The 71,868-nt window shown below is 45.3% G+C and overlaps 2 protein-coding genes across 2 annotated transcripts; one reads left to right on the top strand and one right to left on the bottom strand.

Annotated features, from left to right (window-relative positions):
- Positions 1-29,394: 29,394 nt before the first annotated feature.
- Positions 29,395-48,396, bottom strand: PGGHG (protein-glucosylgalactosylhydroxylysine glucosidase). Its single transcript, XM_063118736.1, has 14 exons — positions 48,344-48,396; positions 46,492-46,785; positions 45,388-45,598; positions 44,112-44,547; positions 42,285-42,404; positions 40,069-40,200; positions 39,414-39,525; positions 37,998-38,070; positions 36,795-36,931; positions 34,940-35,073; positions 34,691-34,786; positions 34,497-34,594; positions 31,078-31,292; positions 29,395-29,848 (listed from the first exon to the last, which is right to left on the bottom strand). The coding sequence occupies exons 2-14, from the start codon at positions 46,736-46,738 to the stop codon at positions 29,784-29,786; spliced, it is 2,076 nt and encodes a 691-aa protein (XP_062974806.1). The 5' UTR covers positions 46,739-46,785; positions 48,344-48,396; the 3' UTR covers positions 29,395-29,783.
- A 4,983-nt stretch (positions 48,397-53,379) lies between these two features.
- LOC134393368 (NACHT, LRR and PYD domains-containing protein 3-like) lies at positions 53,380-68,723 on the top strand. Its single transcript, XM_063118395.1, has 11 exons — positions 53,380-53,659; positions 55,984-56,016; positions 56,596-58,306; positions 59,621-59,704; positions 60,805-60,975; positions 62,928-63,098; positions 64,636-64,806; positions 65,422-65,592; positions 66,329-66,499; positions 66,905-67,075; positions 68,544-68,723. The coding sequence occupies exons 1-11, from the start codon at positions 53,380-53,382 to the stop codon at positions 68,665-68,667; spliced, it is 3,258 nt and encodes a 1,085-aa protein (XP_062974465.1). The 3' UTR covers positions 68,668-68,723.
- The last annotated feature ends 3,145 nt before the right edge of the window (positions 68,724-71,868 follow it).

Raw genomic sequence — 71,868 nt, 5'->3', positions numbered from 1 at the left:
ATAAAACTGTGTTAGACACAGCTAGTATCCCATTCATTGCGATCCCAGGGACTTATAGCTATCCTGCCACCTGTTAAAGGGTTGGCAGACATTAAACTGTGTTAGACACAGCTAGTATCCCATTCATTGCGATCCCAGGGACTTATAGCTATCCTGCCACCCGTTAAAGGGCTGGTGGATTAAAAACTGTGTTAGACACAGCTAGTATCCCATTTATTGCGATCCCAGGGACTTAAAGCTACCCTGCCACCCGTTAAAGGGCTGGTGGATTTAAAACTGTGTTAGACACAGCTAGAATCACATTCATTGGGATCCCAGGGACTTATAGCTACCCTGCCACCTGTTAAAGGGCTGGCTGACATAAAACTGTGTTAGACACAGCTAGTATCCCATTCATTGCGATCCCAGGGACTTATAGCTACCCTGCCACCTGTTAAAGGGTTGGCAGACATTAAACTGTGTTAGACACAGCTAGTATCCCATTCATTGCGATCCCAGGGACTTATAGCTATCCTGCCACCCGTTAAAGGGCTGGTGGATTAAAAACTGTTTTAGACACAGCTAGTATCCCATTCATTGCGATCCCAGGGACTTATAGCTATCCTGCCACCCGTTTAAGGGCTGGTGGATTAAAAACTGTTTTAGACACAGCTAGTATCCCATTCATTGCGATCCCAGGGACTTATAGCTACCCTGCCACCTGTTAAAGGGCTGGCTGACATAAAACTGTGTTAGACACAGCTAGTATCCCATTCATTGCGATCCCAGGGACTTATAGCTATCCTGCCACCTGTTAAAGGGTTGGCAGACATTAAACTGTGTTAGACACAGCTAGTATCCCATTCATTGCGATCCCAGGGACTTATAGCTATCCTGCCACCCGTTAAAGGGCTGGTGGATTAAAAACTGTGTTAGACACAGCTAGTATCCCATTTATTGCGATCCCAGGTACTTAAAGCTACCCTGCCACCCGTTAAAGGGCTGGTGGATTAAAAACTGTTTTAGACACAGCTAGTATCCCATTCATTGGGATCCCAGGGACTTATAGCTACCCTACCACCTGTTAAAGGGCTGGCTGACATAAAACTGTGTTAGACACAGCTAGTATCCCATTCATTGCGATCCCAGGGACTTATAGCTACCCTGCCACCTGTTAAAGGGTTGGCAGACATTAAACTGTGTTAGACACAGCTAGTATCCCATTCATTGCGATCCGAGGGACTTATAGCTATCCTGCCACCCGTTAAAGGGCTGGTGGATTAAAAACTGTGTTAGACACAGCTAGTATCCCATTTATTGCGATCCCAGGGACTTAAAGCTACCCTGCCACCCGTTAAAGGGCTGGTGGATTTAAAACTGTGTTAGACACAGCTAGAATCACATTCATTGGGATCCCAGGGACTTATAGTTACCCTGCCACCTGTTAAAGGGCTGGCTGACTATAAACTGTGTTAGACACAGCTAGTATCCCATTCATTGGGATCCCAGGGACTTATAGCTACACTGCCACCTGTTAAAGGGTTGGCGGACATTAAACTGCGTTTGAAGCAGCTAGCACCTCAAAGATTTAAAGCTACCCTGCCACCCGTTAAAGGGCTGGTAGATTAAAAACTGTGTTAGACACAGCTAGTATCCCATTCTTGGGATCCCAGGGACTTATAGCTACCCTGCCACCTGTTAAAGGGCTGGCTGACATAAAACTGTGTTAGACACAGCTAGTATCCCATTCTTTGGGATCCCAGCGACTTATAGCTACACTGCCACCCGTTAAAGGGTTGGGGGACATTAAACTGTGTTAGACACAGCTAGTATCCCATTCTTGGGATCCCAAGGACTTAAAGCTACCCTGCCACCCATTAAAGGGCTGGTGGATTAAAAACTGTGTTAGACACAGCTAGTATCCCATTCATTGGGTCCCAGGGACTTATAGCTACACTGCCACCTGTTAAAGGGTTGGCGGACATTAAACTGCGTTAGACACAGCTAGTACCCCAGAGACTTAAAGCTACCCTGCCACCCGTTAAAGGGCTGGTGCATTAAAAACTGTTTTAGACACAGCTAGTATCCCATTCATTGGGATCCCAGGGACTTATAGCTACCCTGCCACCCGTTAAAGGGTTGGCGGACATTAAACTGTGTTAGACACAGCTAGTACCCCAGAGACTTAAAGCTACCCTGACACCCATTAAAGGGTTGGTGGATTAAAAACTGTGTTAGACACCGCTAGTATCGCATTCATTGGGATCCCAGGGACTTATAGCTACCCTGCCACCTGTAAAAGGGCTGGCTGATTTAAAACTTTGTTAGACACAGCTAGTATCCCATTCATTGGGATCCCAGGGACTTATAGCTACCCTGCCACCCATTAAAGGGCTGGTGGACTAAAAACTGTGTTAGAAACAGGTAGTATCCCATTCATTGGGATCCCAGGGACTTATAGCTACCCTGCCACCCATTAAAGGGTTGGCAGACATTAAACTGTGTTAGACACAGCTAGTACCCCAGAGACTTATACCTACCCTGCCACCCGTTAAAGGGCTGGTGGATTAAAAACTGTGTTAGACACAGCTAGTATCACATTCATTGGGATCCCAGGGACTTATAGCTACACTGCCACCCGTTAAAGGGTTGGCAGACATTAAACTGTGTTAGACACAGCTACTATCCCATTCATTGGGATCCCAGGGACTTATAGCTATCCTGCCACCCGTTAAAGGGCTGGTGGAATAAAAACTGTGTTAGACACAGCTAGTATCCCATTCATTGCGATCCCAGGGACTTAATAGTTATCCTGCCACCCGTTAAAGGGCTGGTGGACTAAAAACTGTGTTAGACACAGGTAGTGTCCCAGGGACTTATAGCTACCCTGCCACCCGTTAAAGGGCTGGTGGACTAAAAACTGTGTTAGACACAGCTAGTATCCCATTCATTGCGATCCCAGGGACTTATAGCTATCCTGCCACCCGATAAAGGGCTGGTGGATTAAAAACTGTGTTAGACACAGGTAGTGTCCCAGGGACTTATAGCTACCCTGCCACCCGTTAAAGGGCTGGTGGACTAAAAACTGTGTTAGACACAGCTAGTATCCCATTCATTGCGATCCCAGGGACTTATAGCTATCCTGCCACCCGATAAAGGGCTGGTGGACTAAAAACTGTTTTAGACACAGGTAGTGTCCCAGGGACTTATAGCTACCCTGCCACCCGTTAAAGGGCTGGTGGACTAAAAACTGTGTTAGACACAGCTAGTATCCCATTCATTGCGATCCCAGGGACTTATAGCTACCCTGCCACCCATTAAAGGGCTGGTGGATTAAAAACTGTGTTAGACACAGCTAGTATCCCATTCATTGGGATCCCAGGGACTTATAGCTACCCTGCCACCCGTTAAAGGGTTGGCAGACATTAAACTGTGTTAGATACAGCTAGTACCCAAGAGACTTAAAGCTACCCTGCCACCCGTTAAAGGGCTGGTGGATTAAAAACTGTGTTAGACACAGCTAGTATCCCATTCATTGCGATCCCAGGGACTTAAAGCTATCCTGCCATCCGTTAAAGGGCTGGTGGACTAAAAACTGTGTTAGACACAGGTAGTGTCCCATTCATTGGGATCCCAGGGACTTAAAGCTACCCTGTCACCCATTAAAGGGCTGGTGGATTTAAAACTGTGTTAGACACAGGTAGTGTCCCAGGGACGTATAGCTACCCTGCTACCCATTAAAGGGCTGGTGGATTAAAAACTGTGTTAGACACAGCTAGTATCCCATTCATTGGGATCCCAGGGACTTGTAGCTACCCTGCCACCTGTTAAAGGGCTGGCTGACTTAAAACTGTGTTAGACACAGCTAGTATCCCATTCATTGCGATCCGAGGGACTTATAGTTACCCTGCCACCTGTTAAAGGGCTGGTGGATTAAAAACTGTGTTAGACACAGCTAGTATCGCATTCATTGGGATCCCAGGGACTTAAAGTTACTCTGCCACCTGTTAAAGGGCTGGCTGACTTAAAACTGTGTTAGACACAGCTAGTATCCCATTCATTGGGATCCCAGGGACTTATTGCTACACTGCCACCTGTTAAAGGGTTGGCGGACATTAAACTGCGTTAGACGCAGCTAGCACCCCAGAGACTTAAAGCTACCCTGCCACCCGTTAAAGGGCTGGTGGATTAAAAACTGTGTTAGACACAGCTAGTATCCCATTCATTGCGGTCCGAGGGAATTATAGCTACCCTGCCACCCGTTAAAGGGCTGGTGGATTAAAAACTGTTTTAGACACAGCTAGTATCCCATTCATTGGGATCCCAGGGACTTATAGCTACCCTGCCACCCGTTAAAGGGTTGGCGGACATTAAACTGTGTTAGACACAGCTAGTACCCCAGAGACTTAAAGCTACCCTGACACCCATTAAAGGGTTGGTGGATTAAAAACTGTGTTAGACACCGCTAGTATCGCATTCATTGGGATCCCAGGGACTTATAGCTACCCTGCCACCTGTAAAAGGGCTGGCTGATTTAAAACTTTGTTAGACACAGCTATTATCCCATTCATTGGGATGCCAGGGACTTATAGCTACCCTGCCACCCGTTAAAGGCTGGTGGATTAAAAACTGTGTTAGACACAGCTAGTATCTCATTCATCGGGATCCCAGGGACTTATAGCTACACTGCCACCTGTTAAAGGGTTGGCGGACATTAAACTGTGTTAGACGCAGCTAGCACACCAGAGACTTAAAGCTACCCTGCCACCCGTTAAAGGGCTGGTGGATTAAAAACTGTGTTAGACACAGGTAGTGTCCCAGGGACTTATAGCTACCCTGCCACCCATTAAAGGGCTGGTGGACTAAAAACTGTGTTAGAAACAGGTAGTATCCCATTCATTGGGATCCCAGGGACTTATAGCTACCCTGCCACCCATTAAAGGGTTGGCAGACATTAAACTGTGTTAGACACAGCTAGTACCCCAGAGACTTATACCTACCCTGCCACCCGTTAAAGGGCTGGTGGATTAAAAACTGTGTTAGACACAGCTAGTATCACATTCATTGGGATCCCAGGGACTTATAGCTACACTGCCACCCGTTAAAGGGTTGGCAGACATTAAACTGTGTTAGACACAGCTAGTATCCCATTCATTGGGATCCCAGGGACTTATAGCTATCCTGCCACCCGTTAAAGGGCTGGTGGACTAAAAACTGTGTTAGACACAGCTAGTATCCCATTCATTGCGATCCCAGGGACGTAATAGTTATCCTGCCACCCGTTAAAGGGCTGGTGGACTAAAAACTGTGTTAGACACAGGTAGTGTCCCAGGGACTTATAGCTACCCTGCCACCCATTAAAGGGCTGGTGGATTAAAAACTGTGTTAGACACAGCTAGTATCCCATTCATTGGGATCCCAGGGACTTATAGCTACCCTGCCACCCGTTAAAGGGTTGGCAGACATTAAACTGTGTTAGATACAGCTAGTACCCAAGAGACTTAAAGCTACCCTGCCACCCGTTAAAGGGCTGGTGGATTAAAAACTGTGTTAGACACAGCTAGTATCCCATTCATTGCGATCCCAGGGACTTAAAGCTATCCTGCCATCCGTTAAAGGGCTGGTGGACTAAAAACTGTGTTAGACACAGGTAGTGTCCCATTCATTGGGATCCCAGGGACTTAAAACTACCCTGCCACCCATTAAAGGGCTGGTGGATTTAAAACTGTGTTAGACACAGGTAGTATCCCATTCATTGCGATCCCAGGGACTTATAGCTATCCTGCCACCCGATAAAGGGCTGGTGGACTAAAAACTGTGTTAGACACAGCTAGTATCCCATTCATTGCGATCCCAGGGACTTATAGCTATCCTGCCACCCGATAAAGGGCTGGTGGATTAAAAACTGTGTTAGACACAGGTAGTGTCCCAGGGACTTATAGCTACCCTGCTACCCGTTAAAGGGCTGGTGGACTAAAAACTGTGTTAGAAACAGGTAGTATCCCATTCATTGGGATCCCAGGGACTTATAGCTACCCTGCCACCCATTAAAGGGTTGGCAGACATTAAACTGTGTTAGACACAGCTAGTACCCTAGAGACTTATACCTACCCTGCCACCCGTTAAAGGGCTGGTGGATTAAAAACTGTGTTAGACACAGCTAGTATCACATTCATTGGGATCCCAGGGACTTACAGCTACACTGCCACCCGTTAAAGGGTTGGCAGACATTAAACTGTGTTAGACACAGCTAGTATCCCATTCATTGGGATCCCAGGGACTTATAGCTATCCTGCCACCTGTTAAAGGGCTGGTGGACTAAAAACTGTGTTAGACACAGGTAGTGTCCCAGGGACTTATAGCTACCCTGCCACCCGTTAAAGGGCTGGTGGACTAAAAACTGTGTTAGACACAGCTAGTATCCCATTCATTGCGATCCCAGGGACTTATAGCTATCCTGCCACCCGATAAAGGGCTGGTGGACTAAAAACTGTTTTAGACACAGGTAGTGTCCCAGGGACTTATAGCTACCCTGCCACCCGTTAAAGGGCTGGTGGACTAAAAACTGTGTTAGACACAGCTAGTATCCCATTCATTGCGATCCCAGGGACTTATAGCTACCCTGCCACCCATTAAAGGGCTGGTGGATTAAAAACTGTGTTAGACACAGCTAGTATCCCATTCATTGGGATCCCAGGGACTTATAGCTACCCTGCCACCCGTTAAAGGGTTGGCAGACATTAAACTGTGTTAGATACAGCTAGTACCCAAGAGACTTAAAGCTACCCTGCCACCCGTTAAAGGGCTGGTGGATTAAAAACTGTGTTAGACACAGCTAGTATACCATTCATTGTGATCCCAGGGACTTAAAGCTATCCTGCCATCCGTTAAAGGGCTGGTGGACTAAAAACTGTGTTAGACACAGGTAGTGTCCCATTCATTGGGATCCCAGGGACTTAAAGCTACCCTGCCACCCATTAAAGGGCTGGTGGATTTAAAACTGTGTTAGACACAGGTAGTGTCCCAGGGACTTATAGCTACCCTGCCACCCGTTAAAGGGCTGGTGGACTAAAAACTGTGTTAGACACAGCTAGTATCCCATTCATTGCGATCCCAGGGACTTATAGCTATCCTGCCACCCGATAAAGGGCTGGTGGACTAAAAACTGTTTTAGACACAGGTAGTGTCCCAGGGACTTATAGCTACCCTGCCACCCGTTAAAGGGCTGGTGGACTAAAAACTGTGTTAGACACAGCTAGTATCCCATTCATTGCGATCCCAGGGACTTATAGCTACCCTGCCACCCATTAAAGGGCTGGTGGATTAAAAACTGTGTTAGACACAGCTAGTATCCCATTCATTGGGATCCCAGGGACTTATAGCTACCCTGCCACCCGTTAAAGGGTTGGCAGACATTAAACTGTGTTAGATACAGCTAGTACCCAAGAGACTTAAAGCTACCCTGCCACCCGTTAAAGGGCTGGTGGATTAAAAACTGTGTTAGACACAGCTAGTATACCATTCATTGTGATCCCAGGGACTTAAAGCTATCCTGCCATCCGTTAAAGGGCTGGTGGACTAAAAACTGTGTTAGACACAGGTAGTGTCCCATTCATTGGGATCCCAGGGACTTAAAGCTACCCTGCCACCCATTAAAGGGCTGGTGGATTTAAAACTGTGTTAGACACAGGTAGTGTCCCAGGGACGTATAGCTACCCTGCTACCCATTAAAGGGCTGGTGGATTAAAAACTGTGTTAGACACAGCTAGTATCCCATTCATTGGGATCCCAGGGACTTGTAGCTACCCTGCCACCTGTTAAAGGGCTGGCTGACTTAAAACTGTGTTAGACACAGCTAGTATCCCATTCATTGCGATCCGAGGGACTTATAGTTACCCTGCCACCTGTTAAAGGGCTGGTGGATTAAAAACTGTGTTAGACACAGCTAGTATCGCATTCATTGGGATCCCAGGGACTTAAAGTTACTCTGCCACCTGTTAAAGGGCTGGCTGACTTAAAACTGTGTTAGACACAGCTAGTATCCCATTCATTGGGATCCCAGGGACTTATTGCTACACTGCCACCTGTTAAAGGGTTGGCGGACATTAAACTGCGTTAGACGCAGCTAGCACCCCAGAGACTTAAAGCTACCCTGCCACCCGTTAAAGGGCTGGTGGATTAAAAACTGTGTTAGACACAGCTAGTATCCCATTCATTGCGGTCCGAGGGAATTATAGCTACCCTGCCACCCGTTTAAGGGCTGGTGGATTAAAAACTGTTTTAGACACAGCTAGTATCCCATTAATTGGGATCCCAGGGACTTATAGCTACCCTGCCACCCGTTAAAGGGTTGGCGGACATTAAACTGTGTTAGACACAGCTAGTACCCCAGAGACTTAAAGCTACCCTGACACCCATTAAAGGGTTGGTGGATTAAAAACTGTGTTAGACACCGCTAGTATCGCATTCATTGGGATCCCAGGGACTTATAGCTACCCTGCCACCTGTAAAAGGGCTGGCTGATTTAAAACTTTGTTAGACACAGCTATTATCCCATTCATTGGGATGCCAGGGACTTATAGCTACCCTGCCACCCGTTAAAGGGCTGGTGGATTAAAAACTGTTTTAGACACAGCTAGTATCCCATTCATTGGGATCCCAGGGACTTATAGCTACCCTGCCACCCGTTAAAGGGTTGGCGGACATTAAACTGTGTTAGACACAGCTAGTACCCCAGAGACTTAAAGCTACCCTGACACCCATTAAAGGGTTGGTGGATTAAAAACTGTGTTAGACACCGCTAGTATCGCATTCATTGGGATCCCAGGGACTTATAGCTACCCTGCCACCGGTAAAAGGGCTGGCTGATTTAAAACTTTGTTAGACACAGCTATTATCCCATTCATTGGGATGCCAGGGACTTATAGCTACCCTGCCACCCGTTAAAGGCTGGTGGATTAAAAACTGTGTTAGACACAGCTAGTATCTCATTCATCGGGATCCCAGGGACTTATAGCTACACTGCCACCTGTTAAAGGGTTGGCGGACATTAAACTGTGTTAGACGCAGCTAGCACACCAGAGACTTAAAGCTACCCTGCCACCCGTTAAAGGGCTGGTGGATTAAAAACTGTGTTAGACACAGGTAGTGTCCCAGGGACTTATAGCTACCCTGCCACCCGTTAAAGGGCTGGTGGACTAAAAACTGTGTTAGAAACAGGTAGTATCCCATTCATTGGGATCCCAGGGACTTATAGCTACCCTGCAACCCATTAAAGGGTTGGCAGACATTAAACTGTGTTAGACACAGCTAGTACCCCAGAGACTTATACCTACCCTGCCACCCGTTAAAGGGCTGGTGGATTAAAAACTGTGTTAGACACAGCTAGTATCACATTCATTGGGATCCCAGGGACTTATAGCTACCCTGCCACCCATTAAAGGGTTGGCAGACATTAAACTGTGTTAGACACAGCTAGTACCCCAGAGACTTATACCTACCCTGCCACCCGTTAAAGGGCTGGTGGATTAAAAACTGTGTTAGACACAGCTAGTATCACATTCATTGGGATCCCAGGGACTTATAGCTACACTGCCACCCGTTAAAGGGTTGGCAGACATTAAACTGTGTTAGACACAGCTAGTATCCCATTCATTGGGATCCCAGGGACTTATAGCTATCCTGCCACCCGTTAAAGGGCTGGTGGACTAAAAACTGTGTTAGACACAGCTAGTATCCCATTCATTGCGATCCCAGGGACTTAATAGTTATCGTGCCACCCGTTAAAGGGCTGGTGGACTAAAAACTGTGTTAGACACAGGTAGTGTCCCAGGGACTTATAGCTACCCTGCCACCCGTTAAAGGGCTGGTGGACTAAAAACTGTGTTAGACACAGCTAGTATCCCATTCATTGCGATCCCAGGGACTTATAGCTATCCTGCCACCCGATAAAGGGCTGGTGGATTAAAAACTGTGTTAGACACAGGTAGTGTCCCAGGGACTTATAGCTACCCTGCTACCCGTTAAAGGGCTGGTGGACTAAAAACTGTGTTAGAAACAGGTAGTATCCCATTCATTGGGATCCCAGGGAGTTATAGCTACCCTGCCACCCATTAAAGGGTTGGCAGACATTAAACTGTGTTAGACACAGCTAGTACCCTAGAGACTTATACCTACCCTGCCACCCGTTAAAGGGCTGGTGGATTAAAAACTGTGTTAGACACAGCTAGTATCACATTCATTGGGATCCCAGGGACTTACAGCTACACTGCCACCCGTTAAAGGGTTGGCAGACATTAAACTGTGTTAGACACAGCTAGTATCCCATTCATTGGGATCCCAGGGACTTATAGCTATCCTTCCACCCGTTAAAGGGCTGGTGGACTAAAAACTGTGTTAGACACAGGTAGTGTCCCAGGGACTTATAGCTACCCTGCCACCCGTTAAAGGGCTGGTGGACTAAAAACTGTGTTAGACACAGCTAGTATCCCATTCATTGCGATCCCAGGGACTTATAGCTATCCTGCCACCCGATAAAGGGCTGGTGGACTAAAAACTGTTTTAGACACAGGTAGTGTCCCAGGGACTTATAGCTACCCTGCCACCCGCTAAAGGGCTGGTGGACTAAAAACTGTGTTAGACACAGCTAGTATCCCATTCATTGCGATCCCAGGGACTTATAGCTACCCTGCCACCCATTAAAGGGCTGGTGGATTAAAAACTGTGTTAGACACAGCTAGTATCCCATTCATTGGGATCCCAGGGACTTATAGCTACCCTGCCACCCGTTAAAGGGTTGGCAGACATTAAACTGTGTTAGATACAGCTAGTACCCAAGAGACTTAAAGCTACCCTGCCACCCGTTAAAGGGCTGGTGGATTAAAAACTGTGTTAGACACAGCTAGTATCCCATTCATTGTGATCCCAGGGACTTAAAGCTATCCTGCCATCCGTTAAAGGGCTGGTGGACTAAAAACTGTGTTAGACACAGGTAGTGTCCCATTCATTGGGATCCCAGGGACTTAAAGCTACCCTGCCACCCATTAAAGGGCTGGTGGATTTAAAACTGTGTTAGACACAGGTAGTGTCCCAGGGACGTATAGCTACCCTGCTACCCATTAAAGGGCTGGTGGATTAAAAACTGTGTTAGACACAGCTAGTATCCCATTCATTGGGATCCCAGGGACTTGTAGCTACCCTGCCACCTGTTAAAGGGCTGGCTGACTTAAAACTGTGTTAGACACAGCTAGTATCCCATTCATTGCGATCCGAGGGACTTATAGTTACCCTGCCACCTGTTAAAGGGCTGGTGGATTAAAAACTGTGTTAGACACAGCTAGTATCGCATTCATTGGGATCCCAGGGACTTAAAGTTACTCTGCCACCTGTTAAAGGGCTGGCTGACTTAAAACTGTGTTAGACACAGCTAGTATCCCATTCATTGGGATCCCAGGGACTTATTGCTACACTGCCACCTGTTAAAGGGTTGGCGGACATTAAACTGCGTTAGACGCAGCTAGCACCCCAGAGACTTAAAGCTACCCTGCCACCCGTTAAAGGGCTGGTGGATTAAAAACTGTGTTAGACACAGCTAGTATCCCATTCATTGCGGTCCGAGGGAATTATAGCTACCCTGCCACCCGTTAAAGGGCTGGTGGACTAAAAACTGTGTTAGACACAGCTAGTATCCCATTCATTGCGATCCCAGGGACTTATAGCTATCCTGCCACCCGTTAAAGGGCTGGTGGATTAAAAACTGTGTTAGACACAGCTAGTATCCCATTCATTGGGTCCCAGGGACTTATAGCTACACTGCCACCTGTTGAAGGGTTGGCGGACATTAAACTGCGTTAGACACAGCTAGTACCCCAGAGACTTAAAGCTACCCTGCCACCCGTTAAAGGGCTGGTGGATTAAAAACTGTTTTAGACACAGCTAGTATCCCATTCATTGGGATCCCAGGGACTTATAGCTACCCTGCCACCCTTTAAAGGGTTGGCGGACATTAAACTGTGTTAGACACAGCTAGTACCCCAGAGACTTAAAGCTACCCTGACACCCATTAAAGGGTTGGTGGATTAAAAACTGTGTTAGACACCGCTAGTATCGCATTCATTGGGATCCCAGGGACTTATAGCTACCCTGCCACCGGTAAAAGGGCTGGCTGATTTAAAACTTTGTTAGACACAGCTATTATCCCATTCATTGGGATGCCAGGGACTTATAGCTACCCTGCCACCCGTTAAAGGCTGGTGGATTAAAAACTGTGTTAGACACAGCTAGCATCTCATTCATCGGGATCCCAGGGACTTATAGCTACACTGCCACCTGTTAAAGGGTTGGCGGACATTAAACTGTGTTAGACGCAGCTAGCACACCAGAGACTTAAAGCTACCCTGCCATCCGTTAAAGGGCTGGTGGATTAAAAACTGTGTTAGACACAGGTAGTGTCCCAGGGACTTATAGCTACCCTGCCACCCGTTAAAGGGCTGGTGGACTAAAAACTGTGTTAGAAACAGGTAGTATCCCATTCATTGGGATCCCAGGGACTTATAGCTACCCTGCCACCCATTAAAGGGTTGGCAGACATTAAACTGTGTTAGACACAGCTAGTACCCCAGAGACTTATACCTACCCTGCCACCCGTTAAAGGGCTGGTGGATTAAAAACTGTGTTAGACACAGCTAGTATCACATTCATTGGGATCCCAGGGACTTATAGCTACACTGCCACCCGTTAAAGGGTTGGCAGACATTAAAGTGTGTTCGACACAGCTAGTATCCCATTCATTGGGATCCCAGGGACTTATAGCTATCCTGCCACCCGTTAAAGGGCTGGTGGATTAAAAACTGTGTTAGACACAGCTAGTATCCCATTCATTGGGTCCCAGGGACTTATAGCTACACTGCCACCTGTTAAAGGGTTGGCGGACATTAAACTGCGTTAGACACAGCTAGTACCCCAGAGACTTAAAGCTACCCTGCCACCCGTTAAAGGGCTGGTGGATTAAAAACTGTTTTAGACACAGCTAGTATCCCATTCATTGGGATCCCAGGGACTTATAGCTACCCTGCCACCCGTTAAAGGGTTGGCGGACATTAAACTGTGTTAGACACAGCTAGTACCCCAGAGACTTAAAGCTACCCTGACACCCATTAAAGGGTTGGTGGATTAAAAACTGTGTTAGACACCGCTAGTATCGCATTCATTGGGATCCCAGGGACTTATAGCTACCCTGCCACCGGTAAAAGGGCTGGCTGATTTAAAACTTTGTTAGACACAGCTATTATCCCATTCATTGGGATGCCAGGGACTTATAGCTACCCTGCCACCCGTTAAAGGCTGGTGGATTAAAAACTGTGTTAGACACAGCTAGTATCTCATTCATCGGGATCCCAGGGTCTTATAGCCACACTGCCACCTGTTAAAGGGTTGGCGGACATTAAACTGTGTTAGACGCAGCTAGCACACCAGAGACTTAAAGCTACCCTGCCACCCGTTAAAGGGCTGGTGGACTAAAAACTGTGTTAGAAACAGGTAGTATCCCATTCATTGGGATCCCAGGGACTTATAGCTACCCTGCCACCCATTAAAGGGTTGGCAGACATTAAACTGTGTTAGACACAGCTAGTACCCCAGAGACTTATACCTACCCTGCCACCCGTTAAAGGGCTGGTGGATTAAAAACTGTGTTAGACACAGCTAGTATCACATTCATTGGGATCCCAGGGACTTATAGCTACACTGCCACCCGTTAAAGGGTTGGCAGACATTAAACTGTGTTCGACACAGCTAGTATCCCATTCATTGGGATCCCAGGGACTTATAGCTATCCTGCCACCCGTTAAAGGGCTGGTGGACTAAAAACTGTGTTAGACACAGTTAGTATCCCATTCATTGCGATCCCAGGGACTTAATAGTTATCCTGCCACCCGTTAAAAGGCTGGTGGACTAAAAACTGTGTTAGACACAGGTAGTGTCCCAGGGACTTATAGCTACCCTGCCACCCGTTAAAGGGCTGGTGGACTAAAAACTGTGTTAGACACAGCTAGTATCCCATTCATTGCGATCCCAGGGACTTATAGCTATCCTGCCACCCGATAAAGGGCTGGTGGACTAAAAACTGTTTTAGACACAGTTAGTGTCCCAGGGACTTATAGCTACCCTGCCACCCGTTAAAGGGCTGGTGGACTAAAAACTGTGTTAGACACAGCTAGTATCCCATTCATTGGGATTCCAGGGACTTATAGATGCGCTGCCACCTGTTAAAGGGCTGGAGGACATTAAACTGTGTTAGACACAGCTAGTACCCCAGTGACTTAAAGCTACCCTGCCACCCGTTAAAGAGCTGGAGGACTTAAAACTGTGTTAGATACAGCTAGTGTCCCATTCATTGGGATCCCAGGGACTTATAGCTACCCAGCCACCCGTTAAAGGGCTGGCAGACTTAAAACTGGGTTAGACACAACTAGTGTCCTATTCATTGGGATGCCAGGGACTTATAGCTACCCAGCTGCCCATTAAAGCATCCCGTTCATTGGGATGTGAGGGACCTAAACCTACCTTGATGCCCATCAGGCAAGAGATCTCATGGTCCAGCTGACAGCACTCCCCAGAATGTTTGGAAGAACAGCTTGGCTCCTCCGATGTTGTTCTCAGATGTCCCTATGTGCAGGAAGTAGACCCAGAGATGCTTCATCTGTACAGATGCCATAGGTTTAGATGTGAATGGTAGAGAAGGAAGAAGCCATAGCTTGGCGCCTCCTTTGAAAGTAACATGCTGACTTAATTAGCTTGCTTTGCTTCTTAAGAACCAGGCATAAATCAGTCCTGCTGGAACCAGATCTCTGCTGCAGTCAACTGTAAGTTAACCTCAAGATGTCGCCTTGCTTCTCTGGACCCTGCTGACTCCTTGACCCTCAACAATCCATATGGACCATCCTCCTGCACAGCAGCTTCTAATCCTGAGGGATGAATTCATAAAGTATTTAGTTAATTCTTCCAGAAAAGAGTCACGCAAACGGAGTTTCTTTACTCTGTAGTATAAAATTTTTGCTGCCGAAACTAATGCTGTTGCTAATGTCTTTGTCAGTGCCTTGGAAATCCATGACAATACCTGGATTCCTTGTCTGGGAGTCGACAAGGCTCGTCAGGACCAGATCGGTAGAAGCCCTTTGGGGACCACCATCCCAGCGCGCACCAAGGTAAGGGACCTTTTGAAATCCCTATTGGCTTGGCCTCCCCTTCGGGTGGAACCGTGGGTTCGGAGCACGCTCGAATCCCAACCCAGGAATTCTGTGAGACCAAGCAAAACAGGAAAGTGGACCTGACCGCCTCTGTAAGTAAAGAATGTAAAGTTTATTACTCACCCCATAGAGCATGTCTTGATACCCTAAACGTATTGTGACCTTGTTGCAAGGCATGATGTGGCCTTTTCCTCCTTTGGAGGCTGGTTTGAGTTTCCTGACTCCTCTTCATGAAATCCCAACTTCCAGCCTGATCACCTGGGGGTCTTGGAATTTAATGAAATCTCTTTTTGCATTTAAGAAAAGGGAATATTGAGGATATAAGGACACACCATGTTTCAGAGGAGAGGAAAACCTGTACCCTCTGGGTATTTTGAGCCATATACAGAGTGGTTTGCCAGACTGAGCTAGTAGATGAACTGCTGTCTGACTATTGCAAGAACCTAATGAAGTGTGTTCAAGCTTCTCATTCACAGGTAGTCAAAAGATTGCATCAACTACTAGAGCCTGGAGATTGGACCTACATCAAATTGTTTCAAAGGAAGAACGTCCTGCAACCGAGGTGGAAAAGTCCGTATCAGGTGCTTCTTGCGACCAACGCCGCTGTTATGGTAATCAATGCCATAAGTGTGAGGGCTACAACAGCTGGGTCTACTTCTCACACTGCAAAAGAGTGACTGCCGACGCCAGTCAAAAGATGACACCAAGGGACAGAGACAGTGATTCCCAACGGAGCGATGCAGGCTGCCCAGCCCAGAAAAAACTGACTGCAGTTGCGGATGGCTTTCTCATGACCACCAGATGGACTGCTAACCCCTCGGGAGACCTCAAAGTGAAGTTGAAGAGAATGAACTGACAGGATTTGCCCTCAGTGAAAACTGGTTTAGAAACTAGTTATTCATGGGTTCAGCCACGCTGGCCTTACTTAGTGTGTTTGCTTTTCACAGTCATTATTATTGTTACTATAATTCTGTTGATAGAATTCTCATGAAAAGAGAAATCCTATTAATCTTCCCATTTGTAACCCCTGTGAGTTCCTTCTACTAAGGCAACACTTTCCTCCATCATGTAAAGCAGATAGAACAAGACTCAGAACAAGACCCACTACTGGGTCTGTTCTCACAGGCCCAAAGATGCCAAAAGTGGCCTACCCATATTTTCAGTCCTGGCCAGTCATGAGTGGGATGGGGAAAATGTCTCCTGGATGTAGGCCCCAAGTAACGAAAACTTTTTACCCTCTAGCACAAGTGGGTACCCTCCCCATATGCTAATAGTACCCAAATATATGCTCAGATGAGCCAAGGGAAAAGCAGGAGTCTGGCAGATCCCTTCCAAAACAGTCTGACCAATGTGCAGATTATATTTGTCTATGCATATGCAGCTGGAACATTTTGGCAATGCAGAGAGAGTATCCACAAAATGCTTCCGTGCAGTGACCCTGGCCTGTGTTCCCTTTCATATATTTCCTCCTCTGGGAGAACCCTGAAATCCTTGCCTGCTCCCCAGATTCACAATTATCTCAATGCTAATGGAGGAGCAATAATAGAAACGTACCTCAGAGGAGCTGTTCCCTTTTATGAGGCAGGTGCCAATCACATGGATATTTTAAAATTATCCTCAGTCCTAGAAGAACTGGGAAACACTATGGCCAAAGCCCTCGGAGCCATGAGTTCTGAAATGGGGCCAGTAAGGAAATTGTCCCTACAAAATAGAATGGTTGAGGGAGCCCAATGGAACTTTTGGGGACCACTATGGAATTCATTAAGTAGTTCAGGGAAGAAGATACTCATAGCTCTGGGTTGTATGTTTATGTGTTTTGCTTGCTTCCAAATGTCCATTTGCTGCTTCAAGTTGTACGTTGGGAAGGCTGCCAAGGCAACCAGCACATGGCTGACTTAGAACTGTGTTGCACATAGCCAGAGTCCCCTTCATGAGGACGTCTCAGCTTAGCAATGATGACCTAATAGAAGGTGGCTTAATGATGGGGCATCGTGATGGATCCTTCCTGGAAATGTAGCTGAGTGTGAGGAAACCTCCAAGGTGAAAAGCTCAGACACATTGAATGATATTTCGTATTAAATTAGAACTCTTGTTTGAGCTAATACAGGAAAATAACAATTTCACCTGAGGCACATCTTCCCATCACTAGTTTATAGAGCACAACCTTTCCCAACCTAGTGCCCGTCAGAGGTTTTGGACTATGATCCCCAGCATTTCTGACCATTGGCTGTGCTGGCAAGGGCTGATGGGAGTTGAAGTTGAAAACATTAGGAGGGTACCAGGTTGGGGATTGCTGATATATCAATATATGTGGAGTTTTATGGAGAAGGTGCCAACAAAGGTGAGCCAATTCAATTGTACCTGCCTAGGCTTCCTTTCGGGTACAAACGGGGATGGCAGAGGGCAGCCACCTCACATTGGAATTGCATAAAGGCAGAAGAAGCATATGTATTGGGTTTTTTTTAATGTATGTTGTGTATGCTGCATGTTTTTATGGTTTCAAATGTATGTTGTGTATGCTGCATATTTTTATGGTTTTAAATTGTATGTTTTTAATTTTATGTAAACCACCCAGAAAGCTTTGACTAGGGGGCAGTAGAGAAATGTAATAAATAATGATAATGAAGCAAGGATGGCTGGAGCAGAAGGTTGTTGCCTTGATGTGTCACGTTATTCTACCCCTTCAATAGACAAAAATATAGCCCACGTATGCTTTCATTTTATCACCAAGAATGTAAGTGTTACTGAAGAGAGATGAGATGCTTCAAAGAGGATTAGCTAAATGTGGTCCAACTTCAAAGGTGTGGTTGGCTGGGATGCAAAATTGGGTTTGTTCTGCAACACTCAGGTTATTCATCTCCCTCATTGCTTCCCTCCCTTTAGCTTTAGACATTCTTTTAAGACTTCTTTTATTACTATTTCACTTGCCTTGGGCAGAGCAACATTAGTTAAAATTATGTCCAGGGAGGAGATATGCTGCTGCAAGATTGTCTGTCATGTCCTTGGCCTGGGAAGGGAGAAGGAAAGCCTGCTGTCAGAAAATACAGAGGGTAGTCTCTGGCTTGCCCTTTTTGCCACAGCCAGCCATCTGCTCCCAATGTGAAAACTGACACTAGATAATCCCAGGGTAGTGGTACAGGGCTCACAAGTAGGCCATGTTGGTACATTGTTTATTAACTGGGATGCTGACATCTTCCACCATCCCCACCCTTCAGAATGTCCTATTCCCTTTGAGCTTAGCTGCAGTCTTCACAATAAGTGGGGGTGAAATGGATTTTCCCAAGGACACTGCATTACAGCAGGGCCTGGAACTCTACTGAGAACCCCTGTTAGACTACAGCTTCACATACCATGATGCACCTTTGGGGGATGGGCGATTAGCTCCAATGTAGCCATTTCCTTCAGGTCAGGAAGTTCGTTGAGGTTGTTTTCAACATTTTATTTGGTATTTTGAGCCACGTGCCTAACAGAATGGCTCGGGCAAAGGCGTATGAAATTAATATGAAGAAAACAAATTACGTCAATAACAGTGTCAACTGGTAGAATTAAAAATAGCTTTATAAAACACTCACTAGAACTAGCCCAGCCTTCAAAAAGAGCAAGATTAAGCAGTTTGCAAAAGAAGCTGCCAGGTAGACCGTTTTCCCTGGAGAGTAAGTAAGAGGGCCATGTCACCACAGATCAGGGCTGGGGAGCCTATGGCCCTTCAGATGATGTTGGCCCTCAAATCCCATCAGTCCCTCCCAAGATGAGAGTTGTTCCCCTTGGAGCCAGAATTCAGGCACTCCTTGCCTAGGAGAGGATTCTCAGAGGGGGACAGGGCTCCTTCAGATGAAACTGTGCTGGGCAAGTTATTTTCTTACCCAAAACCCTCCCCCACTTTGAAAGAAATCCCACTTAAACTCACTTTCAAGATAGTATTAAGATCATAGGTGTTATGATGGATGATGAGAGTTGCAGTCCAGCAAGATCTGGAAAGCCACACACCCCACCCCTGCCTTAGAGAGAATGATTTGTAGAGATCACCAAGTAGGGTTTGATTCCTGTGCTTTAACGTATTCAGATAGGATCACTCATTGGGTCAACTTACACGAACTGCCCAGTAACTGCAATGTGTCTGCTCATCTTCATTTCACTCAGGAAAAAGAAATAAAAGAGAAGTTGAACTATATTCTCACAATGCACCTCCATTTTTGACACGCTATCTGTATAACAATGAAAATATCTGTATATTTTGATTATACATTGATCTGTATATCAATGAAAATATACACGCTATCTGTATATCAATGAAAATGGCCCAAATCTCACATACCAGGCTATTCCTCACTTTGCCATCTAGGGCTTCTCGGATGATGTTCCGCTAAACGTCTATTCGTTGACAACCCCTGGTTAACATTCCTCTGGGGCTGGCCCATCATTATGTTTCTGGTAGCACTTAAGGGCAGGGCTCTGTAATTAACCAGCTTTGCCTCTCTCTTCCCCTGTCAAGTGCACATGTAGGGCTGTTTGTTCTAAAATAGCTCCCTGGAATAAAAAGGCAGCTTTCATCTTGGTCACACTTGCACATGCCAATTGTCCGCCCTGACCGGGCGTCCTCGTTTTGGCTGCCAGGGCTGCAGGTTTCCCACAAAACAAGGTTATTTCAATCCAGGATAACAGCAAGTGAGGTCCCGCTCTTTGAAGCCCTGGTGGCTAACTACTTTGTGGCGTTGCTTTAACATCTCGGGCCGTGTTTTCAGCTGTTTTGTTGGATGGTGGCATGAAATGGTGAGCACTGCTCAAAGCCTTGGGACAACAGTAGTGTTATTATCAGCTAAATATTGCAGCCTGTGGCTTTGGGGAACCAATGGGATGTGCCATCTGCTAATAGAATCCTTTCATGGGCATCTTTACAATGCCAACTGGATTCTGTGGACAGAATGTCCAATGGACCTCTTTTTTTACCTTCAGCTGGAGCACAGATTTGCCCATTTCTGATTGGTTCGAACATTTCTGGTTTGTGCACGACTTATTTCTATCTGTTAATTAAGACTTAGAGAAGCTGTATTCTTGGTCCAGTCCCCTATTAATGGTAAAATTCTAGGCATTCTTATCTTTGAATACTGGCCCACTGATTATAGCGCAACTTGCTTCTGAGGGAACATGCAAAAGATTGGGTGGTCTGTTTCTTACTGTGGGAACACAACTATTTGCAGCTACTTGTAACATGTTTAAGATGGTTGCCTTTCGCAATGCCAACTGTTCTTAAGAGATCAGTGACCCAATCTAGCTAAGGCCCACATTGAAAACCATGGGATTGAATTTAGTAGAAGTTTAGTTTGGACTGTTGGTTTCAATGAAATTTACAGCTTTATTCTAGGGCTGTGCATGGACACACACTCCACCCACTTTGGAGCTTCCAAATTGACCTTGATCTGCCTCGGACCGCCTCAGCCCAGATCTGCCCCACTCTGGATCCAGATCTGGGGCGAGATTTGAATGTCTGAATTATTCAGACATCTGATGAGCTGGACGGATGGATGGTGCCCAGGGCCCACTGAGCTCCCCACAACACGTTTGAGTCCCCTGCTCCTTACCAGGACTGGTTGTGAGCACCTGCAGCTACCGGGTCTCTTCAAGGGAGTCACCATTTTAAAATTAGTCCAAATCAGCCAGCTTGGAATTCAGATCTGGAGCTGAAGTGGTGCACAGCCCTATTTTATTCTATTCATATTTATTCAGACATAAGTTCCATCACTACATTCCATTAGCCTTATTCCCCAATAACTGTGAGCGTCATCAGACAAGCGTTTTATCGCAAGCTCGCTACTGCCCACTTATGGATGTTCGCAAAGTCTGCCTCCTGCACACCTCCCGCTTCTTCCGCTCGTTTTTCCGTTGCAAAATAGATTCCTTTTAATCCGACGTTTGTTTTTTTTACAACGGATTGTGCTGCCATTTCCTGCTGTGTGCAGAAAAAGTGATGTGACAAAAACAGCCCCTGAATGGGCCATGTGGTCATTGCTGTTTCTTTATCTCCCCGTGTAAAGGAATCGTCGCTATCGTGGGACAGCAGCAGGAGGCCATAGTGATGGTAGGGAAACGCGAAAATCCACCCACCTGATGATGTTGTAAGTATAAGATCAGCCCTTTAAGATCAGCGAGAGAGGTCCTTCTCATCTGCCCACCCATGAGAGCAATTAGGTGATCACATGAGAGAGGACCTTCTCTTCAGTGACCCCAAACCTTTGGAACAAGCTGCCATGCTCCATCATTGCTGGCTTTTAAGAAGACCTTGAAAACATATTATTTTACTAAGACCTTCTCTTGATATAACTGCTGTTGTTGCTGCTATTGCCATTGTTGTTGCTGATTGTTTTATTGTTGGATTTTATTATTATTGTATTGCTATTTTATTGTGTTTATGTTTTATTGCTTTTAATATTTTAACTCTGGTTTAAGTATTTTATTGCTGTAAGCCCCCTTGGGAAGGCTTCTGCCCTGAAGGGCGGCAAAGACATGTTTTAAATAAATAAATAAATAAATAAATGATTTCTAGTTATGCCATGACAATTTTTAGCTGTCACTATTTAAGAAATGGCAATGATTCAGAATGGATTCTACCATGCTTACTTCTCTCATGGAAATCAATGAGATTTGGAAGTGCTTAACTTGGGTTCAATTGTACCCAACATTTATCTATGGGTGCTTCCAGACTGAAGGCTCCTAGAACTGCTGATCAAAAGACACTGTGCATCTTTTCCATTTTTTCTTCCTTAATATGGTGTGTGTTTTTGGTCGGGGAAAAAATAGACAGAAGAAACCGGGAAAACATTCTGTGAATTGAAGCATGTTGACTGTCAATAGAAACCATATCCTAAAGTGTGACCAACCCCAATTATTGATACAGATTCAGAGTGGTCCCTCGGGCATGTGGTCAGTTGGCACCCTGCCAGGCAACCTAAATAATTGTATCTAGCCTTATCTCACTTTTTTCTCCTCCAAAAGGTGGCCAAAACCTTAATTCCTTTCTTTGAATAGGCTGTCTAGTTCCACCTTGGTTTTTGATTTGTAAGTTTCTAATTATTACGAAGGTGGGTCCAGCCACTAGGCAAGTTTCTGATTTCTTGGCTAGACCACTGACCTCAGAAATGGAGGCTATTACATTATTGGATAGACCAACCATGAATATATGCAAAGGGATTGGCTGTTACTGAACCGAGCTCCCCATAAAAAAGAAATATTCACTCAGCCAGATCCTCTTTGCAATATACTCTCCATAGAATCTGGGACCGAAGTAGGTAATATGACTAGATAAATTAGACTGCCATTTTATTTTGTTTGGAATTCTCTCTCTGTGTGTGTGATTACTGCCTCCTCCCACCAGCTTTCCCCCTTTCTTTTCTTAAATAAACTCCTTTTTATATTTGGACATTTGGTTGTTTTGTTTAAAAGCGATTTCTGACTGAGCTCTGACCCATGTGAAAGACCACATGGTTACAAAGCTAATGCTTGTATTTTGGAATTTTTAAAAGGGTTTTGTTAAATTTCTTTTCCCCACCCCCCACCCCACCCCCCAGAGGCCTGGACAAGAGGATTCAGATACTCCCCAAGCAGCTTGACAGTCTAGGCTGTGTCAAGAGGTTCATTGTGACAAGTGGGAGCCTATCAAAAATTCTTTTCCTGGGGAACCCACATAAAGAAGGGGTCTATGAGGAAGAAAAAATATCCCCCACCACCACTCTTATAATAGGAAGCACACTCTATCTCAGGCTCTTGGATATGGAAGAACTTTGTCGGTTATACAGGGATCTCTGCTCTGGATCACAAAGACCTTTATCACACCAGCGTTATACTGTGCAATCACTGTGAATTGCAGGCAAAGGGCTCCGAAGTTTTCCATCTTATAATCTGCTTTTATTGTGAAGTACTCCCATGCATCCTGCTTTAATTGTGCTATAAAAGCAAAAGACTTGCCGTATTTTGATATTAGTTTTTGAACATATCATCCGAGCGGCCACTGGGGCGCAGGAGCAGGATTTGTAGAAAAATTAAAACAAATGCACATCAAAATTGTCACAGTAATAGATATTAAGGAGAGCTTTAAGCATACCAAATTTGAATCGGATTGGGTCATCTGTTGATTTTTTATGATTTTTTTTTACATTTCCCCCTTTAAACCCACTTCCTGGTATGCAAAGGATCTCTCCCCCCCCCCCCCCCGGTAGCAACAACAACAACGCCGACAGCTTAGCGCTGTAGGGATAATTCAAGGGAAACAGGTACCTGGGATGACGCTAAAAGTTCCCTTTAAACCAGACTGTTTTCACCCCATCCAATGCTTTCCTAAATCTCTAACAGCCCCAGTCTCAAGCAGGTTTACTCAACAGTCAACCCCACTTACTTCAAAGGGTCACTTACTTCAAGATTGCAGAGCAAGTGTGACATGAAACCCACATTCCTCAAATCTGCTATAAGGGTCTTGGGGACAAAAATCGGGGCGAGGTATCCCTTCTTCTGACCCACCCAACCATTGTGGCCTTCTTGTGATTAGGGGCTGCACCTTTTTCTTTCTTTCTTTTTTTTTTAAAAAAGCTTGGTCTTGAGTCTCAGCCAGCCTAATTACAAGGCAGAAAACCTCACTTCTCTCCCTCCTTAAACATTCCCACATGCTGATTTGAAGCTTGCAGGGGCTCTGGAACATATATATATATATATATTGGGATTCCTGGAATTTGTTTGGACAAAACTGAATCTCAGCAAGGGGTGGACTGGTGTTTCAATGCCTTGTACAGAAACATGAGACATTTTGGATGGGTGAAAGAAAGCAGAAAATAGTGCAGAAAATCAAGTGCAGAAAATCGCCATGCTAGTTGTGATTATATTTGAGATCCTGACCCTTCCATGTGCGTCTAAACCATGGGTAGGCAACTTAGTGCTCTCTAGATGTTTTGGACTACAGCTCCCAACAGCTTCAGCCAGCACGGCCAATTTCCATGGTTTATGGGAGTTGTGTACAAGATTTGGAAGGCACCCTGTTGCCTACTCATGTTCTAAAAACCAACAGGACAATTCTAAAAAGACAGTGTAACTATTTCCACCCATGTGATCTAGTCATAGAATGGCCAGATGGAAAAGAGGACAGGGCTCTTGCATCGTCAGTAGTTGTGTAGAAGACGGAATTTCAGCTGGTGTAGCTTTCATGCAATTAAATAGTGGTCAAGCAACTATTAAAGGTTCAGGAGCTCTTGCCATGAAGGAGTCGGTCAAGTGCTGGAAGCAGCATGTAGCTTAACTTACTGGGATCACTGGCAGACCTGGTCACATTCAGCGAAATGAGAATGGTGGTATGACCAGGTCTGAAATGAAGGGTGAGATCGTTGGTATCATGAGGGTTATGAAAGGCCAGGGTTTGATTGGGTTGGGAGGGAGATCCTGGGAGAATAAGAAACCTGCCCTATGTGCTCAGGCTTTCTTTGTCCACCATGAACTATTGATATTGACTGTTTGAAAGGAACCTAGGTTTTACTAGCACACCAATATGCTTGCTACTATCTTCATTGTACTTCTAGTGATTGTAACTTGTGTGTATTTGGGACTGCTTGTGAACTGCCTCATCTTAGCTAAAGCTTGTCATTCTCTTAAGAATGTTTGAGCATTAAAAAAAATGTAACTTTTGACATCATATTTGTGTAGTCTGTCTTGAAGGAAGTTTCAGGGACCACTACCCATATACTTTAATTGTTGAAGCCCCAAACTCTTGGTAAAGATGTGCAAATCTATCGCTGAGTGGGATCTGCCCTTAGAGCTGTTGCATTCAGATACACCCGTTGAAGTTTGGGAAACAAGCTAGTCGGATGGAGCGAGAAGCAGCTACTCGTCTCACTCTATCCTCTTTTTCACCTGGTCACCCTAACTGAGACCTCATGGAAGCATTCCAGCCCTGCAAAATCTTCCATGTAGGAAATCCCATTGCTAATATTCAGGGGAGAAAACAGCCTGCTTGCATAATCAGGAACAAAGGCATCTATCTGCCTTATGCCAGGTCAGGCTATTTATAAATGTAGCTAAGGAGCGTCTCTACTGACTTACTGGTAGCTGCTCTCCAAGGTTTTAGATAGGACTCTTTCCCAGCTCTACTTGGAGACGCTGGGGATTGAACCTGGGACATTCTTCATTAGAGCTCTACCACCGGGCTACGGTCCCAGCTTTTCGCTCTTGAAAAGATACTGGAGGCTGTCTTTGGGAATTCCAAATTACATACGGAGAAGATAAAGAAACACCCACAGTGGCTCATGCTCCATGGGGGCCACTCCTGAGTGCCTGGAGAATGCTGTTTCCTGGGAGCTCCTGCTTGAAATCACGACCCACTCAGGGCACATCGGAGTGCGAGCAAGTAGCAAAAGGGTTGAATTATTTGGCTTATCACAGAATTGTAGAGTTGGAAGGAGCCTATAAGGCCATCGAGTCTAACCCCCTGCTCAAAGCAGGAATCCACTTTAAACCATACCTGTCCAGCTGCACCTTGAATGCCTCTAAGTGTGGGAAAGCCCACCACCTCTCTAGATCATTGGTTCCACTGCTCTAACAATCGGGAAGTTTTTCTTGATGTCTAGCTAGAATCTGTAACGTGAGCCCATTGTTCCATGCAGATCAACTGGATATAGTCTTTCCAGAAGAGTTGGAATAGGGCATGTAAGAGAGGTCTGTGTAACCGGTGCAGTGCCAACCAAAGGGCAATATGCTCTGTTTTGTGTAGGATTACAACCCAGAGAATATGCCTTTGCCTTTAAAATATCTGATTCAGGAGGAGTTGGGATATTTTATTTACTTATTGATTTTACTTATGTAGGGCCTCTGAAGAGCATTTTAAAGGTTGGGTAGACATATAGAGGATAAAGTGATCTATCATGTAGTCTGGTTCTAAGCTGTAAAGGGTATTGATTACAGGTCAATATTAGCAATTTAAATTGAGCCCAGAAATGGACTGGGAGCCAGAGCAGCTGACAAAGCACAGGCAGAATGCGGTCAAACTCTCCAGTCCCAGTAAATCATCTGACACCCTTATTCTGGATTAACTATAGCTCCTGAGCCTTTTTAAAGGCAGCCATGTACACAATAGTCTAAGCAGGAGCTTCTCCCACCTGTCCAACACGATCGGTCCTAACAAGCAGGACTCCAGGTGTGCTGAACAGCAGGCAAGCAAAGGATGTCTGAGCCACCAAGACTAGGAAAAGGACAGACGAGAGAAGCTGTACCTGCCCATCTTCTGACCTGGAAAATGCATGTTATCTTCATTGCAGCCTGGTATCGCTATTTCAGAGTGTTTACAGTCCAGCCTTTCCTAACCTTGGGTATCCAGATGTTGGACCACAGCTCCTGTCATTCCCAACTAGCATGGCTGCAGGTCAGGGATGATGGAAGCTGGAGTCCAACATTTAGGAAGCCAAGGTTGATTTTCACAATCCAGTTCAGGGTAGCCAGATGGCAAGGCCATGCACGGAATTATCTATTGCAACCTTCCCTAGCCTGGTGCCCTCCAGATGTTTTGGAGTTCAACTCCCATCAGCCCCAGCCCACGTGGCCAGTGGTCAAGAATGCTGGAAGTTGGAATCCAAAGCATCTGGAGGGCACCAGGCTGGGGAAGGCTGATCCACTTCCCCAAATGCTTCTTTTCCCCCAGTGTGCCTGTGGTTTTGATGCCATCATGTGGTTGTTTTGTTGACTTTCAAAGGCTAAAACTGGAAGCAAGCTACGCCTCCTGAGTTCCTTTAAATAATCCTCTACCTTCACCCACTCCTGTCCACATAGGCTTCTATAGCTGTGGGGCATACCTCAGACAGTGCTCCATTCTTTGGAGAAAATGAATGCTTTGCTTCATTCCAGCCAAGGATCACCATTAGCACTCTCTGATGACCCTGGAACTTACAGATTCCTTCCCTCTGCCCACAGGCGCCCCCGTTCCTTCATCCAGAGATGGCCCAACAATTGCTTTCCCCAAAACAACGTCAAGCTGAGGCGAGCCTGTGTTACTGGTGGAGGATGCAGACCATAAAAGTGGTAAGTCCCTGCTTGTAGGTCCCTGGTCGGCCGCTGGTTGGCCACTGTGTGAACAGAGAGCTGGACTAGATGGACCCTTGGCCTGATCCAGCATGGCTCTTCTTATGTTCTCTGAGCATGTGCAAAGAGATGTTCTCCTTACACTGAGTAATTACAAACCAATCCTAAAGTAGCTGGTGTTAAAAAGCTAGACTTCCAAACTGGAGGATATGGTTCCCAGGCAGGCTCCAACTCTAGCACCTCGTTTTAGATATTAAGCACCACCAATGCGGAAAGCACAAACTACACAGTTTCCAGAGCCACCTCACATGAACTGAGCAGAGCTAACAAGATCCTCCACCCCACCCCCCGCAGGCTCTGTCCTAGCGTGACTCTTACTGGACAAGGCTTGGCTACTCTAATGACATTTCACATCACAACCTGACTTGGGGGGCTGCCACACAACTTTAGCACACATCTCAATTCAGGCAGATAAAGGTCCCTGGTGACATTTCAAGCTTCATCACACGTAGATAGAATTAATATACTTTATCTATATAGCCATAGGAATAAAATACAAAGCAAGCTAAGCTACACTGGGGGGAATTCCACACGTCGTACTGAGGGCGCTTCCATGTGCCTCCAGTGCGCACCCAAAGCGATCGTGTAGCTTGCCTGTTCAAAGAGACGAGGAAGAGGTGTCCTTGCCGCCGCCGCCACCCACCTACCTCCTCGCCGGCCGGGTCGGAGAGCTTGGCCGAAGAAGGCGGGGTCCGCCGAGCTCTCTGACCCGGCTGGCGAGGAGATAGGTGGGTGGCGCCGGCGGCGGCAAGGACGCTTCTTCCTCGTCTCTTCGAACAGGCAAGCTACACGATCGCTTTGGGTGCGCACTGGGGGCACATGGAAGCGCCCTCAGTACGACGTGTGGAATCCCCCCAGGAAGACTGGCTTAACACATGGCAAAAGTAAGAATTGCCGGCACATGTCAGTATCAGGAGGAAGATTATCCCACATAATAGGTGCCACCATGCTAAATGCTCTGCTCTGAGCCACTGCAGAGCAGACCTCAGAAACATGTGCCCTCATCAGGAGGGCTGGCTGGCTGACGTCAAAGACGAAATGGGCCTATAAGGGAGAAGGCTGTCTTTGGGAAAAACAGGTTTCAAACTGTTTTAGGCCTTATAGACTAGTAAAAAAAACCTTAAACCTGGCCTGGTAGCAGATAGGTAGGCAGAGCACACTAGCCAAAGAATTCTGCATCTGCCACAGCTTCTGGAGCAGTCTCAAAGGCAGCCCCACATAAAGAGCATTGCAGTAATCCAACGCCTGGGCCATGGTGGCCAACCTATCCTGGTCCAAGAATAGCTGCAGCTGGCATATTAGCTGAAACTGATAAAAGACGCTCCATGTTACTGAGGTCACCTGGGCTTCAAGCAGCAGAGATGGATCAAGAAACACCCGCAGACTGGGATCACATATTATTTTGCCCTGTTAATTTTACTGTCTACATTTATTGTATTAGTCCCTACTCCCAGAAATCCAAACCCTACATGGACTGTTTGGAGAAATCCAAAAAGATTTCTCTGTTCCTGAAATCCTCATATTGATCAATTTTCAAAGTGGAGTACCGTAGCCCACAAACAGCTGAATTATGAGGAAGAATGAATTGTAAACACTCAAAGAGGCCTTCACCAATATACTATCAAAGAAACTGAATTGGCTTAAGTATCTCCTGGTATTCACCATAGCATCTGATATGATAACATGGGACATCTGATATCCCACTGGCAAATAATTTCCCATATGGCCTTTAAACTTTACACACATCTGTAAAGCACTGACAAGGAATTTAGATGTTCTGAAAGATACTTATTTGTCAGCATTAGACAACAGAAAACAAACTTTACAAAGGGTTGACCTTCCGTTCAACGAACTTTATCAGCAGGTGAATATATTTGGTTCTAAGATCGTTATAGAAAGAGCATTCCAGAAGCAAATGAACAATATCTTCAATCAAGGGTATTATGGCAAAAATGTGTATGGATTGTTCTAGGTCAATGTCACTAGCCACTAGTGCCTGACACTCACGTAATCAAGGCTTCACAGCCCTCACAACTGCAATAAAAGTACTGGCTAGGAGAAGAATTCCAGTTTTTGGCCTGACAAAATGCTGTGGCTTATAAGGAAGTAACAGCTGTATTTTAATAAGCAAATCATGGGGTACAATAAGTAAATTATCAGGAGAGTTCTTAAAACTACTTTAAGGACTACCTTCCCACACAAAGCCTGAACCTTTCAAAATCTACCCAGTGGTCAGGAAGGAAGCTACATCTCTGACGAAGTGTTGGTGGAGAACTTGAAACCAAGTCCCATTTGAGCAGGTTGCTTTTATGAATAATGCAGCGAAGGTTCAGACTCCTCCATCGTGTTGAACATTTACAGAGAAGGGTGCTCTCAGACACTGGCCATCTGCCATTACCTTCCAATCAAGAAGATGTAGTTTTCATACTTGCCATGAAATTAAAAACAAAAATGGGTTTACAATGTTCCAGCAGGTGCTTTCTGGATCCAACCATCAGCCATAGGGAAGGAGACACCCTGTCCTGAAATGGATGGGGAGAAAGGTCACACAAGCTGTAAAGGTGGTCGTCCAAACGAATACCCCTTTCTAAGATTAGCATCTTTTTAAAATCTTCTATACAGAACTAGAACAGCCTTCCCCAACCTGGTGTCCTCCAAATGTTTTGGAGGACAACTCCCAGCCTCCCTGACCTGTGATTCAAAACAGCTGAAGGGCACCACGTTGGGGAAGGCTGCTTTAGAAGGTCAATCCAGGCGTACATATTTAGGAAAGCAGCTTCAACAGGTTGGTTGGAACCCAGACAGATGCCATTTCTAAAAACTAAGCACTGCCTTCTGCAAGCAATGTTTTCTTGTGTCTCTGGGATAGCAGTTTCAACTGGGGACATTTTGTCAGCAACAACACTTGCCAAATGGTGTTATTTGTTGAGTTTTGTTTTGTTTGCTTTGGCAGGATTTCCACCGGGAAAATCCAGAGTGAATGAACCCTGGTCCTGTCAAAAGATGGAAAAGCCACTATAGATGTGTGCCTCGTTGTCAGGAACATTCAGTGTTTGTTTGTGAGGTTCCCTCTGCTTTCCTTCGCTCTCCTGGCCAAGTCACTCACATGCACATTCATTCCCTCTCACACACGTATCTTTCTTCCACATAGATTTGATCCTGAAACTCTTCTTCTCTGTCTGCCACTGCCAAGAGATTACAGTGTCATTTTCACTGCTGCTTTGAAAAGGAGGAGAGGCATAACAGAATCCATAGCCATTGGCCATGCTGGCTGTGGATTATGGGAGTTGTAATCCAGAATGCCTGAAGGGTACAAGTTGCTTAACTAGGGCTGCCTCCCCCATCCTTGTGCCCTCCATCATTGGCTATGGATGATGGGGTTTGTAGTCCAACACATCTGAAGGGCACGAGGTTGGGGAACATGGGTCTAGGGATTCTCCCTCTTGAGGAAGAATTGTGGCTCTTGTTGTCTGCGAAGCTCTCTGCTTGCAATCCAATGCTTTGCCACTCCTTGCAGTTTAAGAAATCCTGGCATGGGGTCCTGGTTGCTTTCTGCCCCAGAGAATGCAAGAAGAGAGCTGGCTGTGGGATCCCAGATAGGACCAGCTCCAGCCTCCAGAAGCACGTGTGACGGAAAGCCCCAGGGGGTGCTGTGCCAGTTCATCCACATGACACTCTCCCATGCAAGGGGAGGGGAGGAGGTCAGCAGTATGGAAGGGCCGTGTTCCCGCTATCGGTGGAGATGCTGTACCTTCATTTAAGGGAAGGCGCTTGCCGGTTCCTGCCAGCACAGCCTCCAGCCTAGACGACTGTGGGTCAGGGGAGGATTTTGTCACTTTGATGGTGACGTTTTCTTTGGTGAGGGTGAAATCCAGCTTGCTTCCTAAGTAACACACCCCCGTGATCTTCAGCTCCTTTACATCATCAGGACAAACAGGGTCAAAGTTCAAGCGCTTCTTGGTGATCCTAGGAATGGTGGAAATGAGTCAATAGCCAAGACGATGCATGCTAAGGATTATGACAGGCCCTAATAGACTCCTTTCCTTGACTCAGGCCTTAGCTAGACCTACCTGTTAGTCCGCAACGGAGGGGGTGAAGATCTCACGATGGTTTTATTGCGAGCTCCCCCCTCTGTTTACCCGTGGTGCGCAATGACCTCAGAAGGAGAGGCGTCATGCCCGCCATTTAAATTTTTTTAAAGGGTCAGCAGTGCACGAATGCTCGTGCGCAAAAGATAGGCAAGGCAGTGTGTCAGGTTAACAAAGGGAGATGGCCATTTCCATAAAGAAACAGAGTTTACTGAAAAACTGTAAGCAATCATTTTCAACACAGCCAAATAAGCAACAATTATAACATGACCATTATATCTAACGTCACACTGCCTCAGACACAGGCAGCCCAGTCCTGACTGCCACTCAGTCTTGCACAGGAGGCCATGCTCATGCGGGTGCTCACTGTAAATATATATGACATATACCGCATGAAAACCATGTTCTCTGGGCAGGCTACAGTATTGATAAAATATTAAATACTAAAAATCAAACATAATACAGTATATTTAATTTGGTATTTCACAGAGCCAAACAAGGAGGCTACAACCTAAAGGTTATGCCAGATTCTTCTATCCTTAGGTATTCTTGAAAACGCAAGAGGAGCCATGCTGAATCAGATCAAGGGTCCATCGATTCTGTTCACACAGAGGCCGACCAGCTGCCCACAGGAAACCCAAGGAGGACACGCCCATGTTCCTCACCAACTGATGCCCATAGGCTTACTGCCTCTGATACTGATATTATATTTTATTTAATGTTGTTCCCCGCTTCGATCCAGAGGGAGAGGTGTGTAATAAATAAATTGTTGTTGTTGTTGTTGTTATTATTATTATTGTTGTTGTTATTTATTGGAAGTTGCACTTAGCCATCAGGCCTAGTAGCCATTGATGGCCTTCTCCTCCATGAATTTGTCTCATCCCCTTTTAAAGCCATCCAAACTGGTGGCCATCACTACATTTTGTCATGGTGAATTCCATAGCTTAATTATACACTGTGTAAACAAATACTTTTAAAAAAAATCTGTCCTGAATCTCCCATCCATCAGCTTATTACTGTCAAGATAGTCTTCTTACTTTTAAGGCAAGTCTTACATGGGATGACATGAATTCGTTTTTATGTAGACCAGGCATGGGCAATGTGTGGCCCTCCAGAGGTTGTTGCCTACAACTCCATCATCCCTCCCCATTGGCTGCACGGAGTGGCAGTCCAACTGCACCCAGAAAGCCACACATTCTCTGCTCCTGATTTAGGCTGTACACAGGCTGCATCATCCATTTTGACTTTGGCACTCACTGGAGCATGCAAAAGCCAGCCCAAGAAGCCTTCCTAGCTATTACCCTCTCCCTGGCTCAGGGCAAGAAATCAGCTGCACAGACTGGAGAACTTCAGCTGGTGCCTGCCAGTTGTGTGGGCCAGCAGAGAACAGCACAGGCATCAGAAGCAGCCCTCCAAAAGGGCCTGCGGAAATTCAAAACACAGCTACCTGGCAGTGCTCCAACACAGCTACCACAGAGGTGAACTTTTTTTTTTCATATGTCATTCCATTACTTTGGCCTCTAAAAATATTTATCTTTATTATGACAACTACCTTCTAACTTTTTAAAATATATATATATATATATATATTAAAATAAATATTACAGTTGCAACACACACACACGACCTGCCTTGCAATAATACTGGGACCCCCATGCATAATTGAAAGGATAGACCAGGGTGGGGTGGAATGGGATGGGGGCAGAGGCCAAACCAAGAACCATCCTCAGGAGGACAGCGTTCCACTTCCTCACGTTTCACAATGAAGGACTCTCTGCACTGGGTCTATTTTGGGTGCTTTAGCCATTTCCTGTTCTTCTTCCTTGACCTAGAAGTGGTGTCATGGTTATTTCAATCTACAGTGCCAAAGGCTCTGTCCCCATTTCTGTATTGACTCAGCTGCCTTCCGCTTGCTGCTGGGAACAAACCTGGGTGGCTATGACCACGTCCCCCCAACACACGTGGATTTCAAATAAACGAGAGACCCTCACATCAGAAAAAGGACTCTGCTCTTCCCACCTTGGGACAGCCAAAGCAAAATTGCATTGCTCCACAGACAAAAGCTCTTCCTTTCAATGTCCATCCATTGTTTGCTTGTCTTGGTCTGAAAACTTGGTGACGGGATCACAACATTCCCCTCAGGGTGAAGGTCACACTGGGGACAAACAAGATGGCATAAAGTGGTTTTGCAGGCTTAACAGCTGGGGTAGGGATGGGCTGGTTGCAACCTAGGAAAACACCCAGGGGCTGCATGCCAGAATTGGGTGTGGCCAGAGACCAACAGCCACCATGCTCTCACCGCCACATTCATTCATTCATTCATTCACATACCATTCAAATATACACACACTTTTTCCAGTCCCCCACCCCAGCTGATCCATTTCCCCTGCTCAGCTGTGTAAGACAGCCTCACTCATCTCAGCACTGAGCAAGGAAAAGATCCTATCTCCCATCGGCAGCTGAACAAAGATAAGAGCGTTTGACTAAGAAGAGGGAGCGGGGCCTGGGGAAGAAGCTGGTGGACTGGATGAGGAGCCCTCGCAGACTGTAGGTGCCCCATGCTCACTTGATAGGAGCAGGCCAGAGAGTGGCCCTGGACCAATCCACCAAGACTACTTCTCTAAAATCAGCCCACTCCATGTAATGCCCTTTACCCATTTGCAGTCACTCCTGGGCCTTTGATCCTTGCTCACTGGCATCAACGTTGTGGCAGGAACAGGGGGATGGGGATGCATCCTTCCTGACTCCAACAGGTCATAACAGAGGCACCGGGTGGAATCTACAGCTTATCGGTGATTCAGGGTCCTGATGTAGAGTACCTTTTTAGTACAAGCTTCCATTTTCCTGCTACCTCCAGTATCAGAGGCGATATGTCCATGTACACCAATTGCTGGGGAACATGGGTGGGAGGGTGCTGTTGAGCTATTCAGCTTGTGGGTTTCTTGTGGGCAGCTGATTGGTCACCGTGCAAACAGAGTGCTGGACTAGATGAACCCTTGGTCTGATCCAGAATGGCTCTTCCTACATTCTTAATCTTTTTTCCAATGGATTACAGACACACAAACATTAGTACAATTTGTACCTGAACCCCGTGTATCCAAAGAGGATGGCTTGCAGAAAACCACCCATCCCCGTCAGGAAGTTCACCGCTCCTGAACCATCCGAGTTCTCTGCCCAGATCTGAGAAAGTCAGGGAAAGGGGATCAACTGAGCGGTGTTATGGGGAAAAGGTACAGTGAGAAAATTTCAACAGGAAAGAAAAACTTTCCACCTGACCTTGAATGGCTCAGTGATGTTGCTGAAACACTTGCTCAGCTGCTGTTGTGCTCTCTCCATCTCCTTCAGCTCCAGCCAGCCAATTGCAAACATGCTCTAGTGGTGGGAGAGACCAATCCCATCACAAATGCACTATGAAAGCACCATAGGCAGAGATGCCTCTCAGCAGTAAACCCATGCAAGACTCCCACACCTTCCACACTGAAACCATCTGGTTTCCTTCCACCCTCCTTGAGACCAGCTCTTTACCCAGGTCATGGCTGGCCCCTGAGGGTCAGTCACAGGCTCATACATCTCTAGGTCATTCCTTCTGACTTCTGGGTCCATGGGATACATGATGGGGAATCCAAGCAAAACAACATCAGCCTGTTTCACCTGCTCACCTGAGGAAAGAGCAAAGAAGCAATGCTTAGGGATGACCTGGGTAAAGTAAAATTTCAGGGCGAAGAAATGGCCATTTGGTTTATGGCCCTTGTGGGCTAGATCCTTTCTGTGCACATTTAGGGCCAGCATTGGAAAGGAGCAGAGGAAAGCTGGCAGTGCTGAGGGAATGCCGGTGGCTGTGGGGCACTTGTGGCTCCTACAGCGAGCCATGCAGGGTCTGCTGTGGCCCCAATCACACAACTATGAAAGCCATCCACCACGAATAGCAGCGGTGAGGCCATGAGTGCCCGTCACTCTCAGAGTCTGGTAAGTCTCCCCCTCTCTGGCAAGGCATGCTGGGAGTTGTAGGACTTTTCTGCATTGATGCAATAGCGATACATAATGTGGATGCTGCTGTAAAATGGCCAAATTGTGTACAGCTCTGATCTGAAGCACCGTTGGTTATCATGTAGTGTGGAGAGCACTGTTGGTTATTTTCTCAATCACTATTGGTTATTTCGTGAGCCACAGAGTCGCAAGGCAAGAGCAGTCAAAGCAGCAGCAATGGCTGATGGGATACTAGCGGGAGGACTGAAGGGGGGTGAGTGAGTCAACTCAGCATGGACTAACAGTCAACTCAATGCTGACTCTAATCTATACCACGGCTGACTATTATCATGTTGTGTTGGGAGTACCCCGTAGGTAAACAACTGTTGAGTTGATTTTTACCTCACCGTTGACTATTGTGTTGTCTGAACGCAAAGCTGTGGAGTGTTGTAAATCATGTGTAATGTTGGGTAAGGGACCACTTCTCAAGATAAGCATAACAGGTATTTTGTGAGAAAACCCACTGCCTATATAAGACGTCAGAAACCTTTTTGCACAACAAACAAGTGTTTTCATGGTGGGGTTTGGAGAAATTGTGTTTGGAAGATGTGAGAATGCACATTTCCCAAGACAACCCCGCTCCCCTCACCCAGTGGCCCTTGAGCCTGCAAGGGAGAACTAACAGATCCTCTGGGGTCAATTCACCCCCTTCCCCTATCTTGCAAATGGTACTGCCCCTCTTGCAGTTTAAAGGATCCTTGGGTCAGGTGGGGGTCAGATGTGATGCAGAGGGGTGCACCTGCCAGCAAGTCTCCTCTGAGCCCAATTCCCTCCATCTTTTGACCCCAGGCAGAAGGGAACTTCAGCTTAAACGCAAGCTTTGGTAGCCAAGGCTTCTGTGCTGTTTTGGGAGGCTAGTGTTACATGGAAGCAGAGAACAGTGTGGATGGAGAAGGGCCATAGCTCAGTGGGACAGAGCCCCTGCTTTGCATGCAGAAGGGCCCAGGTTCAATCCCCAGCATCTCCAGGCAGGGCTGGGGAAAACAACTCCTGCCTGAGACCCTGGAGAGCAGCTGCCAGTCAGTGTCAGCAGTATTGGGCTAGATGGACCAGTGGGTCTGACTTAGTGTAAGGCAGCTTCTTGTGTTCCCCACTTCAGCCTCTGCTAGTTTGAGGTTTTATGGGGAGCCAGGACCTTCCCCCAAAATCCAAGATCTTCCTAAATACATTGGGGGTCCCTCTGGTACACCCAAACCCACTCTTACCTGTGTCCACTTTGGCACCTTACCCATTTGCATCCCTAATCGGATGAGTGATTATTGTGTCATCATCATTATGCGAACAACCTGACCCTACTGCAGCTGGTATAAAGGGTCAGGCGCATCAGCTGCTCACGTGTCCTGTACCTACTCACCTGGGCAGTACCCATCATATTCCGGGTGGTAGCTCCTGCTTTTATCAAAAGGCACTTTTATTTTCTTCGCAACGGCATTCCACTCAGCAGGGATGGGGATGTGCAACTGGGAGCCCAGGTCAATTGCAAAATCCAAGCTGGAAAGGTGCAGAGGAAAGAGAGTGATACTCCTAGATCTGCCGTAGGGCCCCATAAACACACACACATGATGCACCGAGAATTTTCAAGTTTGTATGTGTTTCAGGTCCATGCAGAACATATTTAACATGGATATTTATTTATTACATTTTTATACCGCCCAATAGCCAGCTAAACATGCACATTTGACATGGATAGACATGCACAATCTGGTGCATGAATTCTGTAGCTGCCATTTTCCAAGATGGCCGACAGGCAGATGGGGATATCCAAAACTGATAAGAAGGTGCATGTAACCCATTCTGGTGGCAAAACAGGGTTATTAAAATTCAAAATGGGTAGAAGGACTACTATGAGTTGCCACTATTACCACCAGCACAGTCTAGTGGATAGAATGCCAGACTAGGAGCAGGAAGACCTGGATTCAAATCCCTCTTCCACTATGCAACTCACTGGGGGCCCTTTGGCCAGTCCCCCTCTCTTAGCCTAGCCTACTGCAACAGGGGTAGTTGTGAGCATAAGAGCAGTGGGGGGAACATGTACACCATCCTGAGTCCCTTGCAGTAAGGGTGGGATAAAAATGAAGGCAAATAAATATTAATGTAATAACTGCTGAAATAAGAAAGAACATTCAAACCACAGCACAGATTTTTGACTGATAAATGCAAGTAAATTCTTAGAGCGTTCTGGAATTAATAATCAGTACTGGTGGTTACATCTGTTTGTTCATTTAATCTGTTTTTTGTTTGATTTGGTTTTGGGTTGTTTTGTCTAAATTTTGGAGCCAGCTGAATTTTTATTAATTATTGAATTATTTCATTGTTGCTTGATCCTTGCACCTTTCGCCTTTTTTAAACATGTGTTGCTATTTTGTACGGTGTATTTTACGATGTTTTATATTTCGTTCTAAAGCTGTTTGCGGAAAGGCAGTGCCTACATTTTGAAAGGAACACAATTCATGAACTCAGGTAGGCCTTTGCTTGGATCCATTATTAAGCAGGAAGCAGGCAGACACCAGAAGAGATTCTGGAGAGCAAAGCAGCAGAGATTCTGAGTGTCTCTTACCTCCGCTGAGCAATGGCATTGGTATAAACAGAGTTATCTATAGCACAATGATATTCATCTGGGGGCAGGACACCTAGGAAAAGGCAGACATTTCAGAACACAGGAGCACATCCTACATTCCACCCCCATGCCCAGACACCAAGAATGGCCAGAAGAAATGGGTAAAGATAAACAAATATTCAAAAGTTGAGTCCAGGTAGTACAAAGGAACTTTAAATTAAGCCTCTTGGCATAAATTTGTCAATTTGTCACAATTTGTTCTTATGGTTTTAGGCATGGAGACATGCCTAAGAGGTTAGGCCCTCCCTGGCTCCTGAGATTTTGCCTGTCACTGCCAACGCAGTTCCAAGCTTCACTTTAGGGCCTGGAAAGGTGCTTTGATGAAAAGGTGTATGCCACCCTCCCACAACCTGGTGCCCTCCAGATGTGGTGGGCTGGCCATTTAGCATACTGGCTGAGGATGATGAGGGTTGCAGTCCAATCCATCTGGGTGCTAACAGGTTAGGGAAGACTGATGTACACACCGACATGCATAATTTCAGGGCCGAACCTGCAAGTGAAAGTGCACTCCATGCAATTCGCACAGACGGACAATCTTCTCCCTTAGAACTGGGCTTGGGGGAAGCTTATTCTTCTGGTTTGCAGTGGAAGAAACTGTGCACAGTACTGACTGCCTGGTTCTTGTGACATACACAAAGCCCTCTCCCCTACTTCCTCACACTACTACTACTGCTACTAATGAACTGAAAAGATTATCTCTTTGATCACCTGAAGGTTAACAAATAAAAACACTCCAGTTTACCTGAAGCAAGAGGGAGGGGCAAATAAAGAGACAGACAGACAGACAGAGAGATCATTAGTATCTCATTTAGGAGTTGCACATGCAACTTATGGGGAAAGGCAGTGGCAGGAAGCAAATCTCACCCCTCAAGCACCTGCTCCTCTTTGGGGGTTGGTCTCTACACACCTGAAGACAGAAATGAATGCTGACACCCTCAGGATGCCATTTGGCAGATTGCCTTGCCCATTTCCACAGGCATATAGTGCAAAATACAAACACAGAACACTGACTGATCTCAGTGGTTAGTCAGGGAGAGTGCCAAACTCAGCCATGCTGCCAGGGAGGGAGGATTCAGTGCAGTAGCCACTGGGGAGGAAGAAAGGAAAGAAGAACAGTCACTTGATTTTCTATCATCAAATTAAGAAAAAGAGGCAAGTAAACCAAAGACATCTAGTGTCTGAATAAGAGGGAGGTGTAAATGCACCCGACCGCAGGCAGATCAAGAGGGAACACAGTGTAAGGAAATACAAAAGCCTGTACATGACTCTAAAGGGGTCTGATAAACATGGATGAAAATATTTCAACTGAGGGGTGGTGGGTTGCTGCTTACAAAGAGCTCCCCTCTTGCAATGTACCATTGATGTGGTAGTTCTGCTCTTCTGAGTTCCACACCACCCGGCTGCACCAGTACTGCGCAATGGCATGGACCACATCCCAGCCACCTTCCTGCTGAAAGAGCTTCAAGTCCTAAAAACACACAGGAAGGAGGCACTCAGTGAGCCATCAGGTCCAGCTTCCTGTCTTAGAACAGGATAACATGGTTTAGGGCAGGAGGGGGCAAACCTCGTGGGTCATCTGCCAGGGTCTGCAGTCAGTGGTGGGGAGGGCCACAACCAAAAGTGGGTGGGCCACCCCCCATTCTCCTTCTGCCGGTCCCTTTTCTCCCCTCCCCTCTTCCTTCCTTCCTATGCAGTGACCTCCCAGGAAAAGAACAGGTGGCTTTTGACAGAGGTCTGCACTGATCACATGCAGAGGGCATTTGAAATCAGGCTGAGGGCCCCACATGTTTCTGGGGCTGCAGGTTGCCCACCTCTGCTTTAGGGGAGAAGGGGAAGGGGAAACACGAAGGGGGAAATCTAAGAGGTAAATATCGCAAGACTCATCAACTGGAAGGAATAATAGGATAGGGACCTGAGCTGTGTAACTCTCTTAAATTTTAGGAGCAGTTCATTGAAGCCTGAAAAGATGCCAGTCTCAAGCCAGTAACACCATACAAGACATGCCAGTTACCTGTGTGATGTAGTAATACTGCTCAAACGCCAGCATAACATCTCCATTGATGTGAATCTCTTCGTCTCCATAGACTTTCTCAGGGCAGACCTCTCGGCCGGTGGCTGCACTCTCCCAGGGGAACTTGGCACCCTGCCACAATCAAAAGCCAAGGTGGTGGTGGGGAACCCCACATTGAACAGGTTAAGACATACTCAACAGCAAGAGGATGGTTAAAAAGTCAAAAAGGCATTTTCCATTCCTACAGGTAATTTCAGACCCAGGAGGATCTTGTCCATGAACGGGCAGCTTTTCACTTTGCACTGTTGAAGATCTTGACCTACTTTGCATAATCCATTTTATTCTAATCAGAATAAAATGAGAATATTAAATTATCAAAATAAATATCAAAATAAAATCAGAATATTAGAATTTTATTCAAATAATTCAAATAGCATTATGCTAGGAACGTTTAGTATGAAGGTTAACCAGACGATGAAGCACAATTAGGCTCTACTATAGCAGGAAAATAAGACTTCTTTGGGCATTCCAATTCTATATATGGAGCAAGTGATAGCATGACCCTGCTTACTCTCTGCTTATCTTGGTTTCTTTCATGGGGAGTCAGAAGAGTGGCTTCTATCCTGTTCAGGCCCTGGCAAGATAAGGCTGTCTCCCTTCCAGATCCTACTTTTGTGCATCTTAGGAGGCTGGGCTTTCATACCAGGGCTGGGCATCTTGTGGCCCTCCAGATATTGTCTGATTGCACCTCCCATGATTCTCAGCCAGGAGAGTCAATCATGGGTGTTGCAGCCCAACATCTGGAGGGCCACAAATTTTCCATCCCTGTTTTATACACTGGCTTGCTCCAGAACATCCTCTGCATAGTTCATATGAAACAAAAGATGTCATACTGTGGCCACTGTCAGGGTGCAACTACATTGTGGGTGAATAAATAGGTCTTCTTTGATAATGCCACACAAGTATTTTTGACTGTGGACAGCCTTACAATGATTCACCCACCATCTCAGTGATTTATCATCAGTTTACTGAGGTGTATATTAATTAATATTAAGGCTCAACAACGTATGTGGACTTTCAGAAAAGCTAAAGTGTAAATGCATTAGATTCCAATATTTTAGTGTGTGCAAACATCACCACAATACTAACAGTGGCATTCTGGATAACCAAAAGTATATGTACGTTTGTCTTTTAGCAAGTCAGTTCTTTAGAATTGTAAAATGGTCTTAGAAACTATATGATTTGGTAATATAATACAAGGGAGTTAGTTTAGTTACTTGTTTATTTATTTTTACACTGACTATATTTTCAAGCTTATTCTCACAACATGAGGACTAGAAACTTACTCCAAGTAAATTCCAAGACTCTCAAGTGGGCCGCATACGCATCATGTGTGTATGAGGTCCCTGGTGTGGAGGATTATAATTAAGGAATTCCAGACAAAGTAAGAAATCCACGCTAAACCTCCCCCTGCTCAGTCGCTGGCTCTACTTCCCCAAGTTATTTTCAGACTGGGTGAATTTGCCCACTCAGCCTCCTTTTGAATGGATACCTCCTTTTGAAATGGTATCCGTTCCCCCTGCTGGCCCACTGTGCTTGCGGAGAAGTAGAGGTGCACCCCGATTCACCTGGCCTGCCGTCAGAGCAGAGCTTGAAATGGAGTGAGATGCCATCCCACACCTTTTCCGGCAGGCCTGAAGCAATCCCCATTCAGACCGACAGGGACTGGCCCAAGCCTAACCATCTAAATTCCTTTTTCCTTCCTCCCACTTTGAGCCCCATTTTAGAGTGTAAAGTGAGGTGATTTTAATCAGCCACTGCTAATTTCATTTATTTATGTGTTTTTTGAAAGAAAGAAAAAAAAATGTCTAGTGAGTAAAATGAAAACTCATCTGACCAGTTTAAATTGCCTAAGAAAGTATGGAAAATTATTAGCTCTGAAATAAAGAGCTGGAAGCAGCAGCAGTTGTGTATCTCAGACCACTTAATTGCCATTAAAATGATATCACTACCAGTTTAAATTGCCAACTGGCAATTCCGTGTGGGTCCCTGCATGGCAGATGCCCTTTTCACAAAGAAAGCCAGCTTTAGCGAAGAGGTTTCCTTTGCAGAGAGGGTTTGCTGCTGGGGTGGGAGGGATCCTTTGCTGCTGGGGTGGGAGGGATCAGGCCGCTTTCTTGCTCTCTTGCTTTCCTGCACGTGTTGCTTCTTCTAACCTTGTATCCTTGCTCCTGTGCATTGTGCAGAGCTCCTCCTAGTGTTTGGATCCGGTATTTCAGGACAGCACGAGCTGCTTCTGGGTAGAAAAGCAAGATGTTTGGGTACATCCAGGTATCCTGAATTAAACAACAATAACAAACCAACAATACATATAAACATTAGATAAAAACAGAGATGGTTAACAGGCTCTGCTTGCAAAAGCAACCCCCTCTACACATATTCCCACCAGGACTCCAAGTTTCAGATCATGAATCTGATCAGAGGAACAATTGTATATTGGATATCATAAGAACATAAGAAGAACCACGCTGCATCAGACTACCTGGTGTAGCATTCGGTTCCCCCAGTGGCCAACCGGATGCGTCTGGCACATTCCCACAAGCAGGAAATGAGGACAAGACCCCCCTTTCTTGCTCTTGTTCCCCAGAACTGGTATACAGAGACTTACTGCCTCTAATATGGGAGTTAGCACGTCGCTACCAGGGCTAGTAGCCATTGATAGCCTTCTCCTCCAGAAATTTGTCTCAACCCCTTTTAAAGCCATCCAAATCGGTGGCCATCGCTACATCTTGGGGTAGCGAATTCCATCATTTAACAATGTGTTGTATGAAGAAGCCCTTCCTTTCTCTTTCTCACTTTTTCTCAGAAGCCCTGGAATCACAAATGCTGTAGGACCCTCCCAGAAGAACATTGTCTGGAGCTCTTTCTCTCCTCAGGAGGCAGGGCAAGCTTTAGGCAGGGCCATTGCGACTAGGGCACAATCTCCTCTGAATTTTAGAGAAAACTACGCGGTCCTTCTTTTTGCTCCTGAGTTTCTCAGAAGGCAGAAACCCTACAGGCCCCACTACCCAGGAATGGAACTCTTCCACTGGCTCACTTATGACCACCTGGTGCCAATGGCAGGGCTCAGCCCTGAAATGTAAATATCATCACTATCCATAAAAAAGGTGTATATGCCACTGAACATATGCAGAGTACATTTCCTTAATTATTGAGTATACACAGCCAGTCCCCACAGATCAAGGACTAGGGAATTATGTCCAACTTAGAAGTCAGGGTTTCTAAAGAGACAGGACCCCAGAGCCTCTCTTTTAAAGCTTTTTTAAAAAAAGATTTCTGTGTCAATGATGCTGTTTCCTGCATCTGATGAAGCAGTTGGCAGCCTGTCAAAGCTTAGGTTAAGCTATACAAGCATATGGAGCCATTCATTAAGAGGGAGGTGGGCATAGATACATAGCTAGGTCTCTTGCCAACTATGCAAAAAGAGCCCAATGTAGATCCTGTAATGCTGTACCAGCCTGGATGGGAGCCATAGCTCAGTGGTAGAGCACATGTTTTGCATGTGTAAGGTCCCAGTTTCAGTGTATGGTACCTCCAGTTAAAAAGATCTCAAGATACAGGATTGAGCAGAACCTCTGCCCAATTACTAGGAGATGGTGGCTGAGATGGACTAACAGTCCATCTAAGTGGAAGGCATCTTCAGATGTTCTTTGATTTTGCAGTAGCAGAACAAGCCCATCACAACTGGCTACCGTGTCCAAACCCTGCCACAAGCTGTGTGCAGCATCAGGATATTTAAGTCAGGAGTTGATTGAATGATGATTAAGCCATGAAGCACATGGAGAGGGACAATTCTGCAAAGTCCACACTACCTCCTGGTCTTCATAAGTCTTAACTCTAATCCTCAGAAAGCTAAGATCTGCCCAAGTAAACAAAGAGTAAGATCAGTAGAAGTCTAGGATTTCCTCACTGGCATGTAATGGACTTCTCTAGCACTGCACATTGGTGGGAAACTGGTGAGACTCCAATGCCTTTTAGCTCACCTGGTCCCAGAAGACATGACCCCAGTAATCTTCACCAGATGTGCCATTAGAAAGGCCTCCAGGGCTGATTCCAGAGAATGGGAAGTCCGAAGAGCCCAGAGGAGGGATGGCACTTAAAAGGTAATAGAGGCATCCGTAGATGGCCTGGCTTAGTGAAAGAGGCCCATCAGCTTCTACACAGCATCCTTCCCAGAGTGCAGCCCAGGCCTGAGTGTGAGACAGATACAAGGAACCAGATCCAATCAGGGACATCCCTTTGCTGAAGTCCCTTTTCACATCCTTTTCGCTCTCTGCTAGGGCAGTGAGGAACTCCCAACTCTTCTCCTTCTCCTCCCCAGGGAGGGTCACTGAGGGTGGCACTGGAGTCCAAATCATGTGTACAGTAGGCTGAGGACCACCCTCCACTTCAGGGACCAATGTCTTTCCATAGAGATAGCTAAAAAAGAAAGAAAAAAGACCTAATGTGTCTGTCAGCAGAGCAGAGGATCGCAAAACAAGTTGCACAATTTCTAATCACCACCCTACCCCCAGGTCATTAAGCCTTCCACTGGCTTCCTACTCCCATCCAGAACAAAGCCCTTATCCTTACTTTTGAAGCTCAGTGTCATCAGAAATGTAAGAATAAATCTAATGAATGAGACTCCCTGCTTACTAGTGACAGGCCTTAACTTCCTGTCAATATCTAGCAGCTTCTTCCATCTTTTTTCTTAGATGAATGTTTATGCTTGGCCACTCGCAGAAATTTGTGAGTCCTTAACATGATGCTGTCAACCTCCAGGACATCTCCCATGCCTTTCCCCTATAATCTCACTTTTAAAAAGATCAGCGATAATGCACTATTTAAAATTTTCATGGGATATTGCAGGATATCCCCAGCATGTAAAATTGGCATTGTGCTATAATACAGTCACTAGATGTGCTGTTTCATTGACCTTTATGGACCATTGCCCAGAGGGGAAGTTTTCAATTATAAATCACTGGGTTACCGTTGGTAACGGTAATAATAATAATAATAATAATAATGAAGCTCGTAGTGAATGCGGAAAGACCCAAGGAAAAAAAAGCCTGGTAAGGTTGTGGATTTTTTCCTTAATGTAGAGATGCCCTTACTGAGGAAAATCCATTAAGGAATAAAGGATGGAACTGCTGCACAATGTCTTGTGATTATGAGTGCTAGGATCCCCATATATGAAAACACTCACAATCTTTAAAGCTCTTTGCAAGGAAAGATCCTTTCAACACAAACCTGACCAGATCATCACGTGATAATACTGACCGAGCTCCCTCGAAATCTGGCCCTCTGTGTAAGTCCAGGTCTCGACTCTGTGGTGTGAATTGGGCCTGGAGGTTCACGGTGATGGGCTGAGCTTTGGGAGCTGACCTCTGGATGGTGATGCTAAAGGCCAGAAGGTGGACAAGGGAGTGGTGGGCATAGATCTTGTGAGTGGCTGTATAACCCAAGGACTGGATAGTGTGGATATAGGTCCCTGCAGGCAAAACAGAAGGATCAGTGTGAAGTCATTCTCTCAAATGCCTTTCTCTAAATTCTGATGTAAAGTCTAACCATAGAAATTTCACACAAGGAGATCAGTCAGGTTTGACGTTGGGGTAAGAACATCTAAACATGATCCACAGTATAATCATTAAACTATTTGATAAATAATACACTTGAAAAATAATTGTTCATATTATTATTTTGTGAATGCTTTAAGAAATATATTATGCACTCTGTTGAATCGAAGCAAGCAAACAGACTGCTACTACAGGATAATGGAAAAGCATTCTCTAGATGGTGAGCACTTTGTATTGCAATTAAAAATGTATATCCTTTTGTATTCCCTAATAGTGATCACATTGGAATCCCAACCTTGTGGTAGACTTTGGGTTCTTTTAAAGCTTCCTTTCAAAACGGATTAGGCTGAGGAAAGACTGACTGGTCCAAAGTTAGCTTCACGTCTAAGTGGTCCATTGAACCCAGGACACCCTGGCCCAATTGCAACATTCTGGCTCAGTTCGGACAACACGTTAGTAAATGCAGTATGAAAACTCCACTCAATCGTTGAGTTTTTAGGGGTACTCCCCACATAACATGTTCTAACTCCACCGTTGTGTGACAGTGGGCTACTGTGGAATTGAGTAAAATCCATTGTGATGTTTGATTGACAGTTCCTCCACCCTCGCTTCTCCCCCAGTCCTCCCGATGGTATCCCATCAGCCATTGCTGCAAAAAAACAATCCCAGCGGCTCTCCTAGAGCGGCACTCCTTCCTTTCACTGCTCTTGCCAGCGAACTCTGAAGCCAGTGGGAAAAGTCAACTCAACACCACGGAGAACTCCAAGAAGCGCGCCACACACAGGATGATGGGATTGTTGCCCCTTACCTGTCTTGGTGTCCAGGGAGAACTTCTCACTCAGGCTCTTCTCAGCTGCCACACTCATTCTGACATTAACAGGACTCGGAATATCAGCACGATGAGTGTCCCCAACCGCTCCATTGTACACCCCGTTTACATGGAGGATGTCCCTGTAGACACAGGTGCCCAGATAGGCATTGGTCACTGTTGCAAGGAGACGGGGGTCAGAGGGGAGAGTGCCAGACGTGAACACCGCAGGGTCTTCCTCTGCCATTGCTCGATATCATGAGCAGAGGGGTGGGAGAAGGGTTGAAGTGCCACCTGCAAACAACATGATGCACACATGGTGAGTATTTCGTCAATGGAAAACGTCATTTGGGTGGTCGCAGGTACTCAGCTAAGCAGGTGCAGAGCCAGATGCAGGTGCAAAAGGAAGCTGATAGGCCATAGACAACCCTTTCACCTGCATATTGTGTCAATGTGCTTAGCCTGGCCAGGTAGAAAGGAGGACAGGGGGCATGTCTACACCAGCTCTATATCCCAGGATCGTCCCTGTGAATCCAAATGCCACACAGGGACGATCCCTCCATTTTCCTGGGATAATCCTTAGGTGTAGAAAGGGCCAGGGATTCTCCTAAAAAAAAAAAAAGCAGATACGGTAGATGTGGCAGTGCATCAGTAAAATAACTCAAAACCCAGTTAGGCAATATGGTCTTACTGGGACCTATATCCTAATAAAGAGATTCTCCTGTATCTCCTGGATAATCATTTGGACAACTACAGCTTTCAGCGATACAGGGATCCTGCCCTGCTTGGCATCTGGTCACCCACTGAAGTAAGATACTTGTTCAGAAAAAAGCTCCCTCATACTCCAGGGCTGTTTCCCAATGAGGCTTTTTATCGTGCCATCGCCCTAGCTCAGTTCAATTCTAGTACTGAAAACAAATTCCTAGGCTCTGAATATGCTCAGAGGTATCGTGTTCTTCAACCCTGAGGGTGCTTTCAGATGATTACCTCCAGCACTACTAGTCTGGAGCCAGGCCTTGTTCTGTGCTTTTTATTCCTTCATGGATTTTCTGCTGTAAGAAAAACGATGGAAGAAGCGTTGGGAAAACATGAGAAGGTTAGGAGTGAAAGACGATGCCTCCACAGCCCGACACCCCTTAAAATCCAGTGTCTGGCCCGGCAATGATGCAGTAAAAGCCCCGTCTGGAAGCATTCCAAGTGTATATCTGTTGCTCCTGGCTCGGGTTGACGGATCTTGAGGTTCTGGTAAAACAAAGCTGAAGGCTCCCTCCTCCCCCTGCTGCGTATTGAACTGTGTCTGTGAAAATGTCACGGGACCTCTTGGAGAACGGAGAGCCCGGTTCTCTCTCGTCACCCAAACAGCCGCATCTGGTAGTGGGAGTGAACGTCGTGGCTGCGTAAACCGTAGCGGGGGAAGGATACATCGAAGGGGGCTTGTGCGCGTTTACTCGGAAGGAAGCCCAAAGGGGTTCGGAGGGGCTTACTCCCAAGTAAAGGAAAGTTTACTTCTCACTAAGGCCCGGGACAGCCTTCCGTCGGCGAAATTTGTACCCCGAAGGGAAGTTTCTAAAAACGGATTAAAAAGCGACAATCTGCGCGCCGCTGCAGGAAGCTCCAATCAAGAGGACACGCGAAGTGAATCGCCTCTTCCTGCGTTTGGGAGGCTGCTATGTTTTGTTTTATTTTATTAGAAAGTATGTCCACCTCTTCCTCCCCTTCCTGGTCTCAGGAACCTCGTGATCTTCTTCCTCCCCGGTCCCCAGGGCGACCCCCCCTGTACCCCCCCCCCCGCGAAGCTCCTCCCCAAGGTAAGGCACAAGCCGCTCCCTGAGACTGGGTGCCCCTGACTTGCCTGCACCCCGACGGAGCGGACTCCAATCCTCGGAGGCTCTTTGAGGCGGCGACGAGCAAAGGCAGAAAATCGTCAAGAAAAGTGTAATTAGTTCGAAAGAGGCGGGAGGAGTTTCCTTGCGAGGTTGCCGGGCCGGAGGAGGAGGAGAGCGAAGCCCTCGCAGCCCTCCAGGTCCTACATTCCCTCCGCAGCGTTGGCAATTGTCCCTAACTACAGGGTCATAGGAAGCCCCCCCCACCCCGGTTGAACTGTATTTCTTTGTGTGCAGGTTTGAAAAAGAAAGTAAACCAGTAGCTCACTCCAGTAGCCAGAGGGGAAGAAGGAAAGCGAGCTGCCCTGGGTCTGACAGTGACCCATTTGCAGGATTACTGCTGCTGGTGGGTTGCAGGGCGTGCCAGCGTGTGCCTTTTGAATATGCCAGGTTGTTGCGGGGTCACCTGAACCTCCTAGTTAGGATAAGTTGTTGCCATGGTTAACCTGAAACAACCCACTCTTGCAACAATGGCTGAGTTCAGACAACACGCTAATCAACGGTTGTTTCCCATTCTGTTCCTATTACACCCCACCCCACCCAGTTGATTAGCCTGTCATCCGAACTCAGCCAATATTTAGCATTGCCGCCTGTAGCTGCTAAGTCCTGAAATACCAGGGCAGGAACTACACTACTGCTTTAAAATGGTTTATAACAATAGTGACAACTGTTGGAGCTCAGGACACACTTCATATACAGTTTTCAAAAAGCTTTTAAAATGTCATATCCTGCTTGGTGTAGATCTGGGATTCCACAGGGAACTCTTCCTGCTGTTCCTCCTCCATCTCCAACTTTTCATTGCAAGCAAGCTCACAGCAGTGGGCATGTAAAAGTAGAAAGGTAGGGGAAAAGAGACAAAGAAGCAAATAAACAATAAAAGCAAGACACATGCAGAAACAATAAGAATGATTGGAGCTGGATCAATGGGAAACAAATTGTTCATCTAGGATCTTCTCTCAAGCATTATATATTTTGTCAGCCTTGGCTATGCTTTCTCCTGCCCTGATTGAACCTGCCCTGCTCTTTCACTTGACTGGAACGAGGCATTTCACAAAGCAACTAGTGCTAGTGGCACTTCTGAAGATGCAGAGCTTGATGCTTTCTGCTAGAGGTTGATGCTGTCGTGGAATATCAGGTAGCATCTTAAAGCCAAACTCCTTTTGTTAATAACACAGAAACACAAATGTTGCAATGGGTTCTCTAACAACACCGGAGAGAGAACTGGACACCACCCCCAGGCCCATTACACAGTATCGGTCTTACATGTAACAGTATTCCACCTGAGGTCATTTGTCCAATCTCAGAGTTTCCTGTTGTTCTAGCTGCTGGTTACATACCAGCATAGTCAGCAGAGCTGATTAAAAGAGGGAGCTCTATCACTTACAAAAAAGAAGACTAAAATAAATTTCCTTAACAATGCTTTCTCCTAGAGCTCTGTAGTCATTGCTTGCCTACCAAGACTGATGAGAGACTGGGGCCTTAGCTAGACCTACCTGAAAGTCCAGGGCAGAGGAGGGGAAACCTTGCGTTGTAAATAACACGAGATCTCGCCCTCGTTTACATTTAAGGCAGCGACCTCTGGAAGAGAGGCGTCGCGCCCGCCCTTTTTTAAAAAAGAGACAGGAGCGCAAGAGTGCTCGAGCAACTAACTGTGAGTGTTGTTTTTTTTTAAAAAAAATGATTTCCCCCACTCCCCCCACACTATCCCAGATGGGCGCAGCTCCCGAGACAATGGGAAAAGTGGGGCCAAAGGGTAGGGCTTTATCCCAGGGCAAGGGAGGGATGATCCCTCCCTGATCCCGGGATCCCCTGTGCATCATGTGGATGCACAGGGACAAACCCGGGTATCACCCCGGGATATAGCCTGGTCTAGCTAAGGCCTGGGAAGATCATCTCCAACTTCTCCCTCCACTTTGAAATGTTTATTGAGAGACACAATGTTTAGACGAGTGGGGTTTTCTTTTTGCCAGTCTTGTAGCTCTCCGATCCTGGATGCTCCTAAAAATCACCACTGCTTCTATGTTTTGTTTTTCAGCATTTTGACAACTTTCTCTCACAACATGTGTATTAGAGCTTTTCAATATGAAGGCAGGGGTGAGGGGTTATTGAGCTGTTTCCATGAAAAAATCGAGAGGATCCATGCCTCAGATCCATATTTCCATACCATGGCAGCGCCATGAACCAGTGGGCCTATGACTTTTATTGTGCAATAAGTGGGGACGGAGGTGTTCTTAGAACTGAAGGTGCTTTTGATGATTTTCATGGTACACCCTGTAAATATATGAGTATCCATGCCTTGGATCCCTATTTTGTGTCATGACAATGCAATGGATCTATTATTATTTCTTCACTGCTATCTGTGAGCACTTAGGTCTTTTGTGATTTGATAGTGGTTTTGACGGAATCCCCTAGAAAAAAACCCACAGAATCAATGAATATCCATGTTATGGGTTCATGCTTTTGCATTATGGAAGTGCTGTGAAGCAGGGAATATGTGATTTTTATGGTACATTCCATCGATATGAATGTGATTTGACCTTAGTTTTAGGTGGACCCCTCAGATCCATGCTTTTGCACCACTGCAGGACCATGGTACAAAATCATGGATCCCTGATCTTGATAGTTCCATCTCTGAAGACAGGTGTAGATAGTGACTGCCAGTTATTATCAACAATATTGAGCTGGATGGACCAATGGTCTGACTCGGTATAAGGCAGCTTGCTATGTTCCCATGGCAATGCCATGAGGCACTCCTTAAGTAGCCTTCCCAGCACATCCCGGACCATGACATCATATAGTCATAACCTCCTTTTGGTATAACTTGTTGCCTGCAGCTATGTGGCAGAAGTTAAATTTGGAGGTGTAGGGAGGGGCAGATGTTTGTGGAGTTTAATTAAATCTTTCACTGTGCTGAACCCACTGAGCTTATGTTGAAGCCAAAAGTTCCAGTTTAGGGCAGTAAATCAAATGTTGCATGAAATACCAAGATTGCACAGGGAACTCTTCCTGCTGTTCTCTCTCCCTCTTCAACCTTTCATTGAAAGCAAGCTCACAACAGTGGGCATGTAAAAGTAGAAAGGTAGGAAGAGAGAATGAAAGAAGCAAATAAACAATAAGCAGACCGTGGAGGGAAATGTGGCACTGTCTCCGAAATTTTAAAATGCTTCTGCCTTCATACTATACCCCCCCCCCCATTACTCTGGCAAAGGAGTAAGATCTGATGCCTTTTAGGCACTGTGAGGCTGCTGAGCTCAGAGGGAAAAGCACGTTTGTATTAAAGTAAATCATATTGTTGTGGCATCTTAAAAGATCCAGGACATAGCTTGAAGATCCGAAGCACATGCCTCGTTCTGCCATATTATAACAACTCCCATGATGTGACTCATATGGAACAACAAGCAGAGAAAGAGGAAATGAGGTATGCAATCAAAGGGACATATTTGCTTTCAAAACAGAAACGTTCTCCACAGTGCTGAAGTAAACACGTTTCTTCCATTTTCTCAGAACTTCAATATATGATATGTGTTCAACTTCCTTACTTCACAGCAAAACGGTGAGTCCAGCAGACACACTGAACAGATCAGTGGTACCTGCTCCTAAGTACTTGCATATTGCTCCTTTTTAAAAGGCGTTGGCTCCTTTTAAAAAATTGCAGCCTTGAGGGCAAAGGTACTTCAGGATTCATGCAGCTTTGTTCCACGTGAAGAGGAAAGCGCCTCTCAGGAGCTGTGTGGGGTGAGGGGAGCCGCACTTGCTCTCAGCCTGAGATTCGGCTCACCATGGAGCGCCTGTTGGAATTCCAAGGAGGGCTAAACACTGCTGAGGTTGTGGGTAAGAGCTGTGTGCAAGTGGCCTCTCGAAATTCCCCACCCTATTCGTGGGTGGGAAATTGGGGGGACTATTTTGCCAGATTTCTCCAGGGGGAGGAGAAATCCTCTAAGCACCATAACAATGTGTTAACGTAAAAGTGAAGGTGAGTCCCAGACTCACAGTGCTTGTGGCACAGCTGTTTTCTTTTTTCCCCTAAGGGTTGTTGCTGCACACTTCTATTTTGCATCCTTGTACACTGGGAATACCTTATACCCAGTGTCACTATGGGGCAATGTGGGAGTAGGGTGGGAGAGGGAAGCAGTCTTGCCTCTTCATCCTTTTAAAAAAATGCATTTTACATCAAATAGGCCTCTGAGCCCATCTATCTCATGCTTGCTACCAGTGGCAGATTTGGGTACTGAGACACCATTGGATCCAGCAGATCCACAGCTTCTCCTCCCCACCCCCCACTGGCATGCCCCACCCTTTTGTCTTCTTACCCTTCCTGAGTTTGGAGCTCTAATTTGGGATGTTCAATACTAGGAATTCCATTCCATTTAGCCTAATGGGACTTCACAGTGTTTCTGTTCCAAGAAACAGGGGCAGTACATAATGGATTTTTCTCCCCAGTTCCAAAAGTGTTTGTATCTTCTTGCACGCATTAAATAAATAGACCTCTTTTCCCCTCCGGACCCCATTGTTGGTACAAATGGGGTTGTTGTTGTTGTTGTTTTAAAAATTGAGTCTTTAAATGTGTGTTAATGTTGTTGTGTGTGTTTTCTGAGCCTTAAAATTTGCACGAATGGGTTTGTATTTGTATTTTTTTTAAAATTATCAGTGGTCTTGTGCAAGTCTGCCTGTCTACTAGATATTCCCAATGTCAATATCCTGGTCAGTTTCATTCAATTGCAAAGGAGTGGGAAGGCTATTTTTTGGAAAGGGGAGGTTGGCAGAGATCACATGAGGTAGTTCTGCCAAGTTTCCTGATCCAGAAACAACAGTTTCTGCTCATTTCAAGGTTTCCTAAAGGAAGAACTAAATCCAATTAGAGCAAGCAGTGACTGTCACTTAACAAAACAGAATTGGCAGTGACCCCTTCTTGTGGAACAGTCCATGATTTACAACAAAATGCTTCCTCCATGAACAGTATTAGTTTAACCTTTCCTTTTTATTTTCATATATATAATTTATAGTGATGGACATGGACAAAAAAGTGAGACAAGCCCTCTATCATGCCTTCCAAGAACTCCTTGAAGATCAATTTAAAGAATTTAAATGGAGACTACCAGCCACTGACAATGATGAAAAAAGCAAAATCCCCAGAGGTCTGCTGGAGAAAGCTGAGAAACAAGATGTTGTAGATCTCATGTGTAGCTGTTATGGAGAAGATCGTGCTCTAAGTGTATGTATTCATGTCCTTGAAGAGATCAGTGTGAGAGATGTTGCTGCAAAACTCAAAGAAGCAGTACAGCAAGGTAAGGAATTTAGCATGTTACAGGGCATTGTTTACTTTGCCACCCCACCCCTAATGTGCAAGAAGGTCACTTTCAGGCAAAAGCAGGAGGACGCATCATTTCTTTTGTGACTCAGGAAGCTGCTTAAACCAGTAGACCGGTGGTCCATCTAGCTACTCTGACTGGCTGGGGCTGTCTGTAGCTTTCCCTAGACCTACCTGGAGGTGTTGGGGGTTGAACCTGGGGCCTTTTGTATGCAAACTATGTGCTCTGCCACTGAGCTGCTGCCCCTCCCCATCCTTGCCAGACTAAAACTGCAGGGCAAGTCCAAACAAAGCGTATTAGGTTGAGATCCAGCAAAGCCTCCCATGGATAGCACGGTTTTGATCCAGCTGAGCTTTTCTGCTTGGCTGAACAGGGGAGGAGGTAATCTTCACACATTTACCCCTTCTCCTGCAGTCTCCTTGTCTCTTGATAATATGCTAGGGTTAGGGCTGTATTGTCTAGCAACCAGGCAGAGGTGCATTAAACACATCCCTCTTAGTCATGAACGTCTTCAGGCACTGGTTTGTTTGCTTTTTAGAAACAGTGAATCAGTCAAAACATACATTGAAATAAAGATTGGTCTGATATATTCTCTTAAAATTGAGGTGGGTAGGTTTTGGCCCTGCAAACGTTTTGCCCCGCAATTCCCATCAGCCCCAGCCAGGACAGCCAATGCTGAGAAATTGTGGAAGTTTTGTAGGCCAAAACATCTGGATGGTGCCACAAGTTGCCCATCCCTGCTCTAAAACATTTTCATTCATTTCGGATGGAATCATTAATTCAAGCCAGGCCTAGCTGAATGGATTTCAGCACTACTTTACTACTTTAGCAGCAGCCTCAGAGGAATTCTCCCCCACCCAGTCCTTCCTCTTCCAGAAGGGCCGACCCCCTGCACATGGAAAAATTGGTTTCAGACGCGTGTAGAGACACGTGTCCTGAGCAAATGTGATCAGAGGTGCCACTAGGGCCAGACTGTGGGGTCTACATCCAGGACCCCACAGCGTGATGGACTTCCACACTGCTCCCAAATGCTGGCTGTGGGCAGGGCAGTGGGGGAGGCAGTGCTGGGGGGGCAGCGGCTCCCCCTTGTCTTCCTCCTGTGCCTGTAAACGATAGCACAGCCACAGCTGGTCAAGGCTGCAGCCCAGCAGCACACTGTTCCAGATTCCAGTATCTGCTTTTCCCTTGACTGATGTTGACAAGCAGCATTCCCAACTTCCTTACCATGTCAATTCCTTCATTGCCTATGCAGCTGTAAAGGCAGCATCTGGTTGGTTGAGTATGCTGCTGATTGGTTGAATATACTGCTTATCAAAATTGAATATGATACGGTGCACCAAAGTGCTGCAACACTGAGCAGCTGTTGCTGCTGCACAGAACCCAGGTAAAGAGCAACAGGACAGGGGTGGCTGGCAGGACATCAGGGGGCTGTAAAGGTAGAGCAAGGGCACAAGCAACTTTTCCCTTCGCTTCACGGCCACCACCTTCCAGAGGTCCTTAGATGGGGAACTTCTATGGTAGGGTACCAGCACTCTGGCTCTATAGCACTGGATTTAGCACAGAACCCACAACGGCTCACAGTAGTGATGTAGAAGACTTTATTAAGACAATCGGCAGGGAATACATGGGAAGAATAACTACAACCATCTAATAAGCATGCATAGCATGAAAACACCAGTAATCCGTTAAAAATAAGAAAACTAACTAAAACTTCTCATTCCTAAAACTACTCACACCGCCATGGGCACCTCCAGACCTCTCTGGAAGGGACAAGACAAAAGTCCTCGGGGAGGACCCCCTCCTACATACCCTGTTCTCCTTGTTTCATCTTCGCCTCCCTCCTCCCCTTGGTGTCAGCTGGGCGCTTGGTTTCACCCAACCCAGCCACACAATCCTCCCTCCTGCCAATTGTGATGTGGTGGAGATAAGGAGCGCCCTTCCTGGCACCAAGGTCTTGCTATCTTGTCCTCCTCCCCCTTCCTGATGGCCCACTGAGACCCTGTTCCATTTAAAACTTCATGCATTAAAATATCACGTTAAAACTACCCTCTCCCCACTACTTAACCTATTCTATCCTCCACCCAGCACGGTCTATCTGCTCTCCTTCACAGGGACTCCCAGCCAAATATATCTTGCCCCTCAAACCTGGTGGTACCTTGGAATGTGTAACACTTTTTTCCTCTGTTTCCCTTCCTCCCAAATCTGCCTCCTGATGATCTTTTGTGATGATTGTGAAAACCAAGATGCTACATCAAACACTCATTGCTCATTTCCTGTAATTTTTGGCCTTTCCCTTTCAGATGCTGGTCCTCACCAAGTGACTGAAATAACAGGTAGGAATCATTCTACATTCCTGAATTCTGCAAGATTAAATCCATGAAGTATTGAGATTGATTTTCTTTTATTAATTAATTAATATTTATATATCGCCCCATAGCCAAAGCTCTCTGGGCGGTTTACAATAATAAAAGTTACTCTTCAGTCAACCCCACCTACAAAGTGGTGGGGCAAATAATAGTGCTGTTGATACTCTTGGGGGGTGTCTATATGAGCCCCCACTATTCCACACTTGTGCTGCCGATTGTCTTCACGGCAAGGAGTGCAAGTGCGAGGTTTGCAGCCGAATTAGTCACTGCCGCCACCATGCCTGTGCTGCTGCGCCTGTGCAGTGATGCACAATTGCACGCCATTGCACAGGCGCAGTGCCATGGCTGCACATCCCGCATTTTATAAAATGCTGTTTTAACCCTTTCTTACATTTATGCATTTCTCCAGTGTAAGTGCTACATGTATATGTTATGAATATTTCTGTCTGAAGTATTACAATTTATTCATTGAAATATTTCAGAGATAATATTCTATTATCCAGAATGACTTCCCAATTTTTCTAATACTGTATGTCTTTCTCTTAGATTACAGAATCCATATTAAAACAACATTTCAAACAATGAAAGACCCTAATTCTCGCCTTGGGGAATATGTGCACCTAAATGAGAGATATTCAAAGCTAATCATCATAGGTAACCACCATCCCGAAAAGGAGAGAGAACTTGAAATCAAGGCCTCAGGATGGGAACATGATAAAATCATGAAAGAGAGAGCCAGTTCTTCTACCACCACTGAAAAGCTATTTAAGCCTGACAAATATGGACTGATTCCACAAGTCGTTATTCTACAAGGAGCTGCAGGAATTGGAAAAACAACGACAGCAAGAAAAATCATGTTTGACTGGGCCTCTGAACAGCTTTATCAAGACATGTTTGATTATGCTTTCTATATTCATTGCAGGGAGATGAACTTCTGTACTGAGGAGAAGAGTATTGTAGACATAATGTTGAAATGGTTGCCCAGTGATCATGAAGTTAAACATAAAGCTAAAGAGTTAGGTAAAGAGATATTGCAGAATCCAAAGAAACTCCTATTCATAATTGATGGGTTTGATGAATTAAGATTTTCCATCGATCAGCCGGAAGATTGCCTTTGCACTGATCCCTGGAGGAAGGAGCCGATGGAAGTCCTTCTGAGCAGTTTATTTCGGAAAAAACTTCTTCCTGAATCCTATCTGATAATTACAACAAGACCAACAGCCCTGGAGAAAATCCATCAGTACTTGCAGTGCTCACGTTATGCTGAGATCCTGGGATTTTCGATGGAGGACAGGGAGGAATATTTTCACAAATTCTTTCAGAATGAAGACCGAGCAACACGAGCTTTCAGACATGTAGAACAAAATGATACTCTGTTCACGATGTGCTTAATTCCCCTTGTGTGCTGGATCATCTGCACAGTGATGAAAGGACAGATGGAAAGAGGTGAAGATCTTGGGAAGGCATCAAATACACTCACTGCAGTCTATATGCAATATCTCTACAGTTTGTTCAAGTACCATCACGGCCAATCAAAGGAAAATTTCCAAGTAAACTGGAAAGGTTTATGTTCTTTAGCTGCTGATGGAATCTGGAAACAGAAAATTCTATTTTGGGAAGAAGAAATCAAGAAGCACGGCTTAGATCAGGAAGACTCCCTCCCTCTCTTTCTGAATGAGAACATTTTCAAAAGGGAGGTTGAATGTGTTTGTACCTACAGCTTCATTCACTTAAGCTTCCAGGAGTTTTTCGCTGCTTTACATTATGTACTAGAGGAAGGAGAAGGGCAGAGATCAGAAAAAACTAATCGAGATGTGAGGATACTGTTAAAATGCTATGAGAATTCAAGACATAATTTTGAAGTAACAGTGCTCTTCATCTTTGGTCTTTTAAATGAAGAGGAAAGAATGAAAGTCTTGAAAGAAATGTTTGGATGGAAAATTTCACCTAAGATTAAAGACGTTTTACTGGAATGGGTGAAAAAAATCACCAAAAACAGGAGAATTGGTAACTCTACATTAGTAGCACCAATATTCTGGTGTTTGTATGAGATCCAGGATGAAAATTTTGTAAAACAGGCATTGGATCATATAACTGAATTATACTGCTTTTCTTCATCTCAGATGGAAATAATGGCCATGGTGTATTGTCTAGAGCACTGTTATAGCTTGGAGTGCTTTGACTTATTTGGTTTTCGTTATTGGGGGAAAATAGACGAAGATGATGAAGAATTCTGTTCAGAACTACAGTTAGATAAGTATGCATCATTTAAATTCTAATTGTCAACATTTCTGTTTGACTTTGTTTGTCAGCTTCTGATGACTCATTGACACCGACCAGAACACTCTTTAATCTTTTCTATGCATTATAAGTGATGGATTAGTTATTGAGTTTCTTGTTAGTAGCATGTTTTGTGTACCTGGAAAGGGAAATATATTAATGTTCTACTACATGCACATATAGTAGAATGAAGCTAAAAACATTCAGAAAGGATTGGGTGAGATTTTTCTGCCTGATGTATTATTTTTCACCTTGCAGGGATTTTTGTTTACATGAAGGAACATTCAGAACTCATGCCTTCTTTCCTCAGTCTGAAGCGGAACAGTCCTTTCGGCTGCCTCGTTGTGCTGCATGTGTAAATCAGGTCTAATTCTTCTGAATCTCCAATGAATGTTCTGAGCAAGTGTACATTTTAGGAGAGTAACAATGTAGCTGGAGGACAGTCACTCTGCTATGTCTGATCAAACAGCCAGCAATATAGTACTCAGTGCCCTTAGAGGGATTTTGGATTCTTAGGTGACAGCCACACATTTGTGGTAGACTATATCCAGGGGTTCCCCATAGTGAAAATAAAGAGTCAAAACAGCCTGAAGGTGTCTGAGGCAATCTTGACTCAGGCTCAGCTTCACCTCACTTCAGGCATTAGATCCAGCAGAACCAAGATGGAAACTGCCAAGGCGTTGGTGACTACACCCCTGCATTTAACTTCCTGAAATTTTGCAAGTTTTTTGTCTAGGGTCACCTCGATGGTATATGAATTTTCATACAAAGCATCCCTCTAAACTGGGAGAATAGGCATCCAAATGGCAAATATGGCTCATATTTTATGTTATACACATGTGTTTCTTATGTTATACACATGCAGGATTCCTGCATTGAGCAGGGGGTTGGACTCGATGGCCTTGTAGGCCCCTTCCAACTCTGCTATTCTATGATTCTATGATTCTATGATTCTTGTGTATACCTGTGCAATTCACCTATTTCTGCTTGCTTTGTACGTTTCCATATAGTTTATTTCCTGTGTATTGATTTGTCACTCAGTAATATAATTTTGTTCAGTTGTATGCTCTTTAGCATTTATTTTTTTGGTTGGAATCATATATTCCCCAGGAACCTTTCCTCTTTGGCCATTTTATGTTCAAAAGATTCTTGTTCGTATGACATGTACTTTGACCAGTAGTGGTTAAGATACAAATATGGAATCTGCAATGCTATTTTATTCTAAAAGTAAAGGAACTGGTGAGACTGTGCATGAAGACGGACAAAGAATATTTCTCTCTTCCCTCTTTAGTGAAACTCACCAGAATCATAAAGAAAATCTGGAACGGCTCTGCACAGCAATGAAGTCTCCAAGGAGTAACTTCAGGAAACTGAGGTAAGAAATTGCTTGCATTTTACTGTATGCCGTTAGTTCTATAAGACCTCAGGTGTTTCTATTACAATAAAGACTTGTGGACTTATCCCAACAGATTCATGAGCACTACGGCCATGACAATTTTCCTCTCCTCCCACTTGCTGGATCAGTAAATAGAGCTGAGAAGCGTGGGGATGGGGGGAAGCTGGATTTCCCTGACAGTCACCTATACTTCCCCATCATAATGTTGCCTCCCTTTCCCTTGCCTTCTGCTCTTATCTCACTTGTACTGAAATCTAGAAGTTAAGCCTCTCAAGGTAGAGCGGGATCTTGTCCTTTCATTCTTTTTAATAACAACAACATTATTATTAATATTATTATTATTATTATTATTATTATTATTATTATTATTATTATTGATGTTGGATATAGATGATATCAAGCATATTAAAAGTAGTTTAACTGCCAGTAATAACACCCACCTACTACCTAAAAAATTGTAATGGCTTCCCCCCCCCCCCCCCACTGATTTCTATGGTTTCTGTCATTCAACAACTTAGGCAATGCAGTGCAATCCTCTGCATGTTTTTTCCCACTACAGTTGTTGCCATGCCAGGGCAATTCACTCAAGGTCTTTACACAAATTGCACCCAGAAACAAAAGGCAGCCAGTAAAGACGATACAGGAGTGGAGTGATGTGTGCCCAGAACTGGCTCCAGTCAGCAGCTTCACTGATGCATATTGAACTTACTGATGATTCTGAACACTCCTCAAGGGTGGTCCCACACAGAGTGTGTTACAATAGTCCAGCTTTATTTGCCATCAGCACCACAGAGTAAGCAGGGTTGGCAATGTGGGGGGTTCTGGGGGCCCATTTGTACTCCCCAGAACTGCCCAGGGGTCACATCCCTACTGAGTTGTGGTGGTGACGGCAACAGCAAAGCAATCGGCAGTTTTGAGATTGAACTGTGGCATCAAACTACAATGGTGGTCTGAAAAGGCCAAAGGTGAAATGCCAGAACAAACGCAGGCAGAATTAACACTCTTTTTGGAGGATGATAGCAGAACAGGAAAAGTTGGTAAATAAACACCTTTGTTCTCGTTCTTTCTGTTTGCATTAGGTTTCAGCATTGTGATCTGACAGCAGCATGTTGTGGGGATCTCGCCTCTATTCTTAGTACCAGCCAGACCCTGACAGAACTGTATTTGGAAAGATGCCTTTTGAAGGATTTTGGACTCTCTCTGCTGTGTTCAGGGTTAAAACACCCTAATTGCAGACTGCAGAAGCTCAGGTGAGTATCTGTGGAGAGAAAAGCAAAAAGGGGAAAAGACCTCCCCATAAACTTCACCCTTTGCTGCTGCCCAGCTCTCGTTCAGCAGCCCAGATGGAAGAAAAGAGAGCTGACTTTAATGAGGACATTCATAGGTAAAGTTCTGTGAAAGTGTGACCAGAACATCACTTTCAAGAGAAGTGTGGAAAAAACATGGAAAAATAAATTTCACCCCCTTGAACCCCTCCAACGGCCACAAACTGCTGATTTATGGTAGCAGCAGCAGCAAAGCAATGGGCAGTGTGCAAAATTTAGTTCGAAGCCTTGTTGCTTTGCCACTGCTGTTGAAGCAGAAATTCGGCAGTGATGAGGAATGTCAGGCAACAGGTGTCGCATTGAAGGCCAGGGGAGCACATCAGGGCCATGTGTATCCCACCATGCCCTAAAGTGAGATTTAGTCTGTATGCTCAGTATTGGATAATTTACAAATTACATTCCAGCTGTTGACCTTTTTTCCTGATTACCACAAACTCCCTGGTTGATATGTCCCTGCTGGAGGAATCCTCTTCAAAGGAGGAGCTAGAGTTCGCAGAGACAAGCAGCACTGAGGAGCAGGTCATGCCAGGGGACCAGGATGGAGACCAGGAGGAGCCTCAGGGGGAAAAGGCCATGGATCCATCCCCACAAGAGGAGGGAAACTCTGCCTGTGAGAGGCTGAGCAACCTCTTTGCCCCAGAGAGCCTAAGTGCCTCAAGAGGCAGCCCAGAACACTCCCTATGAGAAGGAGTGCCCATTTGCAAAGGAAGCCTCCTTATGATGACTCCCTATGAGTAGGGCCCTCCTCAGAAGGAGGACTTCTTCTTGAAGACTCTGATGTGTTGCAGCTGAGTCCTGGGTGGGGCTCTGGACAATAAAACATATAAGTTCTCAGTTGAGACCTGCTGCTTGGTGGATTTCAGCTCCATGTACCTTAAAATGGTGCTTCCTTGTTGGACTGGGAGTAGGGAGATCCAGGTTCTAGACCCCACTTGACCATGGAAGCCTACTAGGTGACTTTGGGGCAGTCACAGACTCTTAGCACAACTTACTTCACAGGGTTGTTGTTGTGAGGATATAATAGAGAGAAGGGGGATTATGTAATGGCATCTTGTAGAAAGAGTGGACACCCACCACTTACACCCTTCTCACAGAGTGCCCTGCACTACTAGCTGGGGTCAGGTGAGTGGGGGCAGTTCTGCATGGGGGGCAGGTGCAGGGTTGTCTGTCCATCCCTAGTATTTGGAAATCTCCCTAGGATTGTCAGAAAGCCCAGACCCACAGGTTTATAAGGACAGACTATCTTAATTTATCCACCACCCCTGCAAAGGAATTGAATGGAAGAATTAAAAAAAAACACTGCCCACAACTTTTCAGGGGACAAGTGAGCACAGAGATTTGAATGACTGTTTGTGAAATAGGGGTGAAGTATAATCTTATATACAGTTCATAGTTGGGAGTTAGTTCATCATCCCTTTTTGATTGCATGAATAACAACAATTTTCACTATAGTTCATAGTCGGGAATTTATTTATGTCCATAAACTGTGATTTAATTTTTCTCCTTGAACTGTGTTTGCAGGGAACCAACTGCTTATAATGCTCTAGTTTTATGGGGAGCGAAATCTGTTTTCCTCTAAAAGCACAGTGGGGCCACATGCTTGCCAGACAGAGCATATAGATATAGATATATGGTATGGAGAAGATGTGCATTTCTCCCAATACTTATAGACTGAAATGTGTGACATCACCATCTGTGCAAATATCCAATTTATGCCATTCTTCCTCTTTCAGTAGGGACTGATGTAACAGTAGTTGTTGCAGTGAAATGCCAGTGCAAATGCAGGCAGAATTGAGACTCTCTATATAGGTCAATAGTGGAAGAGGAAAAGTTGGTAAATAAACACCTTTTGTTCTTCTTCTTTCTGTTTGGATTAGGTTTCAGTTATATGATCTGACAGCAGCATGTTGTGGGGATCTCGCCTCTGTTCTTAGTACCAACCAGACCCTGAGAAAATTAGCATTTTCCCTATGCCCTTTGAAAGATTCTGGAGTTCATCTACTGTGTACAGGGTTAAAACACCCCAACTGCAGACTGCAGAAGCTCACGTGAGTATATGTGGAGAGCAGAGCAAAAAGGGAAATATTTACTGGGAAAAGACCTCCCATGAATTTCTTCCTTTGCTGCTACCCAGCTGGAAGAAAAGAGAGCTCTGACTTTAATGAGGAAGTTCCTAGATATATTCCTGTGAAAGTGTGGCCAGAATAAACCCCTGTCCTCAAGAAGGATCCCTTAAATGGCAAGTATTATTGTCCCAACTTTGTTTATAGTGGTGGGTCCAGAACATTCTCATAAGTTCTTTTGTATAAAAATATAACTTCGTGGGGAAAAAGATCGTTGCATTATGGCACATAGCAATTTAATTTCATTTAACTTAAACCACAGCATTACAACTGAAAAATAAAGTAGTTAACTGGCAAAAACACTCACTTTTTCTATTAAAGAAATGCAAACAGATCTCAGAAAATGAGTAATTGAAATTCAATAAGCATAAGGCAGTTTGCAAACATCATCTTCCCTTCTCTCTAACCCTTGCAAGCGTAACAAACTGGCAACAGAGATATTCCAGCAATCCTGTTTCTACTTGCTTTTTCAGGTTCCTTAAATCCTCCTGCCTTATGAGCAAGACTATGCAGTTCTTAGTAGGTTTTTCATGCCAAGTCAAGGTGTCATCTTGTGTCCAAATAAACAACACCCTTCACCGCCAATCCACTAGTATTGTTTTCCTTCATCTCCTATGCAAATAAGTATATAATAATAATAATAATAATAATAATAATAATAATAATAATAATAATAATAATAATAATTTTGGTAAGATACACTTTTTATGGAAACATATTAAAATAATTGGTCTTAATTTAATTGAATAATCTAACTGACTATAGTTCTAGTCACCACACCTAAAAAAAAGATATAATAGAGCTGGAAAAAGTGCAGAAAAGGGCAACTAAAATGATTAAGGGGCTGGAGCATCTCTCCTGTGAGGGAAGGTTACAACAGCTGGGCTTATTTAGCTTGGAAAAAAGGAAGGCAAGGGGAGACCTGATAGAGGTGTACAGAATTATGCATGGTATGGAGAATGTGGATAGGGAGACATTTTTCTCCCTCTCTCAAAATACTAGAACCTACAACTCATGAAGGTGATTGTTGGGAGATCCAGGACAAATAAAAGAAAGGACTTCTTCACACAGCACATAGTTAAATTATGGAATTCACTACCACAAGATGTAGTTATGGCCACTAATTTGGATGTTTTAAAAGGGAGTTGGATAAATTCTTGGAGGAGAAGGCTATTAATGGCTACAAAGCCCTGATGGTTGTGTGTTACCTCCAGTATTGGAGGCAGTAAGACTGTGTGCACCAGTTGCTTGAGAACATGGGTGGGAGGGTGCCGTTGCACCATGTCCTGCTTTTTGCTCCCTGGTCGACAGCTGGTTAGCCATTGTGTGAACAGAGTGCTGGACTAGATGGACCCTTGATCTGATCCACCATGGCACTTCTCACGTGCTTATGTTCTTATACAGTCCATTGCTATTTTGTAACTCATCCATTACTGGCTCCTTTTCTGCCTGTTCCCTGCAGGTTTTATGAATGCCACTTCACAGGAGCTTGTTGTGGGGATCTTGCCCAAGTTCTCACTGAAAACCAGAGCCTGCAAAAGTTAAGCATAACTACGAATCAAATAGAAGACACCGGAGTGAAAGTGCTGTGTGAAGGGCTCAAGCATCCAAAGTGTAATCTACAGGTGCTGCAGTAAGTCCTCAGGGCCTCTGTGTGCTGCTCTTTCATGATACATCCAAACTGTAAGCTATGGGAAGTCATCAGTACTTTCTTTTCATTCTGACTGTTTAAATTGTTGCAGTTTGTTACAGAAAGGGGGCATTTATTGAAATTTACTGAAATTCACAACAATTATTTTGAATGAAATGTATTTTGAAACATGTATTTGTAACTCATCCATCCCTGACTTTTCTTTCTGCCTGTTCCCTGCAGCTGGTCTGACTGCTCTTTGACAGAAGCTTGTTGTGAGGATCTTGCTCAGGTTCTCGCCGAAAACCACAGGCTGGAAAAGTTAAATCTCTCTCAGAATAAAATAAGAGACCCAGGAATGAAAGTGCTGTGTGAGGTGCTAAAACATACAGACTGTAAAATAGAGAGGTTAAGGTAACTCACCAACCTTCCTTTTCAGTATTAGTTCAACCATCTCCTGAACTGTTTCACTTATGGGAGTTTAAGGAGAGAAAGGCAGTTTTATCTTAAGCCAATAATTTAATTTATTATAAGTCTTTTGAATTCTATGGCTTATTATTGGTTTTCTAACATATATTTGTAACTCAGCTGTGACTGCTTACTGACTGTTCCCTGCAGCTTGGCTTATTGCTCTTTGACAGTGGCTTGTTGTGGGGATCTTGCCCAAGTTCTCGTTGAAAACCAGAGGCTGAAGGAATTAGATCTGTCTGGCAATGAACTAGAAGATGGAGGAGTGAAGCTGCTCTGCGAGGGACTAAGACATCCAAACAACAACATAAGGAATCTATCGTAAGTCACCCATTCTCCCTTTTCTGTAGAACCATCTTAATTTGTGCTTGTGTTATTCTTCAAGGTGCTACAGTGGCAGCTTAAGGTAAGAAATTCTGTGAATACCTGATTTGAGAGAGGTGGTGTGTGGGGTTCCTGCATGGTGCTGCGTGTATTGTTCCATCTGGCACTCGCTGGGGCATGTTTGCATTTGGCAAGCTGCTGATGGCTTCTGCCCAGGTTTGCAACTAGGCAGGGATTTCCAAAAATAGCGAAAGCTAGCCCAATTGCCGCTCCTTCCCGCCCCCATAAACCAGGCCCCACGAGCCCCCACCACACTCAGTGCCCACCCACACTGGCCCACTGCAATAATGACAGCTGGCATTAATGCAGTGGAGGGAAATGCGCACTTTCCAGTGCCTCCAGAAAGTGCACATTTCCCCTGGCCACACTAATGGCAGCTGCCATTAGTGTGGCCAGGGAAAATGCACACTTTCTGCAGCAACATGCAGCTGCCATTAGTGTGTCTGGGGGAAATGCGCACTTTCCAGAGCATTCGGAAAGCACACTTGCCCCTCCCCCCTTGTTTCAATGGGCTCCTTAAAGGCCCTCTTAATGCAACAGTGTCCTTTAGTTAAGAGGGCCCATAAGCCCCACCACCACTCACATTATTTTGATTCGTATTGTTTATTGTTATGTTCGAAACTCTATTCGTAGCCCATCCGCCACTGATACTTTTTCTGGCTGTTTCCTGCAGCGTGGTGAATTGCTCTTTGACAGCAGCATGCTGTGGGGATCTTGCTGAAGTTCTTACTGTAAACCAGAGGCTGAAAGAATTAAGTCTGTTTCAGAATGAAATTGAAGATGCAGGAGTGGAAGTGCTGTGTGAGGGGCTAAAACATCCAGACTGTAAACTAGAGGAGCTGGAGTAAGTCATCAGAACTTTGTTTTCAGTTCAATTTGAGTAAGCATTTCTTATCTATTTAACTTGGGGAAATGTAACATAGGAAGGCAGTTTTACTTTTAACAAATAACCATTTTTCTTTATTTATTTCTTTATTTCTTTATTACATTTTTATACCGCCCAATAGCTGAAGCTCTCTGGGCGGTTCACAAAAATTAAAATCATAATAAAACAACCAACAAGTTAAAAGCACAAATACAAAATACAGTATAAAAAGCACAACCAGGATAAAACCATGCAGTAAAATTGATATAAGATGAAAATACAGAGTTAGAACAGTAAAATTTAAATTTAAACCTTTCATATGGTTCGTTGCTGTTTTGAAATTCTGCTCATAACTCATCCATCATTTGTGTCTCTTCTCTGCAGCTTGATATTTTGCTCTTTGACAGGAGCCTGTTGTAGGGCTCTTGCTGAAGTTCTTACTGAAAACCAGAGGCTGAAAAAGTTGCTTTTGTCTGGAAATTCAATAGAAGACACAGGAGAGAAGCTGCTACTTGAAGGGTTTAAACATCCAAAGTGTAATCTACAGGTACTAGAGTAAGTCACCAATATCTCATTTGTGACTCATGTTGCTCTGTCTTGACTGTTCTTCAACATGCTGCTTGGGATACTTAAATGAAAAACATCCATTTAATAACAAAATGTAAGACGTGACTCAGGTTAACAGGTCACCTGCACAGTCAACTGCAATAGTGGTCAGAGTGACTGCAGTACTGGATATAAGGATCACAATCTGACAGTGACCTGTAACTATGCACATGGGAGATTTTATTTATTGCACTTCTATATCGCCCAACAGCCAAAGCTCTCTGGACGGTTCACAAAAATTAAAACCATAAAACAATTCAAAGTATAAAACAAATAGTATAAAAACACCGTATAAAAGTACAATATAAAAGCACAACCAGGATAAAACCGAGCAGCAATGCAGAGATTAATATAGATTTAAAATACAGATCTAAACAGCAAAGTTAAAAACTATGATCAACTGGTTAATGTACTGTGAAAATAAAAAGGTCTTCACCTGGAATGGAATAGAGTATAATGTTGGTGCCAGGTGAGCCTTTCTAGGGAGCTCATTCCAAAGCCGGGGTGCCACAACAGAGAAGGCCCTGTAAAGATGCCAAAACATCTCCTAAGTACCTCGCCCTGAAATTTAGGACAGTGCAATAAATCATGTGAGATATCCTCTCCCAGACCACGGATGCAGAACCATAGGTATCTTGGCACCTGCCTATATGTTCCATCCAAGAATGCTGTAGACATGGGTTTGAAAGCCTAGTCCTGCAAATGAAATTCTGAAAGGAGTGAAAGAGAGTTTGAAAAACTGAAAATTTTAATATGGTCGTAACTCCTGGTTGTTCTCCAGCCCGTATACCCAATCTCTGAACTTATTTTTGGCTTCTGGAATAGGGAAAGTATTTGTGTGGTCGCCGGCACCCAGAAAAGTCTCCCCTTCCCCACTTACCTGGATCCTCCACGGCCTACTTCCGGGCTTGCGTCAGTGGCAGTGGAAGCCGCCAGACGCAAGGGTGGCAGTGGCGGACGGCGGCGGCAGCAGGTAAGCCCCTTTACCCCACTTAAGCCCCTTTGCCGTCTGCTGCTGCTGCCATCCTTACATCTGGTGGCTTCCACTGTCGCCGACGCATAAGACCATGCGTAGGCCATGTGGCCTACTTCTGGGCTTATGAATCGGCAGCAGTGGAAGCTGCTGGACAGTGGAGGCAGGTAAGCCCCCCTACCCCTTCACTTACCTGCTGACTCCATCTCCGCCACGGCGGAGGTGGAGGCAGCAGTTAAGGACCCACCGAGGGCCGGCTCTGAAGCACCGAGGTGGCCCGAAACTTCGGAGCAAATTGGCTTCAGCTTTGGGTTGCCCCAGGCTTCGCCAGAACGCCTCAGAACTGAGCCGCCTCGGCTCGGAATCGGGGCCTCAGTTCAAGGCAGAGCACAGCCCTACTCTTCAGACTGTGATTTGTTCATACTGCTGTCAGCTGCATACCAGCTTGTTGAACACAATATCACATTGCAAAGCAGAGAACGGATCAACGGCTTGTCTTCTGTTGATACTTTATAATCATATTCTTCCATTTCAGTGTCGGCGGAAGAGAGATAAGGAAGGAAGATGACAACAGCCATGAAGAATCGTGAAATGGTGATGAAGGTTTATAAGAGAGCCTTTAATTCTGGCAATGAATCATTTGTATGCATATAGTATCATCATCATCTGCATTAGCACAAAAGAGCCAGTGTGGTGTAGTGGCTAGAGTGTTGGACTGGGAGTTGGGAGATCCGGGTTCTAGTCCCCACTCGGCCGTGGAAACCCACTGGGTGACTTTGGGCCAGTCACAGACTGTCAGCCTAACCCACCTCACAGGGTTGTTGTGAGGATAAAGTGGAGAGGAGGAGGATTATGTACACCACCTTGAGTTCCTTGGAGGAAAAAAGGCGGGATATAAATGCAATAATAAATAAATAAATGCAGTTTTGGAGCCACTTTTTTTTATTACAGCAACAAAGCAATGGTGGTTTTGATGGTGGGGAATCCATTTACCTAAGGCAAAAGTAAAATTTCATACACACACACTCCCAAGGAATAATAATAATAATAATTCACACACATACTCACCAAAGGCAAAAAAATTAAAATCCACTTACCCAAAGTGGAAAAAACCCACACCCTCCCCAAGACAATCATCATCATCATCTCCCCACACACAGTTAACCAGGGAGGGGGAAATAAAAATATACCCCCACACCCAAGGCAAAATCATCATCATCCTCCACACAGGCGCCAAGGCAAAAACCAACCAAACACTCATACAGACTTAGCCATGGCTAAAGATAAAATACAAATCCACACACAACAACATACTCACCCATGGCAAAACTAATATTAGTTTTAAAATACAGCCAAGGCAATCCCCCACCCTACACATGCTCACACAATTAATTCATCAAAATCAGTGACAACTTATTTCATCAATGTAGCCAGAGATGAAATCCAATCTACCCCCACCTTACTAGACTTAGACTGCAGCTAGAGACAGTTCATTTGCCCTTAAATTACTTTAATAACCTCCTCCCCCCCCCCCCCACAAGAGCAGCAATACCCAGCTGGGCATAGAGCAGAAGTGCAGAGAAATATGCCAGTCCTTTTATTTTAAAAAGGAGATTAATTCTAGGTAGTACACTAGGTAAAAAACTCAGTTGAAGCCAGATTGTATTACCTCGTGGTTGGAAGGGATATACCCTAACACCACACGGTCTATGTATTTTCACTATGGAAGTGCTGTGAAGCAGGAATATGTGATTTTTGTGGTATGTTCTATGCACATGAATGTGATTTGACCATGGTTTAAGTGGACCCCTCAGATCCATGTTTTTGCATAACAGCAGGACCAAAAAGCTCCAGATCCCTTATCTTGATAGTTTCATCTCTGACAACCGGTATAGATAGTGACTGCCAGTTATTACCAACAATACTGGGCTGGATGGACCAACGGTCTGACTCACTGGCCCTGTTCAGAAGACACCTTAAACCATGAAAAAACGCTTTAACCACCATGGTATAAGGTGTCTTCTGAACAGGGCCACTATAAGGCAGCTTGCTATGTTCCAATGGCAATGCCATGAGGCACTCCTCAAGTAGCCTTCCCAGCACATCCTGGACCACCATATGGTCCTAATCCCCTTCTGGTATAACTTGTTGCCTGCAGCTACGTGGCAGAGGTTAAATTTGGAGGCGGGGGGGGGGGGGGAGACGTTTGTGGAGCTTAATTGAATCCTTCACTGTGCTGAACCAACTGAGTAATATTGGAAGGATCAGGGTTCACCTCCCATAATGCGATGATAGGAGGACTTAATGCTTTCAATATTTGAACAGGTTGCCACCACTTGGATATTTGGCCTGCTTTTCTTGAAACTTATGCATAAGTCCCCCCCCTTTTCGTGTGTGAATGGTGTATTTGAAGGTGGGGGGAAAACCTGGTTGATGTTCCTATGCGTGTAATTTTTGTTCTCCCCCACCCTCCGATTTGTTTTCTGTTCTGTTTTGTTAAATTCAAAATAAAAGGGGGGAAATCACTGGGGCATCTCAAAAGATCTGGGGCATAGCTTGAAGATCTGAGACACATGCCTAGTCGTGCCTTGTTATAACAACACCAGGGGTGTGACTCATACTCAACAACAAGCAGAGAAAGAGGAAGTGTGGTGGTGTACAATAGAAGGGATGTTTCCCTTTTCAAAACAAAGTTTCTCCACATTGCTGCAGTAAAGAAGTTTCTTCCTTTTGCTGAAAAAAATCAGTATATGATATGCATTCAACTTCCTTACTTCACAGCAAAACGGTGAGTCCAGCAGACACCCTGAAGTACTTTACTTAATGAGCTCGCTTTCAGTGGTGCCTGCTCATATGATACTTATATATTGCTGCCTTCTCTCCTTTTAACAAGTTGCAGCCTTGAGGGCGGGGGAATTTTCAGCAGTTGTAATTTGTATGTATGAAGTGCCTCTTGAAATGCCCTCTTCATCACAACCATTAAAGCTACAGGAGATACAAAAGAGGGCAGGGCTCCTGCAGCTTTAACGGTTGTGACGAGGAAATTTCACCAGGCACTTCATACATACAAATGACACCTGGGGCTCGTCTATACTGGAACTTTACCCTGGGGTAGCTTCAGAGTGGTGGCAGGTGATCTACATGATGCAGCCATCACTCTGAAGGGATCCAGGGGCAAACCCTGACTTTTTTAGCTTGAAGCCAGGCTCTGCGCCTCTGTGATGCCTTTTTAAGGGGGGAATTAAAGGGGTTTTTGGAAGGTAGCAGACAGGGAGCTCCGGGCTCCACACTGCAAAGAAATGTTTTTTTTAAAAAAAAAACAACAACAACGGTGGGGGTGTGGGGGTGGGAGGAACAGGGCAGCAGGGAGGCTGCCACCACCAGGGTAAGCACTAGGGAGTGGGAAGGAATGGGGCAGCTGGCTCTCCTCCCTCTGATCTCTCTCTGGCTGCCCTGTTCCTCCTCCCCTTTTATTTTTAATCTTTAGATGCGAACCTTCACATCTTAAGATTAAAAATAAAATAAAAAATGGAGGGGGAGAGGAACGGGGCAGCCAGAGTGCGCTCAGAGGGAGGAGAGCCGGCTGCCCTGTTCCTCGCCTCTCCTTGGTTCTGCCAGCGGTGGTGGTAGCAGCCCTCCTTCCCATGCAGATGCTGGGAAGGAGCGCCAATTTGGGGGCCTCGGGGTGCAGACCCAAGGCCATCAAGACGGGCCCCACTGAAATGCCCTTTTCTATGCAACTGTTAAAGAGACAGGAGCTCCGCCTTTT

Source organism: Elgaria multicarinata, chromosome 2, assembly GCF_023053635.1.
Source record: "Elgaria multicarinata webbii isolate HBS135686 ecotype San Diego chromosome 2, rElgMul1.1.pri, whole genome shotgun sequence".
Classification (NCBI taxonomy): domain Eukaryota; kingdom Metazoa; phylum Chordata; class Lepidosauria; order Squamata; family Anguidae; genus Elgaria; species Elgaria multicarinata.
Note: the sequence above shows the minus strand (reverse complement) of the source record. Positions and strands in the feature narration are given on the sequence as shown.

Bases quoted from the DNA above. Each gene is read 5' to 3' on its own strand.
- PGGHG (XM_063118736.1), bottom strand. From the start codon at position 46,738: ATGGCAGAGGAAGACCCTGCGGTGTTCACGTCTGGCACTCTCCCCTCT. The intron at 42,405-44,111 runs GTGAGCTAAAAG...TGTTTAATTCAG, and splicing joins GTCATGTCTTCTGGGACCAG to GATACCTGGATGTACCCAAA. The intron at 31,293-34,496 runs GTACAAATTGTA...CACCATTCCTAG, and splicing joins TTTGGATACACGGGGTTCAG to GATCACCAAGAAGCGCTTGA.
- LOC134393368 (XM_063118395.1), top strand. From the start codon at position 53,380: ATGGACATGGACAAAAAAGTGAGACAAGCCCTCTATCATGCCTTCCAA. The intron at 56,017-56,595 runs GTAGGAATCATT...TCTTTCTCTTAG, and splicing joins CCAAGTGACTGAAATAACAG to ATTACAGAATCCATATTAAA. The intron at 59,705-60,804 runs GTAAGAAATTGC...TGTTTGCATTAG, and splicing joins AGTAACTTCAGGAAACTGAG to GTTTCAGCATTGTGATCTGA.